Below are 72089 nucleotides of genomic sequence, written 5' to 3'. Positions count from 1 at the left end.
GACATACACTGATAACCAATAACTCGGACACACACTTACACCAAGTAACAAACACAGACACTGATACCCAGTAACAAAGACACACACTTACACCAATAACAAAGACATACACCGACACCAAGTCACAAAGACATACACTGATACCCAGTAACACAGACACACACTTACAACAAGTAACACAGACATACAATGATGAGCAGTAACACGGACACACACTTACACCAAGTAACAAAGACACACACTGATACCCAGTAACAAAGACACACACTTACACCAATAACAAAGACATACACTGACACCCAGTAACAAAAACATACACTGACACCCAGTAACACAGACACACACTGACACCCAGTAACACAGACACACTTACACCAAGTAACACAGACATATACTGACAACAAGTAACAAAGACATACACTGATACCCAGTAACACAGACACACACTTACACCAAGTAACACAGACATACACTGATACCCAGGAACACAGACACACACTTACACCAAGTAACACAGACACACACTTACACCAAGTAACAAAGAAATACAGTTACACCAAGTAACACAGACATACACTGATACCCAGGAACACAGACACACACTTACACCAAGTAACACAGACAGACACTTACACCAAGTAACAAAGACATACAGTCACACCAAGTAACACAGACATACACTGACACCAAGTAACAAAGACATACACTGATAACCAGTAACACGGACACACACTTACACCAAGTAACAAAAACAGACTCTGATACCCAGTAACAAAGACACACACTTTCACCAATAACAAAGACACACACTGACACCCAGTAACAAAGACATACACTGACACCCAGTAACACAGACACACACGGACACCAAGTAACAAAGACACACACTTACACCAAGTAACACAGACACACACTGACACCCAGTAACACAGACACACACTGACACCCAGTAACACAGACACACTTACACCAAGTAACACAGACATACACTGACAACAAGTAACAAAGACATACACTGATACCCAGTAACACAGACACACACTTACACCAAGTAACACAGTCATGCACTCATACCCAGGAACACAGACACACACTTACACCAAGTAACACAGACAGACACTGACACCAAGTAACAAAGACATACAATTACACCAAGTAACAAAGACACACACTTACACCAAGTAACACAGATATGCATTGGCAACAAGTAACAAAGACATGCACTGACACCCAGTAACACAGACACACACGGACACCAAGTAACAAAGACACACACTTACACCAACTAACACAGACACACACTGACACCCAGTAACACAGACACACACTTACACCAAGTATCACAGACATACACTGACACCAGGTAACAAAGACATGCACTGATACACAGTAACACAGACACACACTTACACCAAGTAACACAGACATACACTGACACCAAGTAACAAAGATATACACTGATACCCAGTAACACCGACACACACTGACACCCAGTTAGAAACACACACTGACCCACAGTAACACAGACACACACTGACCCCAAGTAAAACAGACATACACTGACATCAAGTCACAAAGACACACACTGACACCCAGTAACAAAGACATACACTGACTCTAAGTCACAAAGACATACACTGATGCACAGACACACACTTACACCATGTAACACAGACATACACTGACACCAAGTAACAAAGACCTACACTGATACCCAGTATCACAGACACACACTTACACCAAGTAACAAAGACATACACTGACACCAAGTCACAAAGACACACACTGACACCCAGTAACAAAGACATACACTGACATCAAACCACAAAGACATACACTGATACCCAGGAACACAGACAGACACTGACACCGAGTAACAAAGAGATACACTGATACCAAATCACAAAGACATACACTGATACCCTGTAACACAGAAACACACTGACACCCAGTAACAAAGACATACACTGATACCCAGGAACAAAGACATACACTTACACCAAGTAACAAAGACAGACAATTACACCAAGTAACAAAGACATACACTTACACCAAGTATTTTGACATACACTGACACCAAGTAACAAAGACATTCACTGATACCCAGTAACACAGACATACACTGACAACAAGTAACAAAGACATACACCGATACCCAGTAACACAGACACACACTTACACCAAGTAAAAGAGACAGACACTGACACCAAGAAACAAAGACATACACTGATACCCAGTAACACAGACATACACTGACAACAAGTAACAAAGACATACACCGATACCCAGAAACACAGACACACACTTACACCAAGTAACAAAGTCATACACTGACACCAAGTCACAAAGACACACACTGACACCCAGTAACAAAGACATACACTGACACCAAGTATTTTGACACACATTGACACCAAGTAACAATGACATAAACTGACACCCAGTAACACAGACACACTTACACCAAGTAACACAGACATATACTGACAACAAGTAACAAAGACATACACTGATACCCAGTAACACAGACACACACTTACACCAAGTAACACAGACATACACTGATACCCAGGAACACAGACACACACTTACACCAAGTAACACAGACACACACTTACACCAAGTAACAAAGAAATACAGTTACACCAAGTAACACAGACATACACTGATACCCAGGAACACAGACACACACTTACACCAAGTAACACAGACACACACTTACACCAAGTAACAAAGACATACAGTTACACCAAGTAACACAGACATACACTGACACCAAGTAACAAAGACATACACTGATAACCAGTAACACGGCCACACACTTACACCAAGTAACAAAGACAGACACTGATACCCAGTAACAAAGACACACACTTACACCAATAACAAAGACACACACTGACACCCAGTAACAAAGAAATACACTGACACCCAGTAACACAGACACACACGGACACCAAGTAACAAAGACACACACTTACACCAAGTAACACAGACACACACTGACACCCAGTAACACAGACACACTTACACCAAGTAACACAGACATACACTGACAACAAGTAACAAAGACATACACTGATACCCAGTAACACAGACACACACTTACACCAAGTAACACAGACATGCACTGATACCCAGGAACACAGACACACACTTACACCAAGTAACACAGACAGACACTGACACCAAGTAACACAGACATACAATTACACCAAATAGCAAAGACACACACTTACACCAAGTAACACAGATATGCATTGGCAACAAGTAACAAAGACATGCACTGACACCCAGTAACACAGACACACACGGACACCAAGTAACAAAGACACACACTTACACCAACTAACACAGACACACACTGACACCCAGTAACACAGACACACACTTACACCAAGTATCACAGTCATACACTGACACCAGGTAACAAAGACATGCACTGATACCCAGTAACACAGACACACACTTACACCAAGTAACACAGACATACACTGACACCAAGTAACAAAGATATACACTGATACCCAGTAACACCGACACACACTGACACCCAGTTAGAAACACACACTGACCCCCAGTAACACAGACACACACTGACCCCAAGTAACAAAGACATACACTGACATCAAGTCACAAAGACACACACTGACACCCAGTAACAAAGACATACACTGACACTAAGTCACAAAGACATACACTGATGCACAGACACACACTTACACCATGTAACACAGACATACACTGACACCAAGTAACAAAGACCTACACTGATACCCAGAATCACAGACACACACTTACACCAAGTAACAAAGACATACACTGACACCAAGTCACAAAGACACACATTGACACCCAGTAACAAAGACAAACACTGACATCAAGCCACAAAGACATACACTGATACCCAGGAACACAGACAAACACTGACACCCAGTAACAAAGAGATACACTGATACCAAATCACAAAGACATACACTGATACCCTGTAACACAGAAACACACTGACACCCAGTAACAAAGACATACACTGATACCCAGGAACAAAGACATACACTTACACCAAGTAACAAAGACAAACAATTACACCAAGTAACAAAGACATACACTTACACCAAGTATTTTGACATACACTGACACCAAGTAACAAAGACATTCACTGATACCCAGTAACACAGACACACACTTACACCAAGTAACACAGACATACACTGACACCAAGTAACAAAGACATACACTGATACCCAGTAACACAGACACACTCTTACACCAAGTAACAAAGACAGATACTGATACAGTGTGGCACAGACGCACACTTACACCAAGTAACAAAGACATACACTGATACCCAGTAACAAAGACATACACTGACACCCAGTAACACAGACACACACGGACACCAAGTAACAAAGACACACACTTACACCAAGTAACACAGACACACACTGACACCCAGTAACAAAGACACACACGAACACCAAGTAACACAGACATACACTGACACCAAGTAACAAAGACATACACTGATACCCAGTAACACAGACACACACTTACACCAAGTAACACAGACATACACTGACACCAAGTAACAAAGACATACACTGATACCCAGGAACACAGACACACACTTACACCACGTAACGCAGACACACACTTAAACCAAGTAACAAAGACATACTCTTACACCAAGTAACACAGAAATACACTGACACCAAGTAACAAAGACATACAATTACACCAAGTAACAAAGACACACACTTACACCAAGTAACACAGATATACATTGGCAACAAGTAACACAGACATGCACTGACACCCAGTAACACAGACACACACGGACACCAAGTAACAAAGACACACACTTACACCAAGTAACACATACACACACTGACACCCAGTAACACAGACACACACTTACACCAAGTAACACAGACTTACACTGACACCAGGTAACAAAGACATAAAATGATACCCGGTAACACAGAGCCACAATTACACCAAGTAACACAGACATACACTGACACCAAGTAACAAAGACATACAATGATACCCAGGAACACAGACACACACTTACATCAAGTAACACAGACACACACTTACACCAAGTAACAAAGACATACACTGATACCCAGTAACACAGACACACACTTACACCAAGTATCAAAGACACACACTTACACCAAATAACACAGACATTCACTGAAGCCAAGTAACAAAGACATACACTGACACCAAGTAACAAAGACATGAACTGACACCCAGTAACAAAGACATACACTGACACAAAGTCACAAAGACATACAGTGACACCCAGTAACAAAGACATACACTGACACCAAGTCACAAAGACATACACTGACACCAAGTAACAAAGACATACACTGATACCCAGTAACACAGTCACACACTTACACCAAGTAACAAAGACATACACTGACACCAAGTAACAAAGACATACAATTACACCCAGTAACAAAGACATACACTGACAAAAGTCCCAAAGACATACAGTGACACCCAGTAACAAAGACATACACAGACACCAAGTCACAAAGACATACAGTGACACCAAGTAACAAAGTCATACACTGATACCCAGTAACACAGACCCAAACTTACACCAAGTAACAAAGACATACACTGACACCAAGTAACAAAGTCATACACTTACAACAAGTAACACAGACATACAATGACACCAAGTAACAAAGACATAGAATTACACCAAGTAACAAAGACACACACATACACCAAGTAACAAAGACACACACTTACACCAAGTAACACAGACATACACTGACACCAAGTAACAAAGACATACACTGTTACCCAGTAACACAGACACACACTTACACCAAGTAACAAAGACACACACTTACACCAAGTAACACAGACATACACTGACACCAAGTAACGAAGACAAACACTGACACCAAATAACAAAGACAGACACTGACACCAAGTAACAAAGACATACACTTACACCAAGTAACACAGACATACAATGACACCAAGTAACAAAGACATACAATTACACCAAGTAACAAAGACACACACTTACACCAAGTAACACAGACATACACTGGCACCAAGTAACAAAGACATACACTGTTACCTAGTAACACAGACACACACTTACACCAAGTAATAAAGACATACCCTGATACCAAGTAACACGGACACACACTTACACCAAGTAACAAAGACACACACTTACACCAAGTAACACAGACATACACTGACACCAAGTAACAAAGACATAACATGACACCCAGTAACAAAGACATACACTGACACAAAGTCACAAAGACATACAGTGACACCCAGTAACAAAGACATACACTGACACCAAGTCACAAAGACATACACTGACACCAAGTAACAAAGATATACACTGATACCCAGTAACACCGACACACACTGACACCCAGTTAGAAACACACACTGACCCCCAGTAACACAGACACACACTGACCCCAAGTAACAAAGACATACACTGACATCAAGTCACAAAGACACACACTGACACCCAGTAACAAAGACATACACTGACACTAAGTCACAAAGACATACACTGATGCACAGACACACACTTACACCATGTAACACAGACATACACTGACACCAAGTAACAAAGACCTACACTGATACCCAGAATCACAGACACACACTTACACCAAGTAACAAAGACATACACTGACACCAAGTCACAAAGACACACATTGACACCCAGTAACAAAGACAAACACTGACATCAAGCCACAAAGACATACACTGATACCCAGGAACACAGACAAACACTGACACCCAGTAACAAAGAGATACACTGATACCAAATCACAAAGACATACACTGATACCCTGTAACACAGAAACACACTGACACCCAGTAACAAAGACATACACTGATACCCAGGAACAAAGACATACACTTACACCAAGTAACAAAGACAAACAATTACACCAAGTAACAAAGACATACACTTACACCAAGTATTTTGACATACACTGACACCAAGTAACAAAGACATTCACTGATACCCAGTAACACAGACACACACTTACACCAAGTAACACAGACATACACTGACACCAAGTGACAAAGACATACACTGATACCCAGTAACACAGACACACTCTTACACCAAGTAACAAAGACAGCTACTGATACAGTGTGGCACAGACGCACACTTACACCAAGTAACAAAGACATACACTGATACCCAGTAACAAAGACATACACTGACACCCAGTAACACAGACACACACGGACACCAAGTAACAAAGACACACACTTACACCAAGTAACACAGACACACACTGACACCCAGTAACAAAGACACACACGAACACCAAGTAACACAGACATACACTGACACCAAGTAACAAAGACATACACTGATACCCAGTAACACAGACACACACTTACACCAAGTAACACAGACATACACTGACACCAAGTAACAAAGACATACACTGATACCCAGGAACACAGACACACACTTACACCACGTAACGCAGACACACACTTAAACCAAGTAACAAAGACATACTCTTACACCAAGTAACACAGACATACACTGACACCAAGTAACAAAGACATACAATTACACCAAGTAACAAAGACACACACTTACACCAAGTAACACAGATATACATTGGCAACAAGTAACACAGACATGCACTGACACCCAGTTACACAGACACACACGGACACCAAGTAACAAAGACACACACTTACACCAAGTAACACAGACACACACTGACACCCAGTAACACAGACACACACTTACACCAAGTAACACAGACTTACACTGACACCAGGTAACAAAGACATAAAATGATACCCGGTAACACAGAGCCACAATTACACCAAGTAACACAGACATACACTGACACCAAGTAACAAAGACATACAATGATACCCAGGAACACAGACACACACTTACATCAAGTAACACAGACACACACTTACACCAAGTAACAAAGACATACACTGATACCCAGTAACACAGACACACACTTACACCAAGTATCAAAGACACACACTTACACCAAATAACACAGACATTCACTGAAGCCAAGTAACAAAGACATACACTGACACCAAGTAACAAAGACATGAACTGACACCCAGTAACAAAGACATACACTGACACAAAGTCACAAAGACATACAGTGACACCCAGTAACAAAGACATACACTGACACCAAGTCACAAAGACATACACTGACACCAAGTAACAAAGACATACACTGATACCCAGTAACACAGACACACACTTACACCAAGTAACAAAGACATACACTGACACCAAGTAACAAAGACATACAATTACACCCAGTAACAAAGACATACACTGACAAAAGTCCCAAAGACATACAGTGACACCCAGTAACAAAGACATACACAGACACCAAGTCACAAAGACATACACTGACACCAAGTAACAAAGTCATACACTGATACCCAGTAACACAGACCCAAACTTACACCAAGTAACAAAGACATACACTGACACCAAGTAACAAAGTCATACACTTACAACAAGTAACACAGACATACAATGACACCAAGTAACAAAGACATACAATTACACCAAGTAACAAAGACACACACATACACCAAGTAACAAAGACACACACTTACACCAAGTAACACAGACATACACTGACACCAAGTAACAAAGACATACACTGTTACCCAGTAACACAGACACACACTGACACCAAATAACAAAGACAGACACTGACACCAAGTAACAAAGACATACACTTACACCAAGTAACACAGACATACAATGACACCAAGTAACAAAGACATACAATTACACCAAGTAACAAAGACACACACTTACACCAAGTAACACAGACATACACTGGCACCAAGTAACAAAGACATACACTGTTACCTAGTAACACAGACACACACTTACACCAAGTAATAAAGACATACCCTGATACCAAGTAACACGGACACACACTTACACCAAGTAACAAAGACACACACTTACACCAAGTAACACAGACATACACTGACACCAAGTAACAAAGACATAACATGACACCCAGTAACAAAGACATACACTGACACAAAGTCACAAAGACATACAGTGACACCCAGTAACAAAGACATACACTGACACCAAGTCACAAAGACATACACTGACACCAAGTAACAAAGATATACACTGATACCCAGTAACACCGACACACACTGACACCCAGTTAGAAACACACACTGACCCCCAGTAACACAGACACACACTGACCCCAAGTAACAAAGACATACACTGACATCTAGTCACAAAGGCACACACTGACACCCAGTAACAAAGACATACACTGACACTAAGTCACAAAGACATACACTGATGCACAGACACACACTTACACCATGTAACACAGACATACACTGACACCAAGTAACAAAGACCTACACTGATACCCAGAATCACAGACACACACTTACACCAAGTAACAAAGACATACACTGACACCAAGTCACAAAGACACACATTGACACCCAGTAACAAAGACAAACACTGACATCAAGCCACAAAGACATACACTGATACCCAGGAACACAGACAAACACTGACACCCAGTAACAAAGACATACACTGATACCCAGGAACAAAGACATACACTTACACCAAGTAACAAAGACAAACAATTACACCAAGTAACAAAGACATACACTTACACCAAGTATTTTGACATACACTGACACCAAGTAACAAAGACATTCACTGATACCCAGTAACACAGGCACACACTTACACCAAGTAACACAGACATACACTGACACCAAGTAACAAAGACATACACTGATACCCAGTAACACAGACACACTCTTACACCAAGTAACAAAGACATACACTGATACCCAGTAACAAAGACATACACTGACACCCAGTAACACAGACACACACGGACACCAAGTAACAAAGACACACACTTACACCAAGTAACACAGACACACACTGACACCCAGTAACAAAGACACACACGAACACCAAGTAACACAGACATACACTGACACCAAGTAACAAAGACATACACTGATACCCAGTAACACAGACACACACTTACACCAAGTAACACAGACATACACTGACACCAAGTAACAAAGACATACACTGATACCCAGGAACACAGACACACACTTACACCGAGTAACAAAGACTTGCACTGACACCAAGTATCAAAGACATAAACTCACACCCAGTAACACAGACACACACGGACACCAAGTAACAAAGACAAAGACTTACACCAAGTAACACAGACACACACTGACACCCAGGAACACAGACACACACTTACACCAAGTAACAAAGACAGACAATGACACCAAGTAACAAAGACATACACTTACACCAAGTAACAAAGACATACACTGACACCAAGTAACAAAGACATACACTGATACACAGTAACACAGACACACACTTACACCAAGTAACAAAGACATACACTGATACCCAGTCACACAGACACACACTTGCACCAAGTAACACAGACATGCACTGACACCAAGTAGCACAGACACACACTTACACCAAGTAACAAAGACATACGCTGACAGCAAGTAACCAAGAAATAAACTGACACCCAGTAACACAGACACACACGGACACCAAGCAACAAAGACATACACTGACACCAAGTAACAAAGACATACACTGATACACAGTATCACAGACACACACTTACACCAAGTAACAAAGACATACACTGATACCCAGTCACACAGACACACTCTTACACCAAGTAACACAGACATGCACTGACACCAAGTAACACAGACACACACTTACACCAAGTAACAAAGACATACGCTGACAGCAAGTAACCAAGAAATAAACTGACACCCAGTAACACAGACACACACGGACACCAAGCAACAAAGACACACACTTACACCAAGTAACACAGACACACACTGACACCCAGTAACACAGACACACACTTACACCAAGTAACAAAGACATACACTGACACCAAGTAACAAAGACATACACTGATACCCAGTAACACAGACACACACTTACACCAAGTAACACAGACATACACTGACACCAAGTAACAGAAGCACACACTGGGCGGGGGGGGGGAATGGGGGGCGGTGACCACATTGGCGAAGTGGTTAGCACCGCAGCCTCCAGCTCCAGGGACCCGGGTCGATTCTGGGTACTGCCTGTGCGGAGTTTGCAAGTTCTCCCTGTGTCTGCGTGGGTTTCCACCGTGTGCTCCAGTTTCCTCCCACATGCCAAAGACTTGCAGGTTGATAGGATAATTGGCCATCATAAATTGCCCCTAGTTTAGGTAGGTGGTAGGGAAAAATATAGGGACAGGTGGGGATGTGATAGAAATACGGGATTAGTGTAGGATTAGTATAAATGGGTGGTTAATGGTCGGCACAGACTCGGTGGGCCGAAGGGCCTGTTTAAGTGCTGCATCTCTAAACTAAACTAAATACTGACACCTAGTGTCACAGACACACACTGACACCCAGTAACACAAACAAACACACACTGACACCCAGTGACACAGAGAACCACTGATACACAGTAACAAAGACATACACTGACACCAAGTAACACAGACACATACTGACACCCAGTAACAAAGACATACACTTACACCAAGTAACTTGATGGACCTGATGCAGAAGTGATCTGCAAACAGTTAGAGTGCGGTCCCCTCAGTTCTATCGATTATTATGCTCAGTCATTTGGAGAAGCGTCCGGACCCATTTGGCTTGATGGGATGGAATGTATTTCACACGAATCGTTCCTTTGGCAGTGTCAAAAAGAACCGTGGAGTAAACACAACTGTGAACACAGGGAGGATGCTGATGTTGTTTGTTCAGGTAACACAACAAACCTCTAAATGTGCGAGTGTCATTTCAAACATTGGTGTCTGATGCAGTCAGCATGTTTCTCTTCTAAACAGAAGCAAAAGTAACTAAGGAGCAGCAGCACAGATCAAAGTACTGCATTCGAGAATATGATTGTAAACGTGGGCTTTCACCAGATGCTACTTCCTCTTTATTATACCAACTATCTGACATGTACTCCTGTTTTACACTACATCAATAATAACCATTGATTCTCTTTGCCAGATTCTGGACATTGGTTGCGCCTGTTTGGAGGTAACAACAACTGCTCCGGGAGAGTTGAGATATTGTGCAATAACAGCTGGGGCACGGTGTGTGATGACTCCTGGGATATGGCCGATGCCAATGTTGTCTGCAGACAGCTGGATTGTGGTCACGCTCTTTTGGCCCCAGGAGGAGCTACTTTTTCCCAGGGTGACGGTGTTATCTGGCTGGATGAGGTGAAATGCACTGGAAGCGTATCTTCTCTGGCCCAATGTCCTTCTTCATCGCCGGCTCAGTCTGACTGTGATCACAAGGAAGATGCCAGTGTGATTTGTTCCGGTGAGGGTGACAGGGTTTGGAGAGTGGGGTTAGGGTTCATTGTTTTGTTAAATTGACTCATTAGTTCGGGAAATTAAGAACAGTATTTATCGTTTAAATGGAAAGTGCTGAAATTTCATCCTCCTGAACTTTTTGTACAATATCCTCCACAGGGCTCGTTGTGCCTCCAATTGCTGTCCCGTCCACATCTGCAGGTACTTACCATTATTAGTATCCTCGCCAGCGTTAGGGTTTGAATTAGTTGAATTGGTATTGTAGTCATTTTCTCAAGATACTATGAGCACTTTCTCACTGACTGGAACATCTTTTCCTCACCGCATATTTCAAATGGTCTGGTTGAAATTCAGCTAATTCCAGATTCTGGCTGTACCTGAACTGTCGTGTTCTCATCAGAAACATGGGGGCACTGTCTCTGTAATTTAGACTGGCTCACACTTCCCTCTGGTGCCATGTGCATCACACATATTGCGGAATGTTCAGCCTGACTCATTGCCCGGAAGCAGTGGATATAATTATTAACTCCCTTTTGTAAATATGTTATCGTGCAAGACGGACTGTGTATGTGTTAAACCTTTCTGTATTGTTGTCATTAAGAACAGGGATATAAAACTACTTCCATCCTAGTTGCAGTCTGCTTCGGAGTCCTGCTATTCTGTGTGTTGATCTCACTGATGGTGGTTATACAGAAAAAGTCAATCAGAAGAGGTGAGTTTCATATCTTACCGCGGATCCAACTAAAGATCCCAGATATTGTGTCATATGCATGTAAAACTCTCGTTCCTTGCAGATTTCTATGGACTGTCAAGTGGCCTTGTTAGAAGCACATTATTTTATTTTTTGCTGATTTTCTCCATTCAATGTGCTCTGGATTTCGTAAAATGTGACATTTAAAATGGAGAGTGATTTGAAGTGTCCACATTCACTGTGAGAGTTCAGCACATCATACATGAAACTCTGGAAGAATTTACTTATTGTAACAAAGGATCCGTAAGTTTAATTCAACTTTTTAAGCTGTGCATTCAACTATTTATTTGTCTGCTAATCTTCCTTCATCCATTGGTTATCAGTTCCAGCCTTTCAGATTCCGGCTCTGGGCATCCAATATCGAGCTGTCTAACCGTGTCTGACTGTTATTTTGACAGGTGATACTTGTATAGGACCTTCTGTATTCACCAGGGGTGATTCAACATTCCAAAACGACGCTTCCACTCATATTTCACCCATCCAAATCACTCCTGATTTATTATAAGAAATGGGACGCTTAATAAATGACACTTTTCATAACAATATAAAGTTCCAATAGAAATAGACCTGTCTCTCTAAAGAAAGATTCTATAGCTGGGACAGCATAGGCACCTAGCACTGCCAAGGACCCGACCAGAACAGGCTCTGTAACAAGACAGTCCTAAAGCTGATAAGATCGAGCCTTGTAACCTCACTAGACAGGCAGTCGTTTACAAACGATCACAAGCAGGAGATCAGGTCATAGAGTCATAGATTAATAGAGTTATTCAGCACTGAAACAGTCCCTTCGGCTCAGCGCATCTCTGCCGGCCATCAGGCACCTATCTATTCTAATCCCATTTTCCAGCACTTGGCCCATGGTGTTGTATGCGATGGCATTTCAATTGTTCATCTAAATACTTCTGAAATGTTGTGAGGGTTCCTGCCTCTACCACCTCTTCAGTCAATGTGTTCTCGACGCCAACCATCCTCTGGGTGATACTTTTCCCCTCAAATCACCTCGAAATATCCTTCCCCGTACCTTAAAACGATGCCCCCTGGTTGCTGACCCCTGCACTAAGGGAAAAGGTTTCTTCCTATCTATCCTATCAATACCCTTCATAATTTTGTATACCTCAATCATATTCCCTCCTCAGCCTTCTCTTTTCTAAAGAAAGCAACCCCAGCCTTTCCAGTCTCGCTTCATAACTGAAATGCTCCTACCCAGGCAACATCCTGGTGAATCTCCTCTGCACCCTCTCCAGTGCAATCACATCCTTCCTACAGTGCAGTTCCCAGAACTGTGCACAGTACTCCAGCTGTGGCCTAACTAGCGTTTTATGCTGCTCCATCATAACCTTTCTGCTCTTAAATTATTTGCCTTGGCTCATAAAAGCAAGAGTCCCATATTCTTTCCGAACCACCTTATCTTTCTATGCTGCTGCCTTCAGTGATATATGGACAAGTACACCAAGGTCCCTCTGACTCTCTGTACTTCCTATGGTACTACCATCCATTGTATATTCCCTTGCCTTGTTCCTCCACCTAAAATGCATCACCTCACCCTTCACGGGATTAAATTCAATTTGCTGCTCCCTTGCCCATCTTACCAGCCCATCTATGTCGTCCTGTAATTTAAGGCTTTCTTCCTCACTATTTACGACACCACAAGTTTTTGCATCATCTGCAAACTTACTCCTCATACCTCCTATATTCAGGTTTAGATGATTAATGTTCACTGCAAACAGCAAGGGTCCCAGCACCGATCCCCGTGGTACATCACTGGTCACAGGCTTGCACTCAATAAAACAACCCTCGACCATTACTCTTTGCTTCCGACCACTCAGCCAATTTTGGATCCAATTTGTCAAATTGCCCTGGATCCCATTGGCTCTTACCTTCAAAAGGGAAATATTGAGAGTTCAGGGCTAACATGTTCCCATAGAGTTGAAGGGTTGGACGAACAATTCCAGGGATATTGTGGGTGTCAAGGGATATGGAGGATTGGATAAGGAGCAAAAAGGCGGCTACTGGCAGATTCAGAGCGCTGAAAAACAGCGGACTCCCGCGAGGAGTACAGAAATTATAGGGGGTACTTAAAAATTGAATTCGGAGAGCGAAGAGGGGGCATGCAATAACACTGGTGAGGAAGATCAAGGGAACGCCCAATGCATTTTTTAAAAGTATATCAAGGGCAAGAGGATAACCAGGGAAAGAGTGGGACTGATTAGGGATCAAAATGGCCGTCTGCAATGTGCAGGCAGAGGACGTAAATGCGGCTTTAATGGATTACTTTTCATCTGTGTCGGACGATGTCAGTGTCGAGATCAGGGAACGGGGTTGTGAAGTACTTAAACAAATTAGCATTGAAAGGCAGGAAGTGTTTGTTGTTTTCGCGGGCTTAAAATGGAAAAATCCCCAGGCCCAGATGAGATGTGACCTAGGCTGTTAAGTGAGGTAAGGGAAGATCCAGCAGGGGCTTTGACACACATTTTCAAATCCTCGCTGGCCACAGGAGATGTACCAGAGGATTGAAGGACAGTGAATGTGGTATAATTATTCAAGAAGGGTAGCAGGGGTAAAACAGGTAATTACAGGCAGGTGAATCTAACGTCAGTGCAAGGGAAAATATTGAAAGAATTTTGAGGAACACGATTAATCTCCATTTGGAGAGGCAGGCATTAATCAGGGACAGTCAGCATGGCTTTGTTATTGAGAGATCGTTTCTAACAAACTTGATTGAATTTTTTCCTCAGTCAACACATTTGTCCTCAGTCTGCTGCAGGTGAACATATGGATATGCAGGAAAATTGACACATAGACATGTACGAAAATACACACAACAAAACTACTCCGCATTCACTGTACCCGACTTTGTCCCTTTACTCTCTCCGTCTCTGTGATTTGGATGTGTTCGCAGATAATTTACTGTTAAACGCTCGTGGGTTGCAACTGAACTTTAATCTTCCCACCATCCATCTGACAGGTTCCGTCAAGAGTGGCAAGGGTTCACCGGCTCGTTTATACCAAGCAATTTATGAAGAGATTGGGAATATTCCACCTGGCAAGGATTCCTATCAGATCCGGCGTTCAGGTCTGTGTTTTATATTTCATGCCGAATGTTCACAAGACAAATGTCACTTCCACTTAAATACACCATGTTAGTGGTCAGTTTACTGACTGAACACTGTCAGAAATCCGCTCGCTATCCCCAGGTGAAGGAATCATATCACAGTGCGAGTGTGTCTAAATCTGTGCGGATAGCAAGATTAGCAATGGGTTTGGGAAGATTTCCACCCGTTGCTACTGCTTAAAGAACGTGATTTCTGTTTGTTTGTAACTATCATGTCATTTTATTCCATTTAAGCTACACCATAAATAGTCACTGCTCTCAGGAGGAGACAGTCACATTGACTCAGAGTTTATTTCTCTAAGTGACTGGATTTCTGGATCAGAAACACGCTTCCATCAGGAACTCCGAAACTGAAGTCGGTGGTTCCTGCAAAAAACATATCCGAACACTTTGCATTCTGAAGTTTAGCATTAATCTACAAATTCTGTTTCACAATACTGGGGCAACAACACTGGCAAATCGATAAAAGTTTTGTCTTGCGATATATTTGGAGGGCAATTTAACCATTGAGATTAATTTCTCAGGTTGCAAAAAATACCAGGAAAGAACAAATCCCTTATTCGTCTCCTTGCACTCTTTCCACTTTTCTGCCTCATTATGCGGGGTGGGGTTCGGTTTTAAAGCCACCACCATCCGTTTGAGACTCTGAAATGGAAAGAAACGCGGACAGGATGGAAGGGTTCTGGGTTAAGAAAATGTGCTAACTGATTATGTTTTACACTATTGTTTCTGCTCTGATGTTTGAAATCTGACCCACCAGCTGTACTGTGTATTGTTTTAACTGCTCGCTGGATGAGCCAACATTCATGGTCCATTCCTAGTTGCTCGTGAACCACTGCAGTCCCTGTGATAAATGTTTCACAATCGTGTCAGATACAAAGTCCCAGGACATTGTCACCAGATGATGACGGTATTATGTTATTTGCTGGAACGTCCCAATCGATCTCTCCAATAACCATCCATGTTTGTGTTTAACAGTTACTGATTCCATTGAGTCCCTCAATCAGATTGAATATTACACCAGTCACAGATTGGGTGATATGGATCCTGGATCAGAAAATCCTGAAGGGAACTCCTCCAGTATTCAGGGTGGGCACATTTTTATTTGTTACCATCACGTTTTTTAAATCCATCACGCAGTCTGTTATCTAAAATCAACAACTAAATATATCAGAACATAATCGCTGTAAAATGATGCTGCTGAATACATGTGGATTTGCTGAGGGATTTTAGATTTTAAAAATGGAGAAATAATTTGGATGTCTGCAAAATAATACCGATTGCAACCAATACTTTAATGGAATGAAACATTCAATTATTGTGATTTCTGACACTGTTGTGTGGGCGGTGAAATGTGACATTTGTGTGTATGTTGAATGGGTGATTCAATGGGACAGATGTGACTTTAAAACGGAGGGCAGAATTTTGACACACAGTGGCGACAGACTGGGAGGGAAATTGCCGCTGGATAGCAGTGCAAAGGAAGCCCGACGTATTTACTCTGTTAAGTGATATTCCTGGAATCGGCCGATGTGGTGGGTGGAGGCTGCACTTTAAGGCACTGGGCAGGCAATTGAGTCAATAAACAGGAAATTCATGGCAATTTTCCAAACCATTCACAATTTAATGAAAGGTGACAGCTTACTGAAATACCCGTATCCACCAGCAGACGGTGAACATCATTTGAATTGAAAACGAATTATGCTGGAAACACTTAACAGCTGAGATATCATCTGTGGCGAGAGACACAGGACTTGCTTTGAACGTTATTGCGATTTCTTCAGAAATATATATTAGTCGAGATTAATTACTTTTAGCAAATACAGAACCAGGGAAAAAGGGGGACTGGAGTGAGTAAAAGAGTGAAGGTTTGTGTTAAGATGGAGGCAAGTGTTATGAAATGAATTCCGCCCCCTTTACTCTCTATTATCTATCTCCCAGCACTTTATTCTCTCAACCGTGACATTGTCATTAAACCTGCTCATAATGGAATCACTTTTGTTGTTTGTTGAAAAAACCTCTACCTTGGGGAGCCTAAACACAAACTCTCTGACATATCGTTCCACTTCCCCCAGACCATGAGTCCACCACTGAACATCATGTCATCCTTTCCCATACTATCATTGAACTCATTTCCTCTTGAGATCTTCACCCCGTGCCTGTGTCCTCGCACAGCCCCTGCTAAATCCTCCAAACATCCACAAACAAGGCTACATCGTTAGACTCAACATTTCAATCTGTTCCTTTCCGATGGATCTTAACTCTTTCTATTGCACTTTCTCCCCTTGTCTTCTTCTGTCGCCATCCACGATTTTAGCTACTCTGGTTTCCTGGCCATAAATGTTTCCTTTTCACCATGGACATCCAGTCCAACACTGTAAACAGGACATGTAGACTCCCTCAACTACATCCCTCCCCAGGCCGTCCAACCACTCTACATTTACATCTCTCACCAAGATGTTCAATCCCTTTAAACTTCTCTTTCTCTCTCTAGAGCATGTAATTCTCTTAAAACTCTATCTCTCACTCGGATGATCAATCCCTTTAAAACACAATCCATTCAGGAAATTCAGATCCCTACAAGTCCATCCCTCATCAGGACGGCCATACCCTCAATACTGCCATCTCTTACCAGGATGTTCAAACCATCTGCAACTTCGCCCATTCAAAATATTCAGGTCTGTACCTTTCCATCCCACACCGGGATGTCCAGTCGCTTTACAGTCCATCTTTCACCAGGATATATCTTCCACCAACACCTGTATCTCTGAATAGGACGTGCAGCCTCTCTGCATCGCTATCCCTCGCCTCGCCATCCAGTTGTTTGACACCTTTACGTCCCACCAGCACACGACATCTTGTTGGGTACATTGATGATTATTCATTGTCGTCTCCTGACCACATTCTCAGCTGAAAGGAATTAACTTGGCTTGTAGCTGCCAGCCGTACCTTACCTTTACACGACCCATCCCCAATTCGATTCCTCGAAATCCTATTTCCAAAACTGAAGATCGGCAGGTAGCTCACAATGTCTATCTGTAGCCACCAACCCAGAGACCTTGCTCGATTATGCACACCTACATCCCCCATCCTGCTTCGTGTCAGGTCTCTATTGCCTTCTCCAGGTATCTACATCACTGTTGCAGCAGTTCCAATGATGCCACCTTCCACATCATCATTTCCGAATTGGCTTCTGTCTTTGATCGGCTGATGAGTTCCCTTCTTCAGGCACGTAACCTGCAATTCCGCCCTCATCCCTTCTCGTCACCACCAGAGCCATGATCCAGTTAGCCTTGTCCTCACTTGCCACAGCAACACCTACATATTCAACAGTTTTCTGCAATTTCAGCCGCCAGCGCCATGTGACGACGAAAGGCATCATTCCCTCCCTTCCCCATTCAACAATCCAAAGGCACTATTCCCTCTGTAAAGCTCTTGGTTAGTCCTCTGTCAATCCCAGAATCACTCCTCTTGCAACAAAAAACATCTCATGCAATGGTTGAATGATGCAACACCTGTTCTTTCCCCTCTTCCCTTTTCACAGAGAGCGTCCCAAACATTCTTTCTGGATGAAACAGGCATCTAATTGTACCTACTTCGAACTGAATACATGGTACTTGTTACTCACAATGTAGTCTATTCTGTTGAGAACAAACGGCGATTCGATGAGGCTTCAATGAACACGCCAACTTTATATTAGCACTGTTCAGCCCTAAACGTGCTCCTGTATTTTTGAATAGCGGGTATTTGTAATGGACGAGCAAGTTGAATTGGAGGAAGTATGGGTTCGTGCTCGGTGTCCGGATCCCCTATTGACTCACGACAGTAGCAGTTACCCTGGACTCAACCTTCCTCTTTCCTATCATATTGGCAGATATGTGGTCCTCTTTGACAATTATTTCATATTTCCCTCCCACTGCCATGTATCAGCAGCCAGACCTGGAGCCCACACTGAGAGATGGCTCTGTCGTGCCAGTCACTGCACTGTCATTGTGCAGCAGAATTGGAGACCACACCGAAATCTGACCACGTGGTGCCTGGCATTGCACGGTGAAGCAGCGAGTAACATGTGAAGTCTGAGAACAAGTGATAAAATATTGATTGCATTGAAATGCTACTCTAACCCCTTCCTCCCATCCCTGCACCAAATGACCCACGAAGATGATTCTTCTCCAACATTTAGGTCAAATTTCCACTGCACCTGGACAGAGAAAATCCCTGCATGAGGCATTCCCACGCCCACACACTGTGAGGGCTCTAAGTTATTACTAAAACATTTTGCACAAATTGACATGGATAAAAGTTTGACTAATATTACGTTAATAAATTGCACTCAAATTAATATTCATTCATGTGCCACGTAATAGTGTTCCCTTGAAGGCTGTTATTTTCTAATTATAGAGCTGCCCCTTTTAATTCAGCGTAGTGGACGCGTACAGCTGTCATAAAAATGGTACTGCAGATATTTACAACCAGCATTTTCGGCGGTGCGACCGAGAATGGGACTGGATTCAGGTTGGTGCATCTTGACTGCATTGCTGGTGCCTGCATGGGCATGGGACGAGGGTCTGTCAAGGGCACAGATGTACTTCCCTCTTGAAAGAGGACACTACCTGCAGCTGCCGGAGCGCCAGTCTGATCCCATGGGACTGTGCATTATCTCTCACTGATCTGCATGAGAGAAAACTAAAGGACACCACTGATCCGACCAAAGCTCCTCTCCATTCGAACCACTAAATCTGTCAACGCTGCTTCACTACTTTTCGAGGCTGGAAGTCACTGTAGAAACCAAAGACGCAATAGCAGCAGGTTGGGTTTCAATCAAAGCTGGCCTTGGTGGCTACCAGGGCTCTTGCATAGTAAGCTTCCGTAGAGGAAAACACATTCTTAATAAGAGAATACAGGCAACTCGTTCCATGAACAGGAACGTCCGGTTGCCAGTCATAGACTATTGGCTCCTCCATAGTCTCATCCATGATGTTGAAAGTCTTTGACAGGTTACCCACGCAACCGTTCTCTGCTGGTACTATTCCAATTTCCTTTGCGTGAACACCCAGGCATTGAATTGGTACTCCCCACACTCTTCAGCAATGTTTGGGTCAGGGCGCACGCGCCTGCCTCCTCTGTCCTCCACTGTGCCTTTCACCACTACCCGTGCTGCTCACTTGCAATGTTAACTTCACCCTGCACAGACTGTGCTATCTCACCATCATTCCCATGCATTGTGCGAAATGCTGAACTGGTGCGTGTTGAAGTCAGAGGGGTGACTGTTCAGATTGGTATTGCTAGCTTGGTTCTCCTGCTTCTGAAGGGCCTAGTCGTGCAAAAGAATCTGTCAGCAGAGACAGTAAAAGCGAAATATGAGTACTGGGCAGGCTAAGCAACCTCATATCTGTGAGAGTGGAGAGGCACCTACAATTTGCCGCAGCTCCCTTAAAGAGATGCACATCTAGGGCAAGAAGAAAAGAAGAGAACCTTTCGCAAAACAAATCAATGTCGATGGTTATGTATTTTGCTGCGATGTGTCCGCTTTCGAGAGCTGTTAAGTTAGTGAGTCATGCAGCATTTTCTGAATAGTTTAGATGTGTGGTCGGGGTCAGTTTATTTTAACTTGTTCAGTTTGTCCGCAGGAGGTCAGTTTATGAAAATACTGTCTGTTTATGGTTAGTGGCCAGTTGATGTTCAATGTGCCATTCTATAGATGCTGTGGACATTTATTTTCTTGACCATGAAACAGTTATGAAATACTGGATAAACACATATTGCATCAGTTGGAGCCATTGGTGCAGTTTATGAAAGTGGATCTACCAGTGGTGGTAAGCATTATGATATTAAACATAATGTCAAGAAAACCTGCTATAAAAAGGGGATTTTTTTAAATTGATGGATTGGCAACCGACTTTAAACGTTTAATTATTAAGTATAATAAACTCACCTCTTCCTTGTTTAATCTCCAGAAAACTTGTCCAATTGGTTATTTTACGATCACAACAAAGGATAAAGGTAAAACACTCACTGGAGTGTTAAGTACATCCAGTGTTGAGAAAGGAATAAACCCTGCTGCGGTCAAATGAGAAGAAGGACAATTGGGGTGTAGTGTGACCCCTCGTCACCTGATCGTAACAATAAGCAATGCACTATTCTGTCTTCCAAAGAGACGAGGATATCACTGTGAAAATGTAGCCAGTGCACTCTTTACTCTTCCCCACTAGAGGTGTAAGCTGGTATTCACCAAATGAGGTAGACTTTACTATATCATTTTAGTCTTTGCACTCATCATTACTATATAAATATAATACTGCACTGTCATACCGACAAAATAATGGAGGTATTACTGTATCAATGCAACAATTGTACTGTGCAGTATTCACCAGCAGAGGGAGGCAGTACTGTTTAAATGCAAGCATGACACCATTCAGAGTCCACAGACAGATATGGACAGTATTATACCAATGTAACTATTGCGCTGTGCAGTTGTCACCAGTGGAACAGTCAATCAATTATATTCTGGGCTTTGGGAAGTTTCAATTCATGTCTGCCCAATATCTGGGCAAGTACACGCTTTGACATATAACGTGTTCAGAAGAAAGCATGTTGCTGACCTTGTTTGTTTAGTGACTGTGATTCATGACACTTTCCAAGGGACCTATTTGTGCCACTGCAAGGTTTCTCTTTGATGTCAATAAGATTCTCCTTGCAATGTTACTCTACTATTGCGTCAATGACTGACAGTCACCTGCAGCTTTACAAAGAGGGAGAGAATGGATCAACATCTGAAAACAATAGCCTGGAAGCGGATGATCTGGGAGTTTCAATGTGTATATTCAAATTGCCATATAGTATATATAGAAATTATGATACATATGGCAGTTCAGAGTGTCCACAGGTTGTGCTATCTCTGCTCGTTAGTTCCTGGTGAGCCTCCATCTCCAACTGTTAATTCAGTAAACTACTGTCTTTTTGTTTCATTAACCACCTCATTACTGCTGCCTGTTCCTTGTAAGGATCAATGACTCTGATGGTCTCTGGACTGGCCTGTGGTTTAGCAGAGTTTAGTAAGACATATGAGGAAAAGACTGAGGACCGAGTCAGCAAACTCTTGAATATAATGGAGTCTTCTTTACTCTGTTTTCTTTCACTTTCTCTTTCAGTGCCATCTGCTGGCTCGTGTGTGCATGGTAGCCTCAAATGAAGAATATGTACAGTACAATTGTCAAAACACTACAATATCCAGTTAGTAACTGTATGAAGCATGCTTTACTGTATTTGTTTTATCATTTAACAACGTATATTCGCGGCTCTTGGCGGTAATTGCATCTCGCCATTTGAACAATTACATGACATCCCTGGATTGGGAGTTGTGTGTGCAGGGGATCGCTCGGGTGCGAGAATTTATTTGCAAGAGAATACTGGGAGTGAGACTATGTACTAGTTTTTACAGAATCGTCGGGCATTCTCAGCATTTACAAATAGACCTCTAGATTTATGTTATCGACAGACAGTTCTGGGATTGCTTATCAATGAATACAATTTGTCCATTGAAGTGACAGCATTTGAAAAGAATCTCTGGGAGTCGTGTAATATCTTCTGTGTCCATAAGATTTTCGTTACAGGAGACCTTGCAACCTTCAGTATTTATTGTGTCCCGTTAATGTTATCTATTGACAGAGATACTCGGAAATTACCGTGTTGACAAGGAGATCCTCGAATTTCAACGTTTATATAGGATCCTGCATGTGTGGCATAAGTTACATCCGAATATCAGTGCTAACTGGATGTTCCTTCGTTACTTGCACCATTTTCAGAATGTTAATGGCTAATCAGGGCGGCACAGTGGTGCAGTGGTTTGCACCGCAGCCTCACAGCTCCAGTGACCCGGGTTTAGGTCTGGGTACTGCCTGTGCGGAGTTTGTAATTTCTCCCTGTGACCGTGTGGGTTTCTGCCGGATGTTCCGGTTTCCTCCCACAGCAAAAGACCTGCAGGGTGTTCGGTAAATTGACCAATATAAATTGCCCCGAGTTTAGGTAGGGAATATGGGATTAATTTAGGATTAGCATAAATGGGTGGTTTTTGATCGGCACAGAATGGGTGGGCCGAAGGGCCTGTTTCAGTGCTGTATCTCTAAATGAATAAAGTACCAATCTTTATGATTTACAGGATTGGCCGGCTTCTCACAGATACAAGAGACCCATACCAAACATCTTAAACCTCCATCATTATGTACGAGTCAGTCAAGTTGCTGTGGCAACCAGTTGCTGTCAACACCCATATCTCATACTTACTGTATTGTAAGTCTGTTTGATACCTGCAAAACATAACTCAGGGGGACAAACCTATCAAGTTATGACAGGACCCGATATCCCTGCAGAAACCAGTGAGTGGATGGCAAAGTTATCAGAGTTATTAGCCTGGTTCCAATACAGTTTGTGAATTCTTTGGTTAAATGTCCATTTCAGGAGAGTTGCTGTTTTACATCCGGGGGATGAATTAATTTCAAGGTTTTCTACTTATGGTAACTTTACAGTGAAACCTCAGCTGTGCTAATTCATTGATCAGCATTAGATCTTCAGGCTCTTTTAATTCTCCAGATCTACTTTTACTCCCGGATATATCAGGCTGAGATTCATTTTTATTTATTGAGTTACAGTGGGCAGTTTATTGAAACAACCATCTACCTTCAGCTCCCATCGTTGCATTGAATCATAGTGAGTTAACAAATGACATTATTCGAGGCTACATTCCTGGTGATTGGATCACAAGGAGTTAACCGTTTACAGTAACACAGCCTCACTCGCCTGACTAGATTATTAACAGTCTTACTGTTTCATTAACCTATATATGTAGGTAGATAAAACAGCCTGAACATTTCACGAGTTCATCTATTTTACTTTAAAACCACAGGGAGAATTGATGCTCCTGCTTTACCTAACTTTGCTGATTGATTTGAACTTAGTCATTTATCGTGACCTGTTGATTTTGGGTTTTACATTTTGGAAAGTGTTCACCGATTACCGTATCTTTGTACTGTGAGTCAGTCTTTGTAATAAGAGATCAGTTTATTTGCAGTCACTAAGCTGTCACATTCTTCCCCCGATACTTTGTCCTTATGGATTTTATGTAGCTAAGTTCAAAGTCCGAGGTGAAATGTCCTACAGCAGTCTGTTGATGTCACAGAAATCATCACATTGTCAGGCGCTTCCTCTCAGTTGAGCAGAACAGCAAAACACACAGTGACTGTTCTGTGGTCCTGCAGACTGTGAGCTGCATTTCATATATTTCGGTAACGGAAATTCTTTTTTGATTCCAAGTGATCACCTTTTCTCAAACACATTCCGTAATGCTTCCAAGGAACACATCACATCCCTCCCTGCACAGTTCAACGATGGTGAATGTTTGGAACTTCTGATTACCAGTCAGTGTGTCTTTGTGTTCTGATTCTCCAGACAGTCTCACTGAGTGATTACGTTACCTCAATGATTTGGCAAGTTACCCTCCAAAGCTACACAGTCCTTATATGGAGTATAATTGTGCGGCATTTCTGAGAGGTACGATTCAGAAACACATTGCCGCTCTACAGTGGGCTTATACAGCAAAATTGGGCAAGAAAAACAGTGATGTGGTAATGGTAATCGAGGTGGCTGCCCTCGACAGCAAGGCAGCAAGTTACAAAATGTATTTCTAATGAGATCACTTTCCTCATCCCCTCATAGCCCCTTTTTGCCAGCCTCTCCAAAGTCATGTTTCTATTGAATGTATTTCTTTCTCTTTACATTCAATTGCAACTTCACTTCTTCTATAACATTCTATGACATTTCCTTCTGTAAAAAGGCAAAATCCTGCGGAAGCGGGGAAGCTGAGAAATTAACAGCAAGTGATGAAACTGCCTTGTAGGCAAGGTAGCATTTTTAGAAAGAGGAACAGAGTTAAAATCCCCGGCTGGAGAATTTTCGCCAGAACGATAAAGTGTCCTGTTGCACCAGTATTTCAGTAAGAACAGAGGGTGGGAAAAGGGGAACAGAGGAAAGGAATAAAAGAACTGAAGAGAATAACTGTGATAGGGTGGAAGGCATGAATGATTGAATGGAGAGCGGAATCATTCCCAACCCCCGCTGTCAAAAACAAATGGAGGAGTAGTTATCACGTGCGCTTTTGAAGTTGCTGCTGATTCCGGAAGATTGAAACCGTGGAGCAGGCCCTGGACGGAGAGGTCAGCATGGGAATGGGGCAGGGAATTATAATGGCAAGTGACCGGAAGCTAAGCATCACGTTTGCAGTCTTATTGGAAGTGCTCAGCAAAACTGAACATGTGTTTGGTTTCCTCAGTGTAAAGGACAATGATCGTGAATACAACATTTTTTTATTTAGAGATACAGCACTGAAAAAAGCCCTCTGACCCACCGAGTCTGTGCCAACCAACAACCACCCATTTATACTAATCCGACATTAACCCCACATTCCCGACCATTCTCCTCCCACCTACCGACACTGGGAACAATTTACAATGGCCAATTTACCTATCAACCTGCAAGTCCTTGACTGTGGGAGGAAACCAGAGAACCTGGCGGAACCCCACGCAGTCACACTGAGAACTTGCAAACTCCACAAAGGCAGCAGCCAGAACTAAACCCGGGCCGCGGGAGCTGTGAGGCTGCGGTGCCAACCACTGCACCACTGTGCAAGTACAAGTAAATCACTGTTTCACCTGGAAAGAGTGCTTGCAGCCCTGACGGTTGAAAGAGAGGATGTGAAAGGGCATGTGATGCATCTCCAGTATTTGCATGGGAAGGTGCCATTAGAAGGGGAGTGGGTGTTTTTACTGATGGAAGAGTGAGTCAAGATGTGCATTCAGAATGCTGAAAATTCCGCCCAGCAAATTATTTCCCCGTCACAATTTTCCCCCTGCAAATTTATCCCCCCCACCCCGGTAAATTTCTTCCCTCCCCCGCAAATTATTTCTACCCCCCGCAAATGTCCTCCTGTCCCAACTCAATGTTTAAAAAAGGCAACATTTCGCCCCCTGGTAAATTCCCGCACTGCAAATCCCCCCCACCCCTTGAATAGACGCCCCCATCTAATTACCCCTCGTCTACACCCCTATCTGATATCTCTCCTGTGAACAGACTCCCATCTAAATACCCCTAGGAACAGACTCACATCTAAATACCCGTCCTGTGAACAGATCATCCATCTAAATATACTCAGGAACAGACGTCTATCTAAATACCCCCAGGAAAAGACTCACATCTAAATACCCTTCCTGTGAACAGTTCCCCCATCTAATTACCTCCTGAACAGACTCCAACCTAAGTACCCCCAGGAACAGACTCCCATCTAAATACCCCTCCTGTGAACAGACTCCCATCTAAATACCCCTCCTGTGAACAGACTCCGATCTAAGCACTCCCAGGAACAGGCTCCCATCTAAATACCCCCAGGAACAAACTCCCATCAAAAACCCCCTGTGAACAGACTCCCATCTAATGCTCCACCTGTGAACAGGCCCCCACAAGTAATTAATCCCTACCCTCCCCGTCCAAATTCCCACATCTAAACACCCCATGAACAGACTGGAGAATATGCAAAGCCCTCCCATTTTAAACCTGGAGTATCCTCCCCCTCCAGTTTTAAACCTGGAGAATCCTTCCCCTTGCATTTATAGCATAACTAAATCCCTGTGTACATATTGCCCTCTATTTCTTCCCACTGCACCCACTGTAAATGCCCCCCTTTCTAAATACCCTCCCTGTCCTCTAAAAGCCCCACTCTACTAATTCCCATCCTGTACCATCTCCCCCGTGAGCATCCCCACCCCTCGCCCCCCATGTAACTTCCATCCCAGTCAACAGTCCGCCCCCATTCCCCACCCCCCAACCCCATCCCGTGTAATTCCAACCTCCATCACTTTCCTGGGTGTGGCTCCGTCTCCTGACAATTGATAATTCTCTTTAATCCCTGGTCTGGGTAAGCCACTGGAATTCCATCAACTGGCTCCCAGACCCCCGGCAACTTTAAATCATGTACGGCCAACGGCAGGGCCGGGCATAGAGCAATGACCAACACCCAGAGGCTAACGGCCTCCCAGCCCAGACACATCCCCGTCTGCAAAAAGGCGTTTCACCTGTTCTCCCGTGAGCTTCAGGGAATGAAGCAGAGGAGGACACACACAGACACACACATTGACTCACAGAAGGACGGGAGGAGGCCTTTGAGCCTGTTCCACCCATGTTAGATCATGGCTGATCAGTCCCTTCCCTCCTTGAGCCACAAGAAGACAGGTAGAGATAGTCCCGGAGCAGGTACACAGAGAGACAAAGAAATTCTGGGCTGGACTCGGACTTGGTGCCAATGGTGCAAACCAGGATGGAGGGGAGGAGGGTTTTTTTTTAGATTAGAGATACAGCACTGAAACAGGCCCTTCGGCCCACCGAGTCTGTGCCGAACATCAACCACCCATGTTTTATACTAATCCTACACGAATCCCATATTCCCAACAAACATCCCCACCTATCCCTCTTTTTCCCAACCACCGACCTATACTAGTGACAATTTATAATGGCCGATTTACCAATTAACCTGCACGTCTTTTGGCTTGTGGGAGCAAACCGGAGCACCCGGAGAAAACCCACGCAGACACAGGGAGAACTTGCAAACTCCACACATGCAGTACCCGGAATCGAACCCGGGTCCCTGGAGCTGTGAGGCTGCGGTGCTAACCACCGGGTTGTTGTGAATCGGCTGTCTGTTCAGCATCTCTCCCCTGTTTTTACCTCAATGGGAGCTAAACTGATGGAAAGCAGGATCCCTGTTCACAATCACCCTGTACAACACCAAGGCAGCAAGTTCAAATCCACCACCGAGAAAAATAAATGGAAAAGGAGATGGAGAATGAGATGCAGGTAGTCAGAAACCAGTGAGAGAGAAACGGAGAGCAGAGGTAACAGAGTTACATTGACAGCTGGAGGTGCAGAGAGTGAACACAGCAACGATATAGATATTGAGAGACGCAGAGATGGAAAGAAGTGGAGGGGCAGAGATACAATGTAAGATGTGTTAACATAATAACGAGTGGTGCCCCGGGGCATGGTGGGGGGTGGGGGGGGGGGGAAGCAGGGATAATCTTTCAGGAAAGGAGGAGCAAAGATGGAAAAAGTCAGGTATTTGGAAGTGACTGAGTGAAGAAATGGACTGAGAGAGAGACAGATAAAGATGCAGAGAGTGGCAGAAAGAGAATGAAAATGAGAACTTGTGAGACTCTAGAGAGGGCCAGAGATAGAAAGGATGTGGAGAGATACAGAGATAGGGATTTAAAGATGTGAAGAAACAGAGCACGGAACATGGAGGAAGGTGCAGGGAACAGGTTGCAGCAAGAGTTGCAGAGAGGGAAATCTACGGGATTACATTGACTGTTCTGGATCAGCACTTCCCAAACTATTTGCTTCGGAGCGCCCTCCAGCCCCTACTTTGTGGTAAAAAAAAAAATCGCAGACCCCCGAAAACACAAAACCAAAATACTGCGGATGCTGGAATTCTGAAAAAAAAAACCGTGCTGGAAATACTGAGCATTTGCAGCACTTGATTTTTTTTCTATCAGCCCCGCAAACACACAGTCTTCTTTTCTGTATCTAGAAATGAATTTGACAATGACACATATATCTTTATTATTACTTACCTCAAAGGTTAAAGTTCTTGTCTGACGACTCCACGTGGCCAGAAGATTCTCCCTCTGCATCATCAAAACTGCAGCTTCGAAAAAGATTCTTCTTGGATATAAGGGAAATAAAATTGATTCAAAGAAAGCAAAGCATTTTTGAACAGAAAAAAAACACAGCAAGAGCCCAGGTCTCTTTCCCTCACTCACAAACACAAAACAATCTCTCAGTGACTCCCCATCTTACAAACACATCCCCCGACACAGAGCTGAAGAATGGGAAGTGTGGATGTGTTTACCCTGTCATTTCCTGTTGTCTCACTCCGTCTCTCTCTCTCACTCTCCCTCTATTACACTGTGTGGCTCTGTCCATCTGTTTCTGACTCTCCTCTACCCCTGCTCTCCCCCTCTGATTCTCACCATGCTTCCCTCACTCCCCTGCGTCTCTCTCCCTCTTGTTACTCTCATTCAGAAAGACAGATGGAGAGACAGGGAAAGAGACACGGTAATCAACTCTCAGAACCTCACTCTCAATTCAAATGACTGCAGCACATTTCATTTAACACTCAAATTCATGGCACTGCCCAAAGCACCAGCATTATTCGGGAATTATACCGGCTTCACGCTCAGGACTTTACTCCCAGGCCTTCTGGAGAGCTTTACACACAATGAATTTACTTCTAAAATTCAGTCACTGTTAAAAGGCAGGGAATTCTGCAGGCAAGCTGTGCACACTAATATCCCAGCAATGGTGACGCAGCAGTAATCAGTTTAGCAAGGTTTTGATTGTGGATTCTTTTATCTCTCTCTTCCTCCATCTTTCTCTGTCTTCCCTCCCTCACCCACACCCCAGCTGCCTCTCTCTCCCTGTCTCTCTGCCTTCCCTTCCACTCCCACACTTCGCCTGTCTCTCTGCGTTTAAACTGCAACGTTCAGCTTAGATTAGATTAGAGATACTGCACTGAAACAGGCCCTGCGGCCCACCGAGTCTGTGCCGAACATCAACCACCCATTTATACTAATCCTACAATAATCCCATATTCCTATCACATCCCCACCTGTCCCTATATATTTCCCTACCACCTACCTATACTAGGGGCAATCTATAATGGCCAATTTACCTATCAACCTGCAAGTCTTTTGGCTTGTGGGAGGAAACCGGAGCACCCGGAGAAAACCCACGCAGACACAGGGAGAACTTGCAAACTCCACACAGGCAGTACCCGGAATCGAACCCGGGTCCCTGGAGCTGTGAGGCTGCAGTGCTAACCACTGCACCACTGTGCCGCCCCCTGTTTCTCACTCCCCCTCTTTTTCTCTCCATCTGTTGTAATGTAGGAATTGATGTAGGGAATGTATGCACAGCAGGATCCCACAATGTGATTATAGCCAGCTATCCCATCACAGTTCTCAGAAAATGCTGAACTCCATCTTTAAACTTCGAACAAGCCTTCATCCAGCTTCACATTCAGCTCTTGTAATTATTGGTCCTCAGGAGCAGTTGACACTCAATAAATTATTTCTTTAAAGTCGCCATCACTGCTGCAATGTCGGAAACCTGCAGGCAATCTTTGCACAGAAAGATCCCACATCCAGCAATATGATCAGATGCAGATAATCTGTTTTTCGTGATGTACGTTTAGAGATCCCAGAGGGAGGAACATTCCTGCAGTTTGAAAATCTCGAACACCCTTCTCCCTGTCTCTTTTCCTGCTCCGCCATCGCCCCACCGCCCCTCAGCACCCCCGCACTCCATCCACATCTGTTTCTTCTTCTCTCGATCTGGGATTTAATCTGGATTGAACTGTCCTGTGAAGTAACTCTATCGCCGTTTAAAATAACCACATCTCACATTGTGGCACCTATTGATTCATGGTTAAAATAGAGAAAGTGTGGGGGAGAGAAAAGCAGAGGAAGATGGAGAGAAAACACAGAGAAATCCACACTCATACCCTCAGGAACTGAATTTTAAAGAGTCTGTCTCACCATTTCAAATAACGACATTGCTGTGTCGTTATTTGAAATGGTGAGACAGAATCAACTGCTTGTTCCCGTTTAAAGAGGGAGTTTCACCCTTTCTGGGGACTGAAATCTGGCTATTATCACATTGCTGCTTGTGTGATCTTGCTGTGCTTCCGGTGCACTGCAGCATTACATACATGACAGCAATGAAGACTCTTTAAAATTCAGTTCCTGAGGGTCTGAGTGTGGAAACGTGAGGAGGTTACAGAGACGGGGAAGCCTTGTAGGGATGAAAGGATGTTCCAGCAATAGGGAGGGTTGTATTATCTAGAGGATGTTACCAAGATCGGGATCAGCTGTGATGACTGGAGGAGGTCAGACTCATAGGCAGGGTTAACGGTTTCAGATGTTATTGAAGCGATAGGGAGGTTTGTAGAGGCTGGTTCATCTGACAGAGGTAGTATTATTTTTTCAGGGCTGATGAGATTACAGAAATCGAGATGGATGTAGTGTCTGGAGGAGGCTACAGAGATAGGGAGGGCTTTAGGGGGCTGGAGGATCTTACAGAAATTGGTAGGATTGTAGGGGCTTCAGGAAGTTGTAGAGATATGGAGAGTATAGGGGCTGGAGGAGTTTTCAGAGATATGGAGAGTTGTAGGATTTGGAGGGAATTCCAGAGCTCATGGCCTCAGCAACTGATAGAGATAGGGAGCGTTTCAGGGTTGGAGGAGATTACAGACATAGGGAGCGCTGTGGAAGTGGAAGAGAGTACTGAGATAGGGAGGGTTATAGTACTGGAGGAGATTACAGACATAGGGAGGGTTGTAGGAGTGAAGGAGTTTACAGAGATAGGAAGCGCTGTTGTGTAGGTTTTGATTGAAGATTTTTCAGATATGAAAGGAATTAATAAGAATTGTGTGGACATTAGCCTTTTCCTGCTGGTGTTAGATTCAAGGGCAGACCTTTAAAGTCCAAGGCAGGCCATTGATGGTGGAAGATAGGAAACAGTGCATCGCATTGGCAATATTGCTTGTGTGGAACTCTCTCCCATGAAAAAAAATCAGGAAATGCTGGAGCTTAATGAATAATTTTAAACCTGCGGTAGATAGATTTTTTTTTCTCGCCAAGTGTATTGAGGAATATGAACTCTGAGGCGGTTTTTAGCCTTCAGATTCTGATCTGCTATGATGTCACTGAATGGCAGTTCAAACTTGAGGGCTGAATGGCCTCCAGATAATTATACGTATACCAGTCATAAGAACACTAAACTGAGCAGATTAGATCCCGTTATTATGTGCAAGAAATGATGAACAATCAATTTTTTGGATGTACTAGCAGCCTCACAGTAGATTTTTCTGATACCGACGATTATCACATTAACGCCAACATCCTCTCCTCCTCATTTCCCCTCATTCTCTTCTCAGCAACATTTTTTCCACGAGAAGTCAGTTCCTACTGTCGCAAGACTCACACTGGATTGTGTGTGTGAGTGTGGGGGGGAGGGGTGTGCGTGCATGTGTATTTGTGTTTGTGCGTGTGTGTGAATGTGAGTGTTTGTGTGTGTGAATGTGAGTGTGCTTTGATTTTATTGTTTAATGGGTTTTGGACGTGGCTAGCTAGGCCAGCATTTATTGCCCGTGTCTAATTGCTCGTGAGAATGACATGGTGAGTTTTAATTAGTATCAGTGTGTGTGTCTTTGAGATGGTGTTTATGAATGTGACTGCACATTTGTACTTGTGTGTATGTCACATTGAGCGGAGTTTGGGTTAAATGTGTTAACGCATGTGGCTCCAAAAAATATCTTTAGTTTAAACATTTTCAGTTTTCTTTCATTCAATTGGAATGATCTGTATTTTAATCTGGCCCTTTTGAAGTTCATTTGTTATTTTTTTTGGTCTTTGCCTCTCACAAAAATGGCAGCCGCTAACGGACAACAAGACAGGCCAAGGCCGTTATTGTTGGCAAAGCGAATCCGGGAAGAGACAGGAATGAGACAAAATTATCCTTCTTCTCCAACAGCACCAGGGGGAATTTGTGGCTTTCCAGCTGCAGCAAGCAGATTGTTTTATTTGTTTAAAATAGTTATGAAAGAAAATACGTTGCATTTCTTTCTGGCAATTCCTCAGACTCCCTCATCCATGTGGCCCAGTTTCCACCTGAGAAAAAAAAGACAGAATTTGTTGGCAGGCTATTCTACCATGGAGGGTTGCACAACTGAGCCATATCCTGGAACTCACTCAATAGTAGCATCTGTGGGAGCTCCATTGCCGGGGGAAGAGCAGCTAGTTGAAGCCAGAAGGCTGGGAATTATCTTCTCAAGGGGCAATTAAGGATCGGCAATTAATGCCATAGTTGCAAATGGGAAGCACATGCTGTGAACCAATCGACACAGAAAATATTTTGAAAACAGCTTTAAACTTTCATAGAGTGGTGAATGACACTGCAGTATGTACTTATGATCTGAGAGTAAGTAAGTATGGTTTATGAATGGGTTAATGTGCGATCTCAATCTAACAGTGCCACTGAATGTGAGCGGGTAGGTGAATAATGTCCATATTCTCCATTGTCTCAGCTCATCTACGGTGGAAACCATCAGACATGACTTTGTTATCTAAAACTTGATAAATCAAATACTCTCCTTACTGGCCTCCCTATTTTCACTCTCCATAAAGTTCAGTATATCCAACTCCCTGCTGTCCCATCTCTTAACTAGGATTCGGTCCCGTTCACCCATCTCCCTTATGTTTGCTGACCGACATTCAACATTGGTACAATAACATGATTTTTAAAAAAGGAAATATTCATCCTTGTGTTCAGATCCTTCCATGACCTCATCCCCATCTCTGTAACCTCCTCAGGCTCTTCACCCCTCCCTATTTCTGTATCCTACACATGCCCCAGCAATACTCCCGAACTGTAGCACCTCCTGCAACCTCTATTACAGTCGCTATTGCTGAAACTTCGTCCAGCCCTGCAACCCGCCCTATCCCTGTATCCTGCTCCAGCTCTGCAACTCACCCTATCTTCGCAACCACCTCAAGTCAGTACAGCCCCCTCCCCCACCCCCTTATCTCGGTAAAATCCTCCAACCCTCCAGCCCACCCAATCTCTCTAACTTCCTCAAGCCCCTACAACCCTCCCTATCCCTTTAAAATGTACAAACCCTACAACCATTCCTATCTCTGTTTCCTACTCGAGACCTTCATCCTGTCTATCCATGGAATCTCTTCCAGCCACTACCAATCTCCCAGATTCTGCACTCCGATAAGAGAGAGAGAGAAGAGAGAGAGAGAGAGAGAGAGAGAGAGAGAGAGAGAGAGAGAGAGAGAGAGAGAGAGAGAGAGAGCAGTGACCAGGTTGGGGGGAATGTAAGGGAGTCGGAATCAATAAAGTGTCTTCAAAATAAGAACGAATAATATTAATAATAGTCACCCCATAAATAAATGTGTTTGTGCAGCAACTTAAAATCCGCAACATCCATCCGACTTGTCGAAATATAGATTCAGAACTGTTGTAATCCCTGGGATCAGATACTGTGATGTTATAATATAAGAAATGTATAACATGCACCAACCATAGAAGTATGAAGCTGCCTGATGTGGAGAAGAGTAAAATCACAGACTTCCTTCTGTTCTCCATCTCTGGGTCAATGCGATTCTCTCTCTTGTTTTGACCCCTCAGTCCCTTACGGACTCGACTGGCCACTAAAATGTGTCTGACTGTCAGAGCGTTGAGCAACAGAATTAAAGCGAATGGGAACAATGGGGTTAAAATCTTATTAAACCAGTCAAATCCCAGCCATCCATTATCAGTATCATAGCTTGCTTTGATAACACAAAACCACGGTACGTTTTCCATAATCCATATAGGTCCAAGGATAAAGTAGGAGGGGATGTTTTGTGAACAGAGCAGAATACTGGTTATTGCTGGAACCACAGCCGCAGTTTTCTCAGTGCAATATTTTGTTTTCAGCTTCTGGCAACAAATGGCCACAAATCTATCACAGGTGAAATTGATGGTGAACCAGACAGAACAGTCTGCGACTGCACAAACCATAACAACGTTAACACTACACACAGGGGTGATTTTCAGGAAGGAACCTGGGAAATAAGATGTACTGATCCTTAACAGTATGACCTCAGTGATAATGACAGGTAGATCTGCCGTTGCCATCGCCACCAGGTAGCGAGTTGTGCAGGTGGAGAGGCCGCATTTTCCCTGAACCAGGATAACAATCGCCACTAAATTAACTGGAAGAGAGAAAAGGGAATAATGACTGGAAATTAATGATCAACATTTTACTGGCGGTAAGGGCAGGATTTTATCACTTCAAATAGGTGAGTTCATGACGGGTCAGAGGTTAAAATTTTAAAACTCTCACAACCCACCTCTGACCCGTCCATTTCTGGTTTTAATGAAGTTGTGACAGGGGACGGGCAGACCCACGTTCCTAGGAGGCAGGTTAGCAATTGGAATATTTTACTGATGCTGGAAATTTCTCATTTTATGTGTTTGACAGGTTTAACTCTGGCCAGCCTGCTTTCCCTGTTATCACAGGGAACATTTGCATGTGGAACGCCATGTAAAAAGAAAGCCAGGTTTGGCCATTCCAACCACCCCCCACCAGAACTGGACCCCGAACGGCGAGATTAGACCGCACTCCCGGAATTAGATCCGCACTTGCAGGATCGGGGTACCTGTCAAGGATTAAAAAGTTAGTGTATGCAGTTAAAACTCTGGAACACCTATCCCCACGTATGTCATTCATCCTTTCATACTATACCAAAGTAAAAACTAAATATTGACACTGCTGCAAATCTGATTAAAATAGGGCAATGTTGAAGAGGAAAATGTGTTGTCGTGCCACTAAGCTAGTAATCAAGAGCACCAAGCTAATGCCCCGGGAACACGGATTCAAATCCCACCTTGGCAGTTGGTAGATTTTAGATTCAATGTAATTAATAAAGTCAGAAAATCAACAAAAGGCAGGAATTGAAAGTTAGTCTCAGTAATGGTGGTGCTAGCATTTTTATTGTCAAAACGTATCTGCTTCACTCATGTCCTGTAGGGAAGGAAATCTGCCATCCTTACTTGACCTGGACTACCAGTCCAAGCGCAATCCGGTTGGCTCTTAGCTGCCCTCTGAACTGGTCTGGCAAATAACTCAGTTGTCGAGGGAAATAAGGGATGGCCAACCAATGCTGGCCTTACCAGCAGCGCACACATTTCGTGGCAGAATTAAAGAAAACACTCAGCAGGGCAGACAACATCTGTGGATATAGCAAGGGTGTTAACGATTCAATCTGATAGGTTTTCTCCAGTACCGGGTGATATTAAAGATTAACAGTTTTAAAGCAATGATAGAGTCTGTGAAAAGTCGGGTATGGGGGGAACGAACAATAGGGAAGGTTTGTGATCAGTTGGAGGGCAGGAATGATACAAAGACAAAAATATATGGCGAATGGGACAAAGAAACAGGAGAGGGTTAAAACGTGGGTTGTTTAAATGGCTACAACAGATTACAGAAGGAGGGAGGAACCTGGAAAATCTGGCAAAGACGAGCCTGGAAAAGTGACTCAGAATGGTGAGTAAACCCACCAGCTGTGTAATAATAGCGAATCCCTACACCACATCCACTCTGACTGACTCTGGTGTAACCATCCCCCAGTAACATCACAGGCTGTCTGAGAAAGTGGAAGCAATGTTTATTATCTGAATATTTGAATCTATGTGTTGAACCCGAGATGCAATAAAACACCTATTCGAAATTGAGCTTCAATGGAAGTGGATAGGGGGTCAGCTGTGGAGAGGTCAGAGTGACTAGGATGTAAAATTAAAATGATAAGTGACTGGAAGCTCAGGGTTGCATTTTGCAGACTGAACGGACGAGTCATGCAATGCAATCACCCAATCTGTATTTGCAATTGTCCCAAAGTCCAACAGATTTCACCATGCGCACTGAATACTATTACTAAATGGTAAATAGTACAGCAAATTGTTTCACTGGGAAGGATTGTTTGGGGCCCTGGATACCTCTCCAGCTCTTGCATGGAAATGTGACAGGGAAAATTATCTGACATTGAGGGTAATTGAGGAGTGGACCAGGGTGCAGGGAACAGGGTGGTCGAAGAGGAGCCAAATATATGTTTCGTGCTGGACTTAACTGGATATGGTGGAAATGTTGGAGGATGGTGTGTTCATTGTGGAGGCGAGTGGGGTGGAAAGTGAGGACAAGGGGAACATTATGACGGTTTTGGCTGGGAGGGGAATGGGTGAAGGCAGTAACACGGAAAATACGATAGACATGATGAAAGGTCTTGTTAACCACAGTGGAGGGTAATATTTGGATGACGAATAATGACGACATTTCTGAAGCACTGGTGTGAAAGGGGGCATCATCGGAACAGATGGAATAGAGATGGAGAAACTGGGAGAATGGCACAGAGTCTTTCTAGGAAGTGGGGTGGATGAAAGATAATCAAGGTAGTTGTGGGAGTTGGTGGGATTAAAGTAGATAACAGTGGATAGCCAACCCATGAAATAGAGGCAGTATGGTCGAAGAAGGCAAGGGAAGTGTCAGAAATGGCCATGAGAAGCCCAAGGACGGATGATATTGAGAGAAAAAGTTGATGAAATTTTCCAGTTCACGGCAAAATAAGTCAGCAAACTATCGGGAAAAAAATTGAAGGAAGGGAACAAAGAATGGTCCCCGTATTCTAAGCAAATGAAGCACCGCTTATCCCATACAGTCTTCCAGAGATATTGTTTGAGTGTGTAATATCCCATTGTTTACACCCGAGGTCCATACACCTATAATTTACAACAGAGTTCCTGCGCAGGGGTCAGGATCACAAAACGGGGTTGGCTTTAATTCCCAGGCCAGATTCACTGCCAAAGACTGGAATTCCAGTGGAAATGGTGAGAGAATGACACAAAACCAATCAGGAAATTAGGTGGAAATCAGACGCATTGTGCTGGAGCCTGTTCTCCTCCCGAAGTCGGGTTTTGTTGTGCAAGCTTGGAAAATCAAGGCAGAATCATTTCTCACAGAACCTGACACCAGGATTACAGGTTCTCATTCTCCCAGGAGCTGGATAGGCCAAATGATACCTTCAAACCCAGAGGCCAACTGAGGCCCTTGACTGGCATATTAACGGGGCGACAGCTTCACAGGACTACAACTAATATCCTCATAGGGAGATTGGACTGTGCTGCTGGGAAGGGTTTCAACAATCTTGTCAGTGGGATTGGAACCGGAGGTATGGCTAAAATTGGAAGGATGCGGAGCTTAAAACAGGATGTAGAAAAGTAGATAGCAGTATTAGAAGGTGGGCGAAATAAAGGCAAGCCTCAACTAGGTTTGGAATGCAGAATAATATTAAGAAGACAAGGTTACGGGCACTCCACCTGAATGCACACAACATTCGAAACAAGGTAGGTTATTTCAAGGCACAGATAAAGGTAAATTGGTATGCTCTCATTGTCATTACAGAAACGTGACTATCAGGTGACCAAGACTGGGAACTGAAGATTCAAAGAGATTCAGCATTTCGAAAGGAAAGGAAAGCAGGAAAAGAAGGTGGTTTAGCGCTGATACTAAGGGATGGGATTAGATCATCAGTACGGGATGAACTCAGATTGTAAAAAAAAATGTGTTGTTTGGGTGGAGCTACGAAACAGCAAGGTGCAGCAAACATTGGTTGGAGTTGCTGATAGGCCAACACGCAGTAGTAACAGAGTGGGGCAATGTATTAATCAGGAGATTAGAAACATGTAACATGGGTAATACAGTGATTATGGGTCTTTTCAATCTGCAGATAGACAGGGTAAATCTAATGAACACTAATGCCGTGGAGGACGAGACGTTGGCGTGTTAGGAATGGTTTTCTTGAGCAATATGTTGAGGAACAGACGAGAGAACAGGTTATGATAGATCAGTATTAGGTAACGAGAAAGGGCTAATTAATTATCTTGTTGGTAAAGATGCTTCCGGGATGAGTGACCATATATGATAGAAATTTGCGTTATGTTTGAAAGTGAGGTAGTTCAACCTGAAGCCAGGGTGTTAATTTTGGACAAAGGACATTATGAAGGTATGAGGGGCAAATTAGCTGCGGTGGATTGGGAAAATGCATTAAAAGGTCTGACAGTACAGATGCAATGGATAGTCTTCAAAGAAACATTTCATAGTTTACAGCAACTGTACATTCCCTCAAGGTACAAAAAACCCAAAAGTAAAGGCAGTCAACCGTGGCTAACAAAAGAAGTTAAGGGTTGTATAAGCTAAAATAAAATGCCAATAAAGTTACCAGAAATAGTAGTAACCAGTGGAATGGGAAGATTTGAGAATACATTAAAGCAGGACCAAAAGCTGATAAAGAAAGAGGGAACAGAATATGAATGTAATCAAAAAACAAACAAAATAATGCACTGCAAAAGCTTCGATATGTCCATAAAAAGGAAACGTTTGGCTCAGTTAAATGTGGGTCCATTACAGGCAACGTCAACGAAATATATAACTAGACCAAAGAAATTGCGGAGAAGCTAAATTATTTCTTTGTGCATTTCTTCACGAAGGAAGATACAAGAATTCTCCCAAACTTAGAGATCCAAGGAACTCGGGAGAAAGAGGAGCTGACGGAATTTAATGTGAGGATGAAGGCTGTGTTGGAGAAATGAATGGGGCTGAAGGTTCCTGCAGGTTTGAAGGTAGCAAATGTCACACCACTATTTTCGAAGGGAGGGAGAGAGAAAACCGGGAACTACAGACCTGTTAGCCTTACATCAGCAGCAGGGAAAATATAACAATCTATTGTACAGGATGTGATAAATGGACACTTGAATAATGATGATCTGATTGGGCATAGTCAACATGGCTTCATGAATGGGAATTCATGTTTGACGAACCTTTTGGAGCTTTTTGAGCATTTTTACCAATAGAATTGAGAAAGGGGAGTTGGTGGACCTGCTATACCTTGATTTTCCGAAGGTTTTTGAAAACGTCACCCACAGCAGATTGATAGCAAAATTAAAGCACGTGGGATAGGAGGCAATATACTGGCATGGATTACGGATGGTTAACAGGCTGAAGACAGAGAGTAGGAGTAAACGCATCATGGCATTGGCAGGTTCCCATTGGCAGGCTGCAAATAGTGAGGTACCACAGGGATCAGGACAAGGGCCCCAGCTGTTCACAATAAATATTAATGTTTTGAATGTGGGGGCAATATGTAATATTTTCAAGTTGTCGGATGACACAAAACCAGGTGTGAATGTGTGTTGTGAGGAATATGCAAATTGGCTTCAAGGGGATTTGATCAGACCTACTGAGTGGGCAAGAAAGTGGCAGATAGAATATAATGTGGAAAATTGTGAGGTTATCCACTTTGGCAGGCGCAGCAGATATGCAGAGTATATCTGAAATGGCAAGAGATTAGAAAGTGTAGACGTACAAAGGGACCTCCATATCTTTGTCAATAAGTCACTGAAAGCTAACATGCAGGTGCAGCACGCAATTAAGAAGGCTAATGGTATGTTAGCCTTTGTCACAAGAGGATTTGAGTGCAGGAATAGTGATGTCTTGCTTCAATTGGCTGGACCACACCAAGATTATTGTGTGCAGTTTGGTCCCCTTACCCTCGGAAGGATCGTATTGCCATAGAGGGAGTACAACGAAGGTTCACCAGACTTGCTCCCAGGATGGCGGGACAGTCCTATGAAGAGTAATTGCAGAAACTGGGCGAGTATTCTCTCGAGTTTCGAAGAATGAGAGGTGATCTCATTCAAACCTAAAAAATACATAAAGGGACAGACAGGGTAATTGCAAGTAATGGGTGGGGAGTTTAGAACCAGGAGACACAATTTCAAAATAAGAAGGAAATCATTTAGGAGAGAGATGAGGAGAAATTCCTTTACTCAGATGGTTGTGAATCTTTGGAATTTCCTGCCTTCGAGGGCTGTGGAAGCTTAGTCATTGAGTATGTTTAAAGCAGAGATTGTGAGATTTCAAAATACGACATAAGGAGATATCGGGATCGTGTGCAAAAAAGGCATTGAAGTGGATGATCAGCCATGATCGTACTGAATGGTGGAGAAGGCTCGAAGGGCTGAATGGCCTACTGCTGCTGTTCTGTTCCTAGTACCGGTAGTGGCCACCGCTCCCGGTGCTGCTGCCGTTACCGCTGTGCAGCCGGCCTTTGATAGTTCAACCCACGGCCCTATCAAGCCTTTAATGGGATGGGGATCCTGTCTCGTTAAACTTTGCACGAAAAGACAGGAGGGTCGGTCCTGGGGGCGGCGGCGGGGGAGGGGGAGGGGTGAGGGGTGACATTTCAGGCCGACTCTGGGAATCTTGCCTCCTGCACAGGACCCAGCCCATCACGTCTGTCCGGAATGATCCCATCCACTGAGTTTAAGGACAGCTCGCATTTACTCGGCTTTGGAGCAGCCAGGACAAACTAACATAGACAAACATGTAAATGGATTTCTGGAACACATCTGCTAACTCAGAAGATAGGAAGCCGCATGTCTTTTGGGACAGTCAGGGAAATATAAGCCAGGGAATGAGGAGTCTGAGCCTGAAGAAGGGGAAGAGAGGTCTCTGAGGGGAAGAAATAACTGTCCAATAATAGTGAATAATTTCCAATAAAATGCATCTCACAACATTTAAGGTCGGAACTGGTAAATATTTGAAAAAGTAACTAAGCGTGGGAAAAGTCTATGGTTCGGATTCATTGTGTCTGCACATACTAAAAAGATAGGAAAGAAGCACAAGAGGCATTATTATCGGTTCATTAATAATCATCAGGTAAGGAAATAGTCTCAGAGGACTGACGGACAGTTAATGGGGTTGTTGTATTTTACACATAAGGCAGAACATGTCCAAATAACTATATCTCAGTTAGAGTCAGCGGCACAGAAGTTACTTGAATCCCTTTTCTGACATGTAGCGGATAAACACCCGGAAACACAGAATATAATGAAGAATATTCAGCACATATTCCAAAATGAAGGTCATACTTGACCAACTTTATTGGAGTTTTGAATAATGTCAGAAAGCTTAGATACATGTAATACAGTTGATGTAATGGCCATCAATTTTCCAAAGGTATTCAATAAGGGACCATGTATCAGACTGATGACTCATCTCAGGGCAAGTGAATTTAGGGGACAAGTAGCAGAATGGTCAACAATCTGACTACAAAAACAGAAAACAGGGAATAAGGGTTAAAGGTATTTTGTCAGATTGGCAGAAGTTGGGAAGTGGTTTTCCACAAAGGTCAGCGCTGCGAATACTGTCCTTCACCATTTAAATAAATCATATGGATGTGGAAGCAGAAGCACAATTTCACAATTTTCAGCCAAGTCCAAATTCAGAGAACAGTTAATACCGAGTAAGAATGCAAGCAAATACCTGAAAACATTAATAATACGTCTTGATAAAGTTGCGCAAAGGGCATTTAAATGTCAAATTATTTTGAGGATTGCTAAGTGTGAACTGCTTAATTTTGTTCTGAAAAACAAGCATCTCAAATAATGCTTGGACGACAAGAGTCTGAATGGGGTCAAAGGGGAAAATGGGTTCAGGGGATAGATTCTCAAATCATTTAAAGTAGCAACACGTGTTAACGGGCCCGTAAAATACAAAACAATCACAGCAATTCAATTCCAGAGTATTGGAATAGAAAAACAAAAACAAAGAGCTGATCTTATACTGAAATAGAACCATGGTTTTACAAAACTTGGCGTAGTGTGTGTAGTTCTAGTCTCCATGTTACAAAAAGGATACTGATGCACTCGAGATGGTTCAAATATTTTTCACAGGATGACACCAGAGCTGAGAGAAGTTTATTTCACCACTCATATTTTACTAAGTTATTATTTCCATCATTTGGTCTGATCTCTGTATTATGAAAACCGGATACATTTGTTCATCAGCTAAAGGTATCTCCTCATAGGGACACAACTCACTGAGCCAAGGGCAAAGATTGGTACAGGTTACATCTGGTGAGATTCTGAACGTGAGACATGAACTGATCCGTCAAAGATGAATCTGTTACAGCAGTGGACGATTCAACAAACACAGCCCAATATTTATCCTGTGCCATTAATAGGTAATTGGTTTCAGCACACGTAACCCACAGCTTCGCAGGACTATGTTGGGTGAAGGGATTAATCAACAATAAAATAAATAGTATTTATAGTAACTGTACTCAGCTTCAGAATAAGTCATTATTACAGTATTAGAATACTGTATCAGTGCTGTCCTGCGGTTTAATTGTCGGTAAATAGTTAGCATCTGTTTCAGTCGGAACATTTCAAAAGGAAACAGAGAAATATCAATACATTTAAATTTATACATGGATTAGAAGATCTCAGTAAACATCTTCCACTTGGCAATGAATTCTTAAGACCCTAAGGTATCTCAATAGAGAGATCTATCGTCTGAAGCAAAGATTTCAAAATAGAAACTGATTGGACAATTGCAGTCATTACAGTAAAACATGCTCACTGGGATCAGGTGTTCTACTCCAGTTCATGACCAACACTCCGCACAATTCCACAATGACAGATACTCCCAATAGTACATGACCACTGGAGTCAGATGTTTCGCTCCAGTTAGTGACCCACACTCAGTACAATTCTACAGTGACAGAGAGTCCCAACAATACCTTCTTTTAAAGATTTGGCTGCAGTGGCATCTAAGTTAACATTATGCAATTTTCCACTGAATGCAATGACTTGATAATTCAGAGAGCCTATCAGTTACAATCAGAGGTTTATTATCAGTTCAGGCAATACAATACAATCTCAGTGATAATGCAGGATATTTGACATAAGAAAATGATATTAGTGATCGGTTGTCTGTATATCACTGCCCACTTGATCACCAAGTAGCATTCTTTATCAGAGATGAAATAGAGAACAACTCACACACTGTTTTACACAACTTCAATGGTTATGTTCACTTCCCAGGAACACCAATGCTGGCAAGGATCAGGTAATATATTTTCCTGATACTGATCAGTGTTTCAAGCATTTTCTGCATGAAGTGAGCTGGCCCTTTGTACTGCAGTCAATCTATCTATATTAAACTCTGAGGTGATGCATTCCCAGAGCCTATAATTTATACCCTGTGGTAGCTCCAAGGGGAAATTGAAATTGCAACATTTAAAAAATTTGAACAAATAGATTACGACATCGAGTTCAGTCCCTATTGTATTTAAATACATATGTTTCTGAAGTTGAACTGGAAAACTGCCAAGACTGGACTATTCTAATCACATCAATTATCTCATGGAAATTAGAAGCCTTATTCTCCTAGCAATGAGTTTGTACTTTGAAACATCATCCACCACATCGTCCGGCACTGTGGCACAGTGGTTAGCACCACGGCCTCATCGCTCCAGCGACCCGGTTTCAATTCTGGGTACTGCCTGTGTGGAGTTTGCAAGTTCTCCCTGTGTCTGCGTGGGTTTCCTCCGGGTGCTCCAGTTTCCTCCCACAGCCAAACGACTTGCAGGTTGATTGGTAAATTGGACATTATAAATTGTCACTAGTATAGGTAGGTGGTAGCAAAATATCGGGACAGATGAGGATGTGATAGGAATATGGGATTAGTGTAGGATTCGTATAAATGTGTGGTCAATGGTCGGCACAGACTCGGTGGGCCGAAGGGCCTGTTTTAGTGCTGTACCTCTAAATCTAAATCTAAATTTTTTCTCTAGTCTCATGCTGTTTCAGTGATGTCCTTCACTCGCCTGTGACCATTCAGCAATTTAACTCCAAATATGTGGATGTTTCCTTCAGGGCTGCTCTACTTCACTTTGGACTCTGGATGTCCCCTTTACTTTTGATCATTCTGTAATTAAATACCAAGATTTGAATATCTCTCTCAATGCAGCTCTTCTTCATTGTGGGACATGGCTGCTTCTTTAACTTTGGGCTTTCAATTAAGTGATTAAAACGAGTTATTTGTGACGATGCATTGCAGAGTTAAACTGATGCAGCAACTAATTCTTCATTACCAATACTACCCCACATCCTTTTCCTTTTTCCTATCCTTCTGAAATAGTGAATACCCTTGAAATTTCAGTTCCTGGCTTTGGTCAGCTGATGCCACGTTTCCGTAAAAGATCATCCTTGGTAATTAATGTTCCATCAATTCATCGATTCTAACCTAATGCGAATGCAGCATGCAGTCGATAGAGTGCCTGAAATTTGGCCTTTATAACTTGTTTCCCCATATTTTGACCTGATTTGATAGTGGCCTTCGTTTCTGCTGCCTTCCACTTTCGATTACTTCCTTTGTTACTACCATTACCAGCTTTGTTTTTCTCCTGTCTGAAATCTGGGAAGGAAAGTTTCAGTTTCAAGTACGTACCTTTTGTTTCCGCAGCTTCTTTTACATCAGCGATAGTGCGAGCGAGGGGGCATCTGGGAAGGTAAGTTTCAGTTTCAAGTACTTACCTTCTGTTTCGGCGGACACGGGGACTGCTGTGCAAGTAAACTTATGTATTCGGGCAGTGGCTAAACCCGAAACACTACAGGTGTCGTGTCTCCCACCCATCCTTCTCCTCTAACCAAAAAAAGGACTCGTGTGGAGGGTTTGGTAAGGTAAGTTTTTCATTTTTCTTTAATCTCTGTTGACAATTTAGTGCCGAGGGGATGGAAGCTAGGGCAGTTGCATGCTCCTCTTGCAGGATGTGGGAGATAAGGGTCTCCAGTTGTGTCCCTGCTGACTTCACCTGTGAGAAGTGCACCCAACTCCAGCTCTTCGCAGACTGCGTTAGGGAACTGGAGCTGGAGCTGGATGAACTTCGGATCATTCAGGATGCTGAGGGGGTGATAGAGAGCAGTTATAGGGAAGTAGTGACACCGAAGTTACAGGATAAAGGTACCTGGGTGACCGTCAGGGGAGGGAAAGGGAATAGGCGCAGTGCTGGGATCCCCTGTGGCCTTTCCCCTCAATAATAAGTTTTGGATACAGTTGGGGGGAACGACCTACCAGGGGAAAGCCACAGTGGCCAGGTCTCTGGCACTGAGCCTGGTTCAGTGGCTCAGAAGGGAAGGGGGAGATTAGGAGAGCGATAGTGATAGGAGATTCAATGGTTCGAGGAACAGACAGGAGATTCTGTGGTCGCGAATGAGACTCCCGGATGGTATGTTGCCTCCCAGGTGCCAGGGTCAGGGATGTCTCGGATCGAGTCTACAGGATTCATAAGGGGGAGGGGGAGCAGCCAGAGGTCGTGGTACACACCGGTACCAATGACATCGCTAGGAAAAGGGATGAGGACCTGAAAAGCGAATATAGGGAGTTAGGTTGGAAGCTAAAAGGCAGAACGAGCAGAGTAGTAATCTCAGGATTGATACCAGTGCCAAGTGCTAGTGAGGATAGAATCAGTGAGCGAGTATAGTTGAACACGTGGCTACAGAGCTGGTGTAGGAGGGAGGGCTTCAGATATATGGATCATTGGGATAGCCTCTGGGGAAGGTGGGACCTGTACAAGAGGGACGGGTTGCATCTGAACTGGAGGGGCATCAATATTCTGGGCGAGAGGTTTGCGAGCGCTCTTCGGGAGGGTTTAAACTAGTTTGGCAGGGGGATGGGAACCGGAGCTACGGATCAGTGCATGGGGTAGCTGTTGAACAGGCAGATACCGAGTGCCGAGAGTCTGTGAGGATGGTTGCACAATTGATCCGACAAAGTTGCAGCCAGTATGATGTGTTGAAGTGTGTCTATTCTAACGCAAAAGTGCCAGGAATAAGGGTGAAGAACTTCGAGCATGGACCAGTACTTGGAACGACGATGTTGTGGCCATTACGGAGACGTGGATATCACAGGGGCAGGAATAGATGTTGGATGTTCCGGGGTTTAGATGTTTCAAAAGGAATAGGGAGGGAGGGAAAAGAGGTGGGGGAGTGGCATTGCTAATCAGGGATAGTATCACAGCTGCAGAAAGGGAGGTCATCGAGGAGGGTTTGTCTACTGAGTCATTATGGGTGGAAGTCAGCAACAGGAGAGGAGCAGTCACTTTGTTGGGAGTTTTCTATAGACCCCCCAATAGCAACAGAGACACGGAGGAACAGAATGGGAGGCAGATTTTGGAAAGGTGCAGAAGTAACAGGGTTTTTATTATGAGTGACTTCAACTTCCCAAATATTGATTGGAACCTCCTTAGTGCAAATAGTTTGGATGGAGCAGTTTTTGTTAGGTGTGTCCAGGAAGGTTTCTTGACTCAATATGTCGATAGGCCGACTGGAGTGGAGGCTATGTTGGACTTGGTGCATGGCAACGAACCAGACAAATCTCTCGGTGGGAGAACATTTCGGTGATAGTGATCACAACTCCCTGACCTTTACTATAGTCATGGAAAGGGACAGGAGCAGATGGGATGGGAAAATATTTAATTGTGGGAGGGGGAATTACAATGCTATTAGGCAGGAACTGGGGAGCTTAAATTGGAAACAGATGTTCTCAGGGAAATGCACGACAGAAAAGTGGAGGTTGTTTATGGAGCACTTGCTGAGACTGCTGGATAGATTTGTCCCGATGAGGCAAGGGAGGGATGGTCAGGTGAAGGAACCTTGGATGACAAGAGATGTGGAACAGTTTGTCAAGAGGAAGAAGGAAGCTTACTTAAGGTTGAGGAAGCATGGATCAGACAGGGCTTTAGAGGGTTACAAGGTAGCCAGGAAGGAACTGAAGAATGGACTTTGGAGAGCTAGAAGGGGACATGAAAAAGTCTTGGCGGGTAGGATTAAGGAAAATCGAAAGGCATTTACACTTCTGTGAGGAACAAGAGGATGGCCCGAGTGAGGGTAGGGCCGATCAGGGATAGAGGAGGGAACTTGTGCCTGGAGTAGGAGGAGGTAGGGTAGGTCCTAAATGAATACTTTGCTTCAATATTCACTAGTGAGAGGGATCTGGTCGTTTGTGAGGACAGCGTTGAACAGGCTGATATGATCGAACAGGTTGAGGTTAAGAGGGAGGATGTGCTGGAAATTTTGAATGATATGAGGACAGATAAGTCCCCGGGGCCAGACGGGATATACCCAAGGATATTATGGGAAGCGAGGGAAGAGATTGCCGCGCATTTGGCGATGATCTTTGATTACGCACTGTCCACTGGAGTAGTACCAGATGATTGGAGGGTGGAAAATGTTATTCCCTTGTTCAAGAAAGGGAATAGGGATGACCCTGGGAATTATAGACCAGTCAGTCTTACGTCGGTAGTGGGCTAATTATTGGAGAGGATTCTGAGAGACAGGATTTCTGATTATTTGGAAAAGCATAGTTTGATTAGAGACAGTCAGCATGGCTTTGTGAGGGGCAGGTCATGCCTCATAAGCCTTATTGAATTCTTTGACGCTGTGACAAAACACATTGATGAAGGAAGAGCAGTGGATGTGGTGTATATGGATTTTAGCAAGGTGTTTGATAAGGTTCCCCATGGTAGGCACATACAGAAAGTACGGAGGCATGGGACACAGGGAAGGTTGGCTGTCTGGATACGGATTTGGCTGGCCAATAGAAGGCAGAGGGTGGTAGTAGATGGAAAGTATTCAGCCTGGAGCTCGGTGAGCAGTGGTGTTCCACAGGGATCTGTTCTGGGACCTCTGCTCTTTGTGATTTTTATAAATGACTTGGATGAGGAAGAGGAAGGCTGGGTTAGCCAGTTTGCTGATGACACGAAGATTGCTGGAGTTGTGGACAGTGTGGAAGGCTCTTGTAGGTTGCAACGGGACATTGACAGGATGCAGAGCTGGGCTGAGAAGTGGCAGATGGAGTTCAACCTGGAAAAGTGTGATTTAATTCATTTTTGAAGGTCGAATTTGAATGCAGAATACAGGCTTAAAAACAGGATTCTTGGTAGTGTGAAGAAACAGAGGGATCTTGGGGTCCATGTCCATAGATCGCTCAAATTTGCCACCCAAGTTGCTAGAGTTGATAAGAACACGTATGGTGTGTTTGCTTTCAGTAACAGGGGGATTGAGTTTCAGAGCCGCGAGGTTGTGCTGCAGCTCCATAAAGCCCTGGTTAGACCACACGTGGAATATTATATTCAGTTCTTGTCGCCTCATTATAGGAAGGATGTGGAAGCTTTAGAGAGCATGCAGAGGAGATTTGCCAGGATGCTGCCTGGACTGCTGGGCATGCTTTACGAAGAAAGATTGAGGGGGCTAGGGCTTTTCTGATTGGAGCGAAGAACGTTGAGAGGTGACTTGATAGAGGCGTACAAGATGATGAGAGGCATAGATACAGTGGATAGCCAGAGACGTTTTCCCAGGGCGGAAACGGCTATCACCAGGGGGCATAATTTTAATTTGATTGGAGGAAGGTTTCGGGGAGATGTCAGAGGTAGGTTCTTTACACAGAGAGTGCTGGTTGCGTAGAATGCGCTGCCAGCGGTGGTAGTAGAACCAGATACATTAGGGACATTTAGCGACTCTTGGATACGTACATGGATGATAGTAGAATGAAGGGTAGGTAGGTAGTTTGATCTTAGAGTAGGTTAAAGGTTCGGCACAACGTCGTGGGCCGAAGGGCCTGTACTGTTCTATGTTCTCTGTTCAATCATTGTACATTATACATAACTGCGGGATGTGTCAGTACAGGAGGGGGAACTGTGTTTCCATTATCGCATATTATATATAACTGTGGGATGAGAGTGTACGGGTGGGATTGTGTGTCCATTATTACACAATATACATAACTGTGGGATGTGTCAGTACAGGATGTGCGGCCGTGTGTCCATCATTTACATATTATTTATAGCTGTGGGAGGTGTCTGTTCTGGGGATGGGACCGTGAGTCCATTATTATCTGTTATATATATAATTGGGTTGCGTCGGTGCGGGAGGTGGGACTGTGTGTCCATTACTATACTTTATATATACAAGTGGGATGTGGCGGTGCAGGAGGTGATTCTATGTCCTCTGAGTACTTCATAACATAGCCCATTTTTGACCTCGCTGTCCAGTGAGTTGATGCACGAGTTATCATTTCTCCCTGGCCTGGCTGCAGCTCACTCGTGCTCAGTGACTCACCACGTGCAGATTCCGACTATATACCAGGCTCCAGGATACATGCAATGTAAGAATTTGTTCTGGTGGCTGCGAGTATCAGGCCAAGTGATGGGGCTTGACCATCAGTGCTGTGCCGCTGCTCTCTGTCTCTGTCTCCTGGAAACTGCTGTGACTGGGAAACTGGCCGTTTTGGGTTATCATTGGGAAGTATCAAATCAGAAGGGGAGGGAGGAGTGAGGGATTGGGGGTGGGATGTAAAGAAAGAGGTCACACTGGATCATGGAATCACAGAAGCACTGCATTTCAGATGGAGTCCATTCGGCCTATCATTTATACACTGGCTCTCCGAATGAACAATTCATCGAGTGCCATTCCCCTGCCTTTTCCCCCTACTGTATCACTTCGCATTTCTGCGGAGTGAACCTCATCTTCCATTTGGTCTCCCATTCCAGCAAATTGTCTATGTCTTTTTGTAGTCCCTTACTATCCTCTTCACAGTTCGTAATTGTTCCAAGAACCATATCATTCACAAACTTTGAACTTGTGCCTTGTGCACCAAGGTCCAGATTATTAATATATATCAGAAAAAGCAAGACTCCCAACATTGACCTCTGGGGCACTCCATTGCAAACCTTCCTCCAAGTAGAAAAAAAACATTCATTAACCACAATTCTCTGCCGTCTACCACTCAGCCAATTTCGTACCCATGTTTCTGCTGTCCCTTTCGTTCCCATGCACATTCTTCCTTTTCTGATGACAGTCTAATTCCAATTTAAATTTCTCAATTGAGCCTTCCTCCACCACGCACTCAGGCAGTGCATTCTAGATCCTAAGTACTCACTGCATGAATGCTTTTCCACATGTTTCTTTCAAATCTTTTACGAATTAATTTAAATCTGTGCCCTCTCGTTCCTGATTCTTTCACGAGTGGGAACAGTTTCTCGCTATCTACTCTTACAAAGACATCATGGTATTGAATGCATATATCAAATCACCTCTCAGCCTTCTCTTCAGCAAAAAACAATCCCAACATCGACAATATATCATCATATCTGGAGTTTTACATCATCAGAACTATTCTTGGGAATCTTTCCTGTACTCTTTCCATTGCCCTTCTGTCTTTACTGTAATGCGGTGCCCAGAACTGGAAGCAATACTGCAGCTGATCCTAAATTTGAGTCTTATACAAGTTTAACATAGCTTCCTTGCTCTTGTGCTCCATACCCAAATTAGTTATGCCCAGAGCACTGTATGCTTTATTAACTACTCTTTCAACTTATCCTGCCACCGTCAATGACTTATGCGCATATGCACCCAGGTCCCTCAGTTCCTGCACCCTCTTTAGAGGTGTACCCTTTATTTTATATTGTCTCTCCATGTTCTTCCTACCAAAATGAATCACTTCACATTTCTCCGCATTAAACTTCAACTGCAACTTGTCTGCTGATTATATCAACTTGTCTCTGACCTTTTGACGTTCTAAACTATCCTCCTCACAGTTCACAATTGTTCCAAATGTCGTAACATCTACAAACAACAATGCCTAGCTCATTGATATATGGGATCACCAATTTGGAACGTAATTCACCAGGACTTACAACCCAGCTATTTGTTTATTCCGATGAGATTGCTACTTTAAAAAACACCATTCTAAAACTGGTTAGCCGTTGTTTCTTTGAATGTATGTGTGTTGGTGTGAGGCGTTAAACGGAATAAGAAGTCTTAACATATGTTAGATAGAGTTTTATCTCAATAATATTTAACATCTAGTTTCTTCACAAATTGTTATGTTTAGTGTTGCTTAACGATACCTGGTTCATTGTGTTTAATTTTGTGGGGTTAGTACAGTGTTTAATTTGGCGAATTTCTGACAAGTATGAAAACTTTAAGCATATGCTGCGACTTGTGGAGTATTGGCACGGTATTGACAGTGCATTACTCGCGCCACGGTCGTAACATTATACATGGCACATGGAACCAGGTGAACAGTATAATTGAGGCGACTGTTGTGCTCCCTGTATGGTTTCATATGCAGGGGACATGTTACCAGTGAACAGGAGAGGTGAGGCAAGAGTGCTTCCATTATGGTTTAATAGACAGGGGTCCTGTCACCGGGCGAAAAGTATAAATGAGGTGAGCTTGCTCTTGTGATGGTTAATACACACGGGACCTATTGCCAGGTGAACTGTATAAGTGAGGTGAGTGGGGTCCCATGATGGTTAATACACACGGGACATGTTCCAAGGTGAAAGCTATAGGTGAGGGGAGTTTGCCCCCTTGATGGTTCAAAACACACAAGACGTGTTAGCAGGTGACTGTATACGTGAGGCGAGTGTGTTCTGCTGATGGTTTAATACACACGGGACAGATTCCCATGTGTGCATTTAAAGTGAGGTGAGTTTGTTCCTCTGATGGTTTATTGCACGCGGGAGAAGTAACCAGGTGAACAGTATAAGTGAGATGAGTCATTTCCGCTGATGGTTTAACCGACAGTACATGTTACCAGGTGAAAAATATATGTGAGGTGAGTCTGTTCCCCTGATGGTTTAATACACACGGGACTTGTTATCAGGTGAACACTATTAGTGAGGCGACTGTGTTGCCCTGATAGATTAATACACACGGGTCATGTTGCCAGGTGAACACTATAAGTGAGGCGATTGTGCGCTCCTAATGATCTCATATACACTGGTCAAGGGACCGGGTATACAATGTAACGGAGGTGAGTGTGCTCCTGGATGGTTAATACATATGGGACATGTAACCTGGTGAACGGTATATGTGAGGCGACTGTTCTCCCCTGATGTTTTAAAACACGTGGGGCATGTTGCCAGGTGTGCTGTATAAGTGAGGCGATTGTGCTCTACTGGTTATGTAGTACAAAGTGGATATACTACGAGGTAGACATCATTCGTGTGGAGACTTTGTCCCCTTGATGCTTAGATACATATGTAACATTTCACCAGGTGAACAGTAAAAGTGAGGCGAGTGCGTTCCTCTGATTTTTACTACACAGAGGACCTGTGACCAGGTGAAGACTATTAGATAGGCGGGTGTGCTCCGCTGATGGTTTAATGGACAAAGGATTTGTCACCAAGTTTCTAAACCCATACCCTCTCCATCACCCAGACCATCTACGTCCACCTCCATAACAACACCGGCTCTGTTCCTGATTCCAAACCTAGATCCTCCCCATCACCCAGACCACATATTTCTACCTCCATCACATCACTGTCCCTGTCTCTGATTACAACCCCAGATCCTCTCCATCAGCCAGATTGTCTCCTTCGACCTCCATAACATCACCGTCTATAACCCTGATTCCAACCCCAGATCCTCAAATCATGCAGATCACCTACTTCCGCCTCCAATCCTTCAGCATCGTTGTTCATGATTCCAACCCTAGATCCTCTCCATCACCCAGATCACCTGCTTCCACCTCCATAACGTCACCGTCTCTGTCTCTGCCTCAGCTCCTCTGCTGTTGATTCCCTCATCTGTGCCTTTCTCAGCTCCACATTCGACTATTGTTATGTTCTCTTCGCTTGCTTCCCACCTTGTCCCTTACATGAACGTCAGCTCATCTAATACTCTGCTGCCTGTATCCTCACTTGCACCAAGACCCGTTCACCCGTTCACACTGTGCCCGCTGACCTACCTTGACTCTTGGTTTGGTAATGTCTCAGTTTTACTTCATATCGTCCTGTTCAGCCGTAGCTCATTGCAAATGACATGTGTCTTTGTAATGACAAATCACTCGAAAGTGAACTGTATCCCAAAATGTTAACCGTCATTGTGTTTGCGTTTTGTATTTTACCATGCGTACTTCTCAAGTCCAGGGTAGCAGTAGGATTCTTACAATTAGCATCAAGGGGACAGGAGACACAGGATGGGATATGAATTCTGCAAAGACTCTAACACAAATCGCCATCTCTTTCACATTCCCCTCCTCCAAGCCACACACCATATATGTTTGGACATATGTCAGCGTTGTTTCTTCGACACTGAGCCAAAGGCCTGAAATATTTTCAATAACCGTATTGTGGGAGCATCTTCACCACACAGACTGCAAGGGTTCAAGATGAAGGCCCACAATTTTCTCATGGTAACCGGGGATGGAGAAGTAATGCTGGCCCTGTCAGTGTCACCCATATCTTGAGAACAAATAGACATGAAATAATATAGGAATACAATCAATGAGCTTGCAATTGACTGATGGAAACCAGGTTAGGTCTGTGCTCACAGCGGGATGATATTACCCGATAAACAAGTTGTCACCACAACCTGTGATAGGTAAATTGGCCGTTGTAAATTTCCCCTCGTGAAGGGAGGTGATAGGGAATATGGGATTACTGTATGGTTAGTATAAATGGGTGGTTGTTGGTCGGCAAAGACTTGGTGGGCCGAAGGGCCTGTTTCAGTGCTGTTTCTCTAAATAAAAAAAATAAAATAAAACTTGCCTCACCAGCCCCTTCTGTTCTCCTTTCTTCTGTTGTCTTCATCAGAAAACAAGTTAATCTTAACCTTTGGCTTTAAACATTGCTGAACGTCCAGTGTCCAAATGAGATACGTTCTCAATTGCTTCTCTTACCACAGTGTCATGGACTCACCTCCTTGCTCACTGATGTGCATTGGCTCCCAGTCTGGTCGCACATTAATTTTAATGTTCTCATTCTGGTGTTTGAATTCCTCCATAGTGTCACCTCTCATATTAGACCCATTCCCCTGTCCATTTCCCATGTTCTTGCAAATCTTATGCCTTCGAGTCTTTTTCCAGTTCCCTTTTTAAAGTGAGTTGCTTTCTCTCTCTAATTCTCCCGGCTGCGATTTGCACTGCACGGCAGCACTGGTGCCAGCGTTACAGAAGCCTGCAACTATAAAATGGCATGCAACGCACAGCCGACCATTTCTAGTGTGCCCAGCACAGTGCCCCATGCTGGGCAGGGCTGTAGCCCGAGCACATGGTCTGAAGTGATTCCAATGGGCCATGATGGCAGCTTTGATGTACGTATTTGAAACTTGGTCTGTGCATGACCCCTGACCACCTGTGTTAGTCACTCTCAGCTGAAAATACATTCAGTAGCACGAAAAAACCCCTCGAGCATTATTTAAAAGACTAGGCATCCTCTTTACATGTGAGGGGCTTTTGACTTACTTCTGCGACTGTAAAGTTAGTGTAGCTTTTGTGGACGTTGTTGCCCGATGTTGTGTTGTGAGCTGCTGCAGACATTCAGGGAGGGCAGAGGATTTGGTGACCTAACTTTGGACGAGGTATGGGGACGGTAGTTACAGTGTATCTGGGTCTGCAGCAGGACCAACAAATGGAGCAGAGTCTGCAAACAGGGATGGAAGAGGACGGGCTCTGCCCTTCGTACCCCAGGTTTATTGAGAGCACTTTTCCTTCCTAAACCTAACCCTTGAGCACTTTGTGACGTGACTCTGATTAAATAAGGACGTGGTCACAGAGCTGTGTCACCTCCTGAAACACGACCTGGAACTTCACACCAGAGTCAGGACGGAGGCCGTTAAGGTCACAGTTTCATTCAACTTCAATGGATCCAGATTTCTCCAGGCATGAGGAGTCGACATATCCATTATCTCCCAGTCCATTGATGAATCCATTCGGCGACGAAGGCCTTCTATGCTGGGTAAGGTGAATAAATCATTTTCTCCTTCAGCAGCAAGAAGCTGGATGAGACGTCCCGTGGCTTTGTCGGGATAGCGGGATTCCCGATGGTGCTCTGTGGGGTCCCCCATGTCAACAGGGAGAGGTGCAGGAACTGAAAGAACTCTCACCCCATTAAGTTACATTTGGAGAAGTTGGGCACAGGACACGTTACTATTGAACATTATAAGTCAGGTGAGTGGGCTCCCCTGATGGTTTATAAGCACGGGGCATGTTACCACGTGAACAGTATAAGTGAGGCGAGTGTGTTCCCCTGATGGTTAAATACACACGGGACATGTCACCAGATGAGCAGTATAAGGGATGTGAGTGTACACCCCTGATGGTTTCATACACACATGGCATGTTTCCAGTTGAACAGTATAAGTGAGGTAAGTGTGCCCCACCTGATGGATTATACACACGGGATATGTTACCAGTTGAACAGTTAAGTGAGGCGAATGTGCTCCCTTCTTGGTCCGAATGACCATGGTTTTGTTACCAAGTGAACAGTCCAGTAAGTTTATCCACAGATATTAATTACCTTAAGTTTCTATTTTCAGGCTCTAGGTTACCCTTTATTTCAGGTACGCAACTTGTGTCTTCTGTGTTCTATAGCGTGGTGTAGACTGGCATAAAGCAATTGCTCAATGTCACTGCTATTTCCTCATGTTTGTTTTTTTTGCCAATCACCTTTCATCTGTGCCCTCGGTTTCGAGTCCCTTTGGACACTGTAAACAGATTTTGTTTTTTTTAATTTATCTAAACCTTCATAATGTTAAACACCTCAATTAGATCTCCTCATTAAGATCTCTGCTCTAAGCATAACAACACCAGCTGCATAACTACAACTCCTCATGTCTGGATAACTTCTATTAAAACAGTCTGACATTTAATCTCTCCCCTCTCTGTCCCATCATAGTCCAGCCTTCGTGTTCCCCTTCCCCTCTTTCACCTGCTCAAAGATTGTAACATTTCTAACTTTTGAGATTGCTGATGAAGGGTCACAGACCAGAAACGTTTGCTTTGTTTCTCTCGACACAGATGCTGCCAGACCTGCTGAGTATTTTCAGCACTTCCTGTTCTCTTCCCTAAAGTCTGGAATTCCCTCCCTAAACCCGTTTCTGGGAGTATTGCTTTTACAGAGTATTAAATGCATTGAAGTTAATGAGAGGCTGAATTTTACGAAATTTCAGAGTTTATCTGTTTCCAAAATTTAGTAAATTTTCACATGTATCATTTCACATAATTTTAAGCTGAAGTTGTATTTTCTTTCTCAGTCTCTTTGTGACAGCTCGGCATTTAGTTGATGCTTATGAACAGGAGGGACAGAGTCAGCTTGGGTCGAGAAAAAAAAAACTGGCTTAATTACAGAGAACAGTGAGATGTGGTAAATAGATGTTTTTCAGACTGGCGGAAAGTACACAGTGGGGTTCCGAAAGTCTCAGTGTTCGGACCACAGTTTTTTTTTCTGATATGAATAACGGATTTGGATATTGGAATACAGAGCAACTTTTCACAATTTGCTGATAATACCAAACTTGGAGGCGGGGCAGACAGTGAACTTGATAACAATCGATGCGACAGGACATAGATAGGCAAGCAGAATGGGTAGACAAGAGGCAGATAGAATTTAATACAGACAAGTGTGAGCTGATGCATTTTATCAGAAATTGCAGGGAGCGGCAATATACACGTAATGGTCCAGTTCGAAAGAGTGAGCAGGGGGAGGGGGACATGGGATTCATGTACATAGATCCTTGAAGGTTGCAGGACATACTGAGCGAGCCGTTAGTAAAGCATATGGGATCTTGGGCTTCATAAATAGAGGTTCCGAAGAAGGAAATTTATGCTGAACCTTTATAAAGCTCTGGTTAGGCCCCAGCTGGAGTACTGCATCCAGTTCTAATTACCACACTTCAGGAAGGATGTGAGGATCCTTGACCGGGTGCAGAGGAGATTGACCAGAATGGTTCTAGGGATGGAGGGTTTTAGTTACAACTTTAGTCTGCAAAAGCTGGAATTGTTTTCCTTGCAGTAAAGGCGATTGAGGGGAGATTTGATAGAGGTGCAAACGAAAACATGTTTGGATAAGGGAGACAGGGAAATATGTTCCAATTAGCTAATGGCACGAGGACTTGAGCTAAAGTCGTGGGCACGAAATACAGGGGGATGTGAGGAACAAGGTTTTTACACAGAGAGTGGGAATGACCTGGAAATCACTGTCTACGAGAGTGGTGAAAGCAGAGATGGTGAATTATTTCAAAAAGGATACTGAATGACCACTGGAGGGAAATAAACTGTCAGGAATATGGAGACAGAGCTGGGGAATAGGACTGAGGGGATTTATCAGCAAATAACTGGGATGGACTCGATGGGCCGAATGGCCTCATTCTGTGCTGAAATGACTATGTTTCTACGACTCTGTGACAGGAGAATGCGATGACTTGTGCTTTCCTATACTGGTAAGGTTTACCATGGACTGGGCAGTATCACCCTGTTGAACCCCGTCATGTAAGTGCAATGTTTGATGCCGCAGAGCGTGGTTAACAAACGTCCTTCACAAACAGTGTAAATCAGTACAGCCCCACTGACAATTCTGCAGTCATTCATAATGGGGAGTAGTTTCGCCTGCTTTTCCCTGCATAGGACAGCAGTCAGGCTTTTCTCTCTGTCCTTCGCCTTCGTGTGGAAAGCCTTGTCAATGTTAGGTGAGATAAAACACGTTGCCTGGGCAACAGTTTTCTTCAGTTGTGTTACTGCTTCCGTGCTGTCTTCAGTCCAACAGGATTAAGCCTGGTCATCATCACTATTAGGTAGTTCATAAAGAGGAGGCATAGTCTCTGCAAATCGAGGGATGAGGATCCGCTGATACCCCAACAACCTGCGGATAGGACAAAGGGCAGTCTTTGAGGTGGACAGTGGTAGCTACTGGAGGAGCATCCACAGATACGCCACCAGCCTGAGGTAGGGACCGGGGCAGGCTTTGAGTTGGACAGGGGTGGACACTGGAAGGTCGTGACTTGATGCTGGTCTGGCCTGATGCTGTATGTTCCAATATGGACACCTAGAAAAGTGACGCCATCCTCCATGACACCATCTCCCACTAGCTGGGCCTTGCGTGGATGGTCTTGCAGTCAGCTCCCAAAGTAGCTGCAGCAGTTCCTGGAAAAGGGTGAAGTGTGTTGACACGGTCTGTGGTGATGAGGAGGAGTTCATCAACATGTTGCATCAAGCAGGAAAGCTGAGAAAACTCATTCTGGACCCAGTCATACATTTGTGGAAAATAATGGAATTACTGTGGACCTCCTGGTGGCAGACATATCTTGGGATATCTCTGGTCGTAATAAGTGAATGTGAATTTAAATTGTTTCTCTATTATTACTGGTATGCTCCAAAAAACATTAGAGATTTCTAGGGTGGAGAAGGCAGTTGGGAATCCGGGAGTGTAGGGTGGTGTCTCTTGACAACCAGTGCACACAGGAGTGACCGAAGTGTGTTTCTTGTGGTCAATAGTCAGTCACCAGCTTCCATCTGGTTTTCTAACAGGGTGGCGAAGTGGTTAGCACCGCAGTCTCACAGCTGCAGCGACCCGGGTTCAATTCTAGGTACTGCCTGTGTGGTGTTTGCAAGTTCTCCCTGTCTCTGCATGGGTTTCCTCCCGGTGCTCCGGTATCCTCCCACAGCCAAAATACTTGCAGGTTGATAGGTAAATTGGCCATTATAAATTGCCCCTATTATAGGTAGGTGGTAGGAGAATATAGGGGCAGGTGAGGATGTGGTCCGAATATGGGATTAGTGTAGGATTAGTATAAATGGGTGGTTAATGGTTGGCACAGACTCGGTAGGCCGAATTGCCCCTATTATAGGTAGTTGTTGGGAGAATATAGGGACAGTTCAGGATGTAGTAGGAATATAGGATTAGTATAAATGGGTGGTTGATGGTCGGCACAGACTCGGTGGGCCGAAGGTCCTGTTTCAGTGCCGTATCTCTGAAACTAAAAAACTAAAACTAAAGGGCCTGTTTCAGTGCTGTATCTCTAAATCTAAAAAAATCTAAATCAGGGAGTTAGTAGTGAATGTGTCTTTGTCACTGAAGATCTCGAGCCATTTGTCCGGGTACCTGATGCACTGCGGGAACTGATGAAGCTCCGTTACTAATCTGCATAGGCTCTATTGCTGCCTCCATCCTCTCCAGCCGCTGCTGAACAAGGTCAGGACCCCTCAGTCTCAATGGATAGCGGGAATCACTGTTACTGTCAGCATCTGTCGGCACAGTGTTGCAGTGGTTAGCATCGCAGCCTCACAGCCCCAGCGACCCGGGTACTGCCTGTGCGGAGTTTGCAAGTTCTCCCTGTGACCACGTGGGTTTCAGCCGGGTGCTCCGGTTTCCTCCCACAGCCAAAGACTTGTAGGTTGATAGGTAAATTGGCCATTATAAATTGCCCCTATTCTAGGTAGATGGGAGGGGAATTGATGAAAGGTGGGGATGGGGTAGGAATATGGGATTAATGTAGGATTACTATAAATGGGTGGTTGATGGCTGGCACAGACTCGGTGTGCCGAATGGCCTGTTTCAGTGCTGTATCTCTTAATAAATACATACATAAATCACCATGGTGCCTGTTGCAGCTGTCACAGGCACAGTGGCCCAGCCTGCAGGATAGCAGGAATCACAGTTACTGTCAGCCTTACTAATCCACCTATTGCTTCAGTCAATAGAATAGAGAAGCAGGCAGTAACAATTAAAATAGTGCACTGAGGCATTCTTTCACTGGCACAGGGGTTCCAGACCTGATCTTTGACAGTATCATAAACATCGTGTCAAAACCAATGGAGGCGTACTTGAAAGTAATGTTTCACTTTGATGCAAAGTTCGAAATTTACAGAAGCTTCACTTTCACAAAACACATGCAATCATGGTGTCTAGAAACATGAAGAGATTGGCATGGCTGAGCATAGTTGAAAATAGCAATGCAGCTGCCCTAAGTGGCCCAAATTGTTTTGAAACGCTGCAAGAGATCGACATAAACTGACATCGATTGATGACGTCAGGGTTAACTTTTCTTTGGAACGCAAAGAAACGAGAATTTCTCTAAGCAACATGTGTAAGATGTCAGGAATTTAAGCGACTTGGATAGTTTAATTGTCCTGCAGTTTAAATTTTTTCTGTGACCAGGAAAGGAAGCAGCTATTGTATGTGCTGATACCGATCCTGAGACATGTGCAACATCCACAAGGGGAGTTGAAATTACTGAAAGAAATGTAAACACATGCTCAATGTCAAAGCAGTCTCTCATATCATAGACTAAACAAAGAATTGGACATCTCATTCGAACATTGTAGCTTTAGGTGTATTTTCGTCGGACAGTGTGATCTTGTCAATGAAACATCCAGAAAAATCATTGCAAATAGTTATTCAGTGTTTCGGTCGGGTAATTGGTCAGCTACTGAACAGAATGATCAGCGGTGAGGCGTCTGCTCACACGGTGATCATGCATGTATGGCTCCTGGTAACGTATTTGTCACTAATGGGTTTATTGATAATAGATGTACTGTAAATGGCTGTTTTTTATATTCCTGTTAACTAGTAGTATTCCTACCGAATCTAGTAAAGTCACTATTGTTTAATTTCAGCTTTGAGTGTTGTCTTTTTATTTCTTGTTATTCTTATCTACAAATCAGCGATTTAATCAGTCGAGTGCAAATGTTTACTGCATCCACCTAACAGTTGTTCGATATGTGGACATGAAGTTCCACATTATCAGGTCCAGGAATGTCGACACAAAGACCTGTGCCCAGAGTTATGTCCGTGACTAAATAACAACCCTTGTGAACAACTGAATCTACATCAAAGCACTGTTCTATGTCTGTGTTAAGTCTTGAAGGTTGCTGAAGAATTCTACATAAAGAGAGATAGAGTCCATTGTTATCAAACAACCACTTTTTATGCAGGTTGTTGGAATTCTATAGCACTATTACAATGACCATTTCTTACAACATTCCCTAAAATGTAGAAGAATGAGTGATGATCTAATTCAAACATATGCAATTCTTCAGAGGTTGGTCAAGATAGATATTGGGTGAACAAAGAACAAAGAACAGTACAGTACAGGAACAGGCCATTCGACCCTCCAAACCTGCGCCGATCTTGATGCCTGCCTAAACTAAAACCTTCTGCCCTTCCGGGGACCGTATCCCTCTATTCCCATCCTATTCATGTATTTGTCAAAGATGCCTCCTAAACATCGCTCTCGTACCTGCTTGCACCACCTCCCCCGGCAGTAAGTTCCAGGCACTCACCACCCTCTGCGTAGACAACTTGCATCGCACATCCCCTCTGAACTTTGCCCCTCTCACCTTAAACCTATGTCCCCTAGTAACTGACTCTTGCACCCTGGGAAAAAGCTTCTGACTATCCACTCTGTCCATGCCGCTCATAACTTTGTAAACCTCTATCATGTCGCCCATTCACCTCCATCGTTCCAGTGAAAACAATCTGAGTTTATCCAACCTCTCCTGATAGCTAATGCCCTCCAGACCCGTCAACAACCTAGTAAACCTCTTCTGTACCCTCTCCAAAGCCTCCACGACCAGAATTGCACGCAATATTATAAGTGTGGCCCAACTAAAGTTCTGTGCTGCTGCAGCATGACTTGCCAATTTTTATACTCTATGCCCCGACCGATGAAGGCAAGCATGCCGTATGCCTTCTTGACTATCTTATCTACCTGCGTTGCCACTTTCAGTGACCTGTGAACCTGTATGCCCAGATCTCTCTGCCTGTCAATACTCCCGAGGGTTCTGCCATTTACTGCATACTTCCCACCTGCATTATATCTTCCAAAATGCATTGACTCACATTTGTCCGGATTAAACTCCATCTGCCATTTCTCTGCCCAAGTCTCCAACCGATCTATATCCTGTGACAATCCTCAACGTTATCCGCGACTCCACCAACTTTTGTGTCGTCTGCAAAGGTGGTGGGAAGGGGTGTGCCATTTCCCTTGGCTATTGAGTATGGACAGTGGTCACAGTCTCAGGAAAAGGGGATAGTCATTTAGGACTGAGGTGAGGGGAAATGTGAGACCTGTGGATGCTCAGTCGCTGAATATATTCAAAACAGGATTGATATATTTGTGGGTACTGAGGGAATTAAGACATATGGCAGAGTGTGGGAAGGTTGAGTAGAGGTGCAGGATCTGCCTCGAGTTTATTGAATGGCAGATCAGGTTCGAAGGGCTGAATGGCCTAGTCTTGCTCCCGTTTCTTATCGCCATATCTTCTTTGAGATGAGGAAAGAGGGAGAGAAGGTAGAAAGTGAGAGGGAAAGAGAGCGACTGGGTAGCAGCGAGTGTGAGAGAAAGAAAGGGAGAAGTTTAGCGAGAGGGAGAGAGCGCGAGAGACGACAGGTGAAGAAAAAACCTCATTCATGCCTTCATCACCTCTCGATGTGACTATTCCAACTCACTCCTGGCTGATCTCCCACATGCTACTGTCCGTAAACTTGAGGTCATCTAATGCTCTTCTCCCCATGTCTTAGCTCACAAAAAGTCCAGTTCGTCTATCACTGACTGACATTGGCTCCCAGTCAAGCAATTGTCTTGATTTTAAAATTCTTATCCTTGTTTACTGATCCCTCCATGGCCTCGCCCCTCTCTACTTCTGTAATCTTCTCCAGCTCCACAACCCACTGAGATATCTGTGCTCCTCTAATTCTGGCCTCTTTTGCACCCCTGATTTTAATCACTGCAGCACTGGCGGTCGTGCTTTCAACTGGCGGGTCCAAAGCTCTGTAATATCCTCCCTTCACCTCTTCGCCTCTCCACCTCGCTTTCCTCCTTTAAGACACTCCTTAACACCTTCCTCTTTTGACCAAGCTGCTGGTCCTCTGACTTAACATCGCCTGTTGTTTCTCAGTGTCATACTTTGCTTCATAAGACTACTGTGAAACACCTTGGGAAGTTTTATAACGTTAAAGGCACTATATAAATATAAGTTGTTGTTGCTGCTGAAATTTGACAGGCATCATTTGTCATTAGCATATCCTGGTTTCTAAGCAGTTACTATCCATTGTTTTTCCAAGCAACAAATATTTTTCTCCTGGGTGGTCACCTCTAGAAATTTCCTCAGTTGTGACGCTAGTCTGACTGCTCAGTAGGAGCAGGCTATATCACATTTCTCCTTTTTTATATAAGGTGTAACATCTACAACCCTCCAGTCCTTAGTCATCGCTCCCATATCCAAGGAGTATTGGAAGATTCTGGCTAGTGCCTCTATTATTCCACCATTCCTCCCCTCAGCAGCCCTCATACATCCATCTAGACTGGGTAAATGTTCTACTTTATTGTGGTACAAAAAGTAATGGATTGAAAGGAATTAACAGAACCTGTTTGTTCAGTGACTGTAATTAATGTCAGTCTCCATGGACCCTTATTGTGTCACTGGAGGGTTTTCATCTTCTATTAATACAGGACTCCATTCAATGTGTATCCCATAGTGTCAGCAGGAGCATGAAACCCGGCACTAACAGGGATCAGCGGCTCCAGAGATAGGGAAAGGATAAATCAGAATCTGAGAGCAATGGATTTCAATGCTTCAACAATGGGCAAGAGCTTATCCTCGGATCTTTACTTTTTTCTACATATTATGATTGGCTCTCATTCGACAATCGTATCGATCATGCACTTCAGATTATTCAATACATTTACTATCCCATGCTCGCTGTTGTTGGTGTCCCTGGTAAGTCACTCTACAGAGCTATAAATTCAATAAACCATGTTGAACTGCATTAATGCTCCAGTAATTTAATCTGCCCATCTTGCTGCTGTTGTTATTCCTGGTGAATCTTTATCTCCAGCTATTCACTCTATAACCCATTGCTGACTGTATTCTAGCTTGTGTAATTCAATCTCATCTTTGCTGCTGTTGCTGCTGTCTCTATTTCCAGCTAGAAGATCTGCAAACCCTGGTTCACTGAAATATTTTTATGCGATGCTATTTTTGGGAAGAGTGAAGCCAGTGCCATTGGTCTCCATTGCAATTTCCAGCCCCTATCCATGAACCACGTACCCCTCACTGCCCAATGTCTGAGGCTGAACTAGACTGTTTACAACCCCTGTGTTCTATTTATACCTGAGATGAGCTCATCTCCATATTCTCTCCATCATCAATCCTGTCTACTACAAAACTGTAATATCACCCGTCTCCACCTCTGCCTCAGCCCATCTGCTGCATAAACCCTCATCTGTGCCTTTATTGAACCACACTTGACTATTCCAATGCTATCCTCGTCACCCTCCCACTTATAAACCTCCATAAACCACCAGAATTCTGCTGCCTGTATCCTAACTCACACTAAATCCCAATCACCCGTCATCTCTTTGCTCACTGATCCACATTAGCTGGAAGCACCTTAATTTTAATATTATCATTCTTGTGTTTGAATCCCTCCATGGCCTCACCCCTCCAATTAGTCCCATTCCCCTGTCCATTCCCATGTTCCTGCAAATCTTTTGCCTTCAATCTTTTTTTTTCAATTTTCCTTCTAAAGTGAATTTCTTTCTCGCTGTATCTGTCCTTAGCCACCATTTGTGACTTGTGCTGACGGCAGAGAAGCTGTGATCCATAAAATGATGTGGCTCACACAGCTGTCCACTTCTACTGTGGCCAGCATAGTGTGCCATGTTGGGCAGGGCTCTAGTGTAGCCAGCAGAGTGCCCCATGCTGAGCAGGGCTCTGGCCCAGACGTACCATGCATGTGCTGCTCATGTGATCTGTACAGACGGCCAATCCTAGTGTGACCTGTGCAGTGCCCCATGCTGGGCAGGGCTCTAGCCTGGGTATATCACGTATGAGCTGTTAGTGTGATCTGCACAGCTGGCACTTCTAGTCTGGCCAGAAGAGTGTCCGATGCTGGGAAGAGCTCCAGCTCAGTCATACCAGCTGTGTGCTGCTCATATGAGGAGGGGTTTGAATGTGATGTCAATGTACCATTCCATCAGCTTTGAAGTACGTCTTTGAAACTTGGTCTGTGCATGTCCCCTGCCTGCCTGTGTTAGTCATTCTCAGCAGAACATATATGAAGCAGCACGAGGAACTTCCTTTATGGTTGTTTAAAAGAACAAGCTTACAGGTGGGAATCTTTTGACTTACTTCTGCTATTGTAAAGTTAGTGGAGGTATTGTGGATGTTTTTTTGGATGTTGTGTTGTGAGCCGCTGCAGACATTCAGGAAGGACAGAGGATTTGGTGACCGAACTCTGGCCGAGGTATGGGTACTGTAGTTGCAGCGTCTGTGGGTCTGTAACATGACCAACAAATGGAACAGAGGCTGCAAAGAGGGGGAACTCTGTAAAGAGGGAGGAGGAGGAGGCTCTGCCCTACCCACCCCATGTTTTCCAATAGCACTTATCCTACCTGCAACAAAGCAAGGAGTAATATGTGAGGCAACTCTGATTCAATAAGGAAATGGTCACAGAGCTGTGTTGCCTCCTACAACACGTGTTGCCTCCTGTAGCACGAGCTGCAGCCTCACACCAGGGTGAGGACGGAGCTGCCAGTGTCTGTTAAGATCACAGCTTCATTGAACTTTTATCTATCTGGATCTTTCCAGGCAGGAGCAGCTGGCTTTTCCAACACAGAGCAGTAGAGATTCATGGAGTCATAGAGTCATTTACGACACAGAAGGAGAACATTCGGTCCATCAAAACCATTCAGGCTCTCTGTGGAACAATCCAATCAGTCCCACTCTCGCACTCAATTCCCGTAGCCCTGCAATTTAATTTCCTTCTGGTGCCCATGCAATATCCTTTTGAAATCACTGATTGTCTCGGATTCCAGCACCCTTATGGGCAGTGAGATTTTGGTCATTACCATCCACTGTGTACAATAAAAGCTTCCTCATTTTCCCCCTGCATCTATTGCCCAATATCTTCCATCTGTGTCCCCTCATCCATGTTTAATCAGTTAGTGGGAATAGATTTTGCTTGTCTATCTATCGAAGCCTATCATAATCTTGCAGAACTCTATCAAATCTCTTTCAATCTTCTTTGCTCCAGTGAGAATAACTCCAGCTTGTCCAAACTAACCTTGTAACTAAAACGCCCATCCCTGGAACCATTCTGATAAATCTCCTCTGCAACCTCTCAAACACCCTCACATCCTTCCTAACGTGCGATGACCAGTTCTGGACAAAGTTCTCTAGTTGGGGTGCAACCAAAGCTTCATTAAGTTTCAGCATAACTAGCCTGCTTTTGTATCTTTGCCTCTGATGATGAAGCCCAAGATATGATACGCTTTGTTAAGCACGTTCCTAATATGTCCTGCCACCTTCAAAGATCAATCCAGATGGAACCATGGGCCCCTCTGTTACTGAAAACTCTTTAGAATTGTGCCATTAAGTCTGTATTGCCTTCCTATTCCTTCTGTCAAAATGCATAACCTCTGAATCCTAAATCATAAATTTCATCTGCCACTTCTCTGTCAGTTCTGCTCGCCAATCTATATCCCGTTGCAGGCTGTTTGTAGCATCCTCACTGTGTACCACTCCCCAATATTGGTATCATCAGACAATTTGGTATTTCACTCTCTATTCCAATATCCAGATCATTCATTTTTAGCAAAAAAAGAAGCACTGACCCTTGGGGAACATCACTGCCCTACCGTCCTCCACTCGAAAAAACAGCCATTTACAACGACTCGCTCTTTTCTGTCCTTTAGACAATATTTGATCCAATTGGATGCTATTCCATGAGCTTCGATTTTGAGAACCAACCTTTGTGTGCTACTTCATAAATCGTTTTCTTAAAATCCACGTCGACAACATCCACCACATTCCCTTCGTCAACCTTCTGATACTTCATCAAGGAAAATCAATTAGCTTAGTCAAACATGACTGCGTCTTAAAAATCCCTGCTGACAATCCTCAATTAACTCAGACTTCTCCAAGTGCGTAAATTGCATGTTGATTTTTCTCATGATTATTGTTTTTAGAAACTTACTCAGAACTGATGTTAAACCAAGTGGCCAGTAGTTACTCGGCCTGTGTGTTGTCTATTGATACTTCTGGGAGGTGGGGGTGGCCATCAATGTCATCATTTCCTCCCTCAGCTGGGAGAAGCAGGATGAGAGGTATTTTGGCTTTGTCCGGAGAGCGGGATTCCTGACGGTGTCGGTGGCTCTGCGGGGCCCCAGTGTCAACAGGGAAGGGTACAGGAACTGAAAGAACGCTCAATCCATTAATGTACAATTTGTGTGTGAGTATGCCCAGTACATCATGTTGGTGAATGTCCACTATCCTGGCAGCAGCCACGATGCATTCATTCGGAAGCAGTCAGCCAGTCCCAACACTTCGGGCTGCCATGTAGAATCAGAATGTGGCTCCAAGGAGACCAAGGAAACCCCCTATTCATGCAGCTCATGTTCCCACACACAAACCAGTCTCCCACTGTCAACGAGCCTCATGCAATTAACATGTGTTTACCGTGAGCAATGGAGTTAGCAGGACCATCATGGAACAGACCATTGGTGTGATGAAACAATGCTTCCGATATCTGAACCTCCCGGGGGGAGCCCTCCAGTACACACGGGAGCAGGTGTCCAAGTTCATGGTGTTCTGCTGCACCCTTCATATCATCACCATCATGAGGACACAGGCATTGACACCAGGAATCCAGAAGGCACCTGAGGAGGAGGTGGAGGAGGCTTCAGACCTTCACTAAAACAGCCTAACTGCACCAAGAAAATCATAGGATGTTTACAGCACAGAAAGAGGCCACTTGGCACAATGTGTCTCTGCCCACCAAAAAAACGACCCTCCAGCCGAATCCCACCTTCCAGCATTTGGTCCGTAGCCCTGCAGATTACAGCACTTGAGGCGCATCAAGCCACCTTTTGAAGGAGCTGAAGGTTTCGGTCTCTACAATCCTTTCAGTCAGTGAGTTCCAGACCCCCACCACACTCTGGGTGTTTTTTCCCCTCATATGTCTTCCAATCTTTCTCCCAATCACATTAAATCTATGTTCCCTCATGGCTGACTACTCTGCTGAGGGGAATAGACTCTTCACCTCCATTCTATCCAGTTCCCTCTACATTTTTTACATTTCAATCCGATCTCCCCTCAGCTTTCTTTGTTCCAAGGAGAACAATCACAGCCTATTCCAAACTTTCCTCATAGCTGCATTTTTCCAGACCTGGCAACACCCTCTGAAATCTCCTCTGTACTGTCTCCAGTGTAATGACATCATTTTTGTGATGAGTTGAGCAGAAATGCACACAGGACTCAAGTTGTGGCCTAACTAATGATTGATATAGCTCTAGCATAGCCTCCCTGCTCTTATGTTCTATATCTCGGCTAGCAAAGGAAATGATTCCATATGCCTTCTTAACCACTGTATCGACGTCTCCTGCAACCTTCAGGGATCTGTGAACATCTGTGAACATCCCCAAATGCATGACCTCACACTTCTCCAAGTTGATTTCCATTTGGCACTGTTCTGCCCATCTGATCAGACCATCAATATCTTCCTGCAGCCTACAGCTATCCTCCTAGATATCTTTGCATCATCTGCAAACGTATTGATCATGCTTATACATTTAGGCCCAAATCGTTAATACGTACGTGAAAAAGCAGGGGACCCAGTACTGAGCACAGTGGAACGCCACAGGAAACAGCTCTCCAGCCACCAAAAAAAAGTCTCAATTACCTTTGTTTCCTGCTACTGACCCAATTTTGCACCCACCTTGCTAGATTGCCCTGGATCCAATGGTATTGTATTTTGTTAACCAGTCTGCCATGTGGGACCTTGTCAAAAACTTGCTAAAATTCATGTTGGCCACATCAACTGCACGACTCTCATCTACCTTCCTTGCTACTTCTTCAAAGCATGCATGCAAGTTAGTCAGACACAATCTTCCCTTAGCAAATCCATGCTGCCGATTCTTGTTTAACCTGTGCCTTTTGAAGTTACAGTTTTTCAGACTGTCTTTCTGAATTGATTCCAATATTTTGCCGACTAATGAGGTTAGACTGACTGGCATGTAATTATTCGGTCTATCCTTCATTCCCTTTTTAAACAGAGATAAAATGTTAGCAGTTCTCCGATCCTCCGGCACTACATGTGTATCCATTGAGGACTGGTAATTGATGGTCGGACCCTCTGCTATTTCCTCTCTTGCTTCTTTTAATAGTATGGGGTACATTTCATCCGGATCTGGTGATTTATCAACTTTCAAGGATGCTAATCCCACTAACACTTCCTCGTTCCCTATGTTTATCACATCCGATGCTTCACACTCTTCCTCCTTAACTACAATATCTGCATCGTCCCCCTCCTTTGTGAAGGTCGACACGAAGTATTCATTAAGAACAATTCCAGTATCTTCCTCGCGTACACATAGGTAATCTTTTTGGTCTATTATGGGCCCTACTTTCCCCTTCGTTATCCTCTTGCTCTCATTGTAATGTAAAAAAATATCCTTGTGTTCACGTCGATTTTGCTTCCCAATATTCTTTCATGATCTCACTTTGCTTTCCTAATTTCCTTTTTGATCTGAGCCCTCCCCTTCTTATACTCTCGGTTTTATCCAGTATCGCGTTCTCAGTGTCAGACAGAAGCATTCCTTTCCAGCCATATCTTTCCCTGCAGGCTCCTTGACATCCATGGGGCTGTAGATTTGGCCATCTCGCCATTTTTTCTTTGTGGGAACATTTTTACTCTGAACACCTTGAATCTTCCCAAAGATCTGAGACGGATTCACCTTCAATGAACTGTTTCCAGTCCACTTTCGCTAAATCACTCCGCAGTTTAGTAAAACTGGCCTTGCCCCAATTGAAAACTCTAACTCCTGTTCTATCTCTGTCATTTTCCCGAATTATGGTAAAAATAACTAAATCGTGATCACGACCACCAAAATGCTCTCCCACTGCCACTCCTTCCACCTGCCCATCTTAATTTCCTAAAACTAAGTCTAAAACTGAGCCCTCTCTTGTTGGATTTGCTGCAGGTTCTCCTGAATACGGGCCAAAAACGTTCTCCATAACATCTCTGGACTTCACTTCTGTCTCGCAACTCTGTTCACAATCCTCATTCATGTATTCATTTCCTTTAGACTTGACCATTCCAATGCCCTCCTGCTGATCTCCCACATCCCACTGTCTGTAAACTTCAAGTCATCCAAAACTCTGCTACTGATGTGTTAAATCACAGTAACTCCCGTTCACCTATCACTCCTGTGTTTGTTGACACAGATTGGCTGTCGATTAAAACAATGACTTGATTTTAAAATTCTCATCCTTGTTTTCAAATTCATCCATGGTCTCACCACATCCTGGGCTGGATTTTATGGGCCCCCGTAAATTGAGTTCGGAGGCGGGTGGCCCAGGGAATCGCGATGGGTGTGGGGGAAGAAGGCCTGTGGTTATCCCATCGCCAAGTGATCTTCGCGGGGTGGGGATAGGCCGACAATGACTTTCCCAACA

Source organism: Heterodontus francisci, unplaced genomic scaffold (assembly GCF_036365525.1).
Source record: "Heterodontus francisci isolate sHetFra1 unplaced genomic scaffold, sHetFra1.hap1 HAP1_SCAFFOLD_52, whole genome shotgun sequence".
Taxonomy (NCBI): Eukaryota; Metazoa; Chordata; class Chondrichthyes; order Heterodontiformes; family Heterodontidae; genus Heterodontus; species Heterodontus francisci.
This window is presented reverse-complemented; position numbering follows the sequence as displayed.